The 72,089-nt window shown below is 43.2% G+C and overlaps 1 protein-coding gene across 1 annotated transcript; it reads right to left on the minus strand.

Moving 5' to 3' along the window:
* Positions 1 to 6,510: 6,510 nt before the first annotated feature.
* On the minus strand, positions 6,511 to 49,018 carry KATNBL1 (katanin regulatory subunit B1 like 1). The gene is made up of 10 exons (XM_060261062.1): positions 48,728 to 49,018; positions 28,640 to 28,767; positions 21,319 to 21,359; positions 20,145 to 20,427; positions 17,052 to 17,170; positions 16,646 to 16,696; positions 16,469 to 16,558; positions 11,224 to 11,313; positions 9,428 to 9,521; positions 6,511 to 7,967 (listed from the first exon to the last, which is right to left on the minus strand). Exons 2-10 carry the CDS (start codon positions 28,751 to 28,753, stop codon positions 7,935 to 7,937), a joined length of 915 nt encoding a protein of 304 aa, XP_060117045.1. The 5' UTR covers positions 28,754 to 28,767; positions 48,728 to 49,018; the 3' UTR covers positions 6,511 to 7,934.
* Positions 49,019 to 72,089: the final 23,071 nt, after the last annotated feature.

The raw sequence follows: 72,089 nt of genomic DNA on the forward strand, positions 1-72,089 counted from the left end.
AAGAAGCACTCCTTTAAGCGGTGGAAAACCAGTCCAAGTGAGATTAGTAAAAGGGAACACACGCTAAGGCAAATCAAATGCAAGACTGTGATTAGGCAGGCAAAAAGGGACTATGAGGAGCATATTGCAAAGAACATAAAGACCAACAATAAAAATTTCTTCAAATATATTAGAAGTAGGAAACCAGCCAGGGAGGCAGTGGGCCCCATGGGGTAAAAGGATTACTGAAGGAGGATAGGGAAATGGCTGAGAAGCTGAATGAATTTTTTGCCTCCGTCTTCACTGTGGAAGAAGAGACCTTTTTTCTCGCCCCAGAACCACTAATTTTGGAAGGGGTGTTGAAAGACCTGAGTCAGATTGAGGTGACAAAAGAGGAGGTCCTACAACTGATAGACAAATTAAAAACTAATAAGTCACCAGGTCCGGATGGCATACATCCAAGAGTTCTGAAAGAACTCAAAGTTGAACTTGTGGATCTTTTGACAAAAATCTGTAATCTTTCATTGAAATCTGTCTCTGTTCTTAAGGACTGGAAGGTAGCAAATGTCACCCCCATCTTTAAAAAGGGTTCCAGAGGAGATCCGGGAAATTACAGGCCAGTCAGTCTGACTTCAATACCGGGAAAGTTGGTAGAAACCATTATAAAGGACAGAATGAGTAGGCACATTGATGAACACGGGTTATTGAGGAAGACTCAGCATGGGTTCAGTAAGGGAAGATCTTGCCTCAATATCCTGTTACATTTCTTTGAGGGGGTGAACAATCATGTGAACAAAGGAGACCCGATAGATGTAGTTTACCTTGACTTCCAGAAAGCTTTTGATAAAGTTCCTCATCAAAGGCTGCTTTAGAAAGCTTGAGAGTCATGAAGTAAAAGGACAGGTCCTCTTGTGGATCAAAAACTGGCTGAGTAATAGGAAGCAGAGAGCGAGTATAAATGGGCAATCTTCGCAGTGGAGGACGGTAAGCAGTGGGGTGCCGCAGGGCTCGGTACTGGGTCCCATGCTCTTTAACTTGTTCATAAATGATTTAGAGTTGGGAGTGAGCAGTGAAGTGGCCAAGTTTGCGGATGACACTAAAGTGTTCAGGGTGGTGAGAACCAGAAAGGATTGTGAGGAACTCCAAAGGGATCTGTTGAGGCTGGGTGAGTGGGCGTCAACGTAGCAGATGCGGTTCAATGTGGCCAAGTGCAAAGTAATGCAACATTGGGGCCAAGAATCCCAGCTACAAATACAAGTTGATGGTGTGTGAACTGGCAGAGACTGACCAAGATAGATAGATAGATAAATTTATTGTCATTGTTCTCAACAAAAAGAGAGCAACGAAATGAGGTGCTCTTCCACAAACATACCAACACATCAAACACACATATTCATATTCATACCATTTAAATACATCTAAAACCATTTAAACCTTGGGGTCGTGGTTGATAACTCGTGGTTGGGGTCGTGGTTGATAACCTTGAGATCTTGGGGTCGTGGTTGATAACTCACTGAAAATGTCAAGACAGTGTGCGTTTGCAATAAAAAAGGCCAACGCCATGCTGGGAATTATTAGGAAGGGAATTGAAAACAAATCAGCCAGTATCATAATGCCCCTGTATAAATCGATGGTGCGGTCTCATTTGGAGTACTGTGTGCAGTTCTGGTCGCCGCACCTCAAAAAGGATAGAAGTACTTTTCTCCCTTTCTCACAATACAAGGACTCGTGGACATTCGATGAAATTGCTGAGCAGACAGGTTAAAACGGATAAACGGAGGTACTTCTTCACCCAAAGGGTGATTAACATGTGGAATTCACTGCCACAGGAGGTGGTGGCGGCCACAAGCATAGCCACCTTCAAGAGGGGTTTAGATAAAAATATGGAGCAGAGGTCCATCAGTGGCTATTAGCCACAGTGTGTGTGCGTGTGTGTGTGTATACATTATATATATATATTTTGCCACTGTGTGACACAAGAGTGTTGGACTGGATGGGCCATTGGCCTGATCTAACATGGCTTCTCTTATGTTCTTAAAGGTAAAACGCTTGGGGCTCTTTAGCTTGGAGAAACGTCGACTGCGAGGTGACATGATAGAGGTTTACAAGATAATGCATGGGATGGAGAAAGTAGAGAAAGAAGTACTTTTCTTCCTTTCTCACAATACAAGAACTCATGGTCATTCAATGACATTGCTGAGCAATCAGGTTAAAACAGATAAAAGGAAGTACTTCTTCACCCAAAGGGTGATTAACATGTGGAATTCATGCCGCAGGAGGTGGTGACAGCTACAAGCATAGCCAGCTTCAAGAGGAGATTGGATAAAAATATGGAGCAGAGGTCCATCAGTGGCTATTAGCCACAGTGTGTGTTTGTGTGTGTGTGTGTATTATATATTTTGGCCACTGTGTGATACAGAGTGTTGGACTGGATGGGCCATTGGCCTGATCCAACATGGCTTCTCTTATGTCCTTAACTGAAAAATTACACAACTTTAAGGTTGACAAAGAAACAACTGAAATTGTTAAAAGATTTTCTATTCTGTCTCAATCATCATCCAACAGGGAGACTCCAAACAAGGGACTAGGAAAGGCAGCCATGAAGGATTATAAAAGATCCTTAAATTTAAGACTTTATAATTTAGATTTGTATACCACTCTTCTCTGAATTCACAGAAGTATCACTGGTGACCAAGATTAAGGTAATTCATACTATGGTATTCCCTATTAATATGTATGGGTGTGAAAGCTGGACAAAGAAAGCTGACAGGGAGAAAGCTGATTGTTTTGGAAAGTGGTGTTGGAAAAGAGTTTTGCAGATATCCTGGACCACCAACAAGACAAATAAGGGATTCTAGATCGAATCATGCCTGAACTTTCCCTAGCAGCTGAAGTAGTTAAACTGAGGCTATTGTACTTTAGTGCTGTTAATGGTAGGACCTTTTGGAGGTCATTAATTCATAGTGTCACCCTAAGTTAAAAGTGACTTGATGGCACATCACATATACCCCTTGGTATTTTAAAATTACTTCAGTGACGCATACCACTGTAAAATACATGGAAAATTTAAGAAAATGGTGAAGCATTACTTACACACATAGATTTATAATCTTTACAAACCTGTAAGTTAGTTATCACCACCCCCATAATTGCAGGGAAGAAACAGAATGGATTGCTTAAGGCCACTGAATGAGCTTATAGAAAAGGTAAGATTTGCCTTTGCCTCTAGTTCACAGCTCAGTACTTCAGTCATACTACTAAAGCAGCTTTTAAAGCAAAGCAAATAAAAAATATCCTGTGGAAAAAACTGAAATTTGTGTCACTTAATCATGCCCCAAGTACTCATCCATACTTTCCTCAACTATTAATTTTGCTGAGTACTGGCAGCATATGGGGAAGGAGACAAAATGTAAAACTAGCAATTAACGCTGCTTTGCAAGGCCTAGCAGCAGAATTTACAGTACAGTCCTACTAGGTTTTTCTGACTTCAGGAAAAAGGCTCTCTGGGAAGAGTCCACACATTTTGAAACCTTTTCCCACCCAGCAAATAGCTCCCAACCACTGTCAGTTCATGGTGACAAGGTTCAACCCACCAGGGATTTAATTCTGGCCCAGAAACAGAACAGTTCAATTATTCCTACTGACAGGTCACTTTGCATACTCGCTGTAATGTTACTCAAGTCTTGCTAGGGACAACAGCTACAGTGGTATACTATATGCCCAACTGAAAGTAAGCTCCACTGAACACAGAACTTATTTCCACATAGTTTTGGGGTGTAAATAAACACTGTGCAAGGAAGACACTGTGGCACAAGTACTTAGGATCAGCATGTCAGTTTTCTCTGGCATGCAGTAAATCAGATCATATTTTACTTCTCCACCTTTTCACAAGCAATCTTTAGTGAAATGTCCAGCAATACTGGAATATACACTTCAAACTGGGTCTTTTTGCATTATGTCAAATATGGTGTCATCGATGACTGGCTGTGGTTGGACTACTGGGAGAGAGACTATGCCATCCGCTTCACCAGGTCCCCATAAGACTTGAGATCTTCCGAGGGAGATATGGGAAGGTCCTCAGCAATATGTGAATCTGGAGAAGTTTCCGCAGCTCTGTCCATATCATCAGTACCGACCTTGGAGTCTGATGTCGAAGACTCTCTTCTCGCAGTGTTCGGATAACATCGGGGTCAAAGCATGTTTGCGCAAACGGAGCAATACCGATGGATGAGCTTGCCGGTCCCCAGACCGCTCTCTGCGTCTCTCAGGAGGAATCGACACCAATGTCGAAGGTGCACGATGAGTGGCAGTGATGCGAAAACCTCAAGAGGCTTCCGACCGCTGATCCCATTCCGGCAACTCACGAAGAGGGTACCATGGGTATGGCGATGTATACGAGTAAGGTCCATATGAGCAAGGCCACTGACGTTGGTCCCACAATGGAAGTGGCGGGAAATGTCGCATCACAGCACTCGACTCGAGCTCTCTCCGTCCTGTAATAGGCAGCAGTGGGGCTAGAGTTCGGCACTGTAATAGTTTGGCACTGAGGCCTCGACTTCCGATACCGAACCACTGTCGCTCCGATGATGCGACCCCAACCTGGACAAATGAGTCCGTTGTGTTAGGTCTATTTCCTGCTCCAATCCCGAAAGGTGGAGCAGCTGCAAGCCGTGGCTTCTGGGTACTGATGCACTTCAGGGACTGGGAGATGCCAGAATCCTCCGAGGTGGAGCAACTTGCAACGACGCCAAATCCCGAGGAGGCATCCCGAGAAGGAGAAGGAGTGCGGGAAAGTCTGTCCTTCCTCTGCTTCTCCTTCGATTTAAGCTTCTTTGGGAGGGACGATCGGGTCTCCGAATCGTCCCAAAGTTTCTTTGTTGACGTGGGCACCACTAACCCTTCAGAGGGTCGTTTTGTGGGTTGACCCCGCTCTGGTGACGATGGATCGACAGATGTCGAAGCCAGAGCCTGGGTAGCATCCCCCATTGATACCGACAGATCCGCTGCCATTTTTGGGGAAGAGCCGACTCAACTAAGGCCGATTTTTTCGGGTTTGCTTTGAAAACCTTGAACAATGCGGGCACGAGTCTACACGGTGTCCCTCGCCCAGGCACAACAAGCAGAGGGAGTAACCGTCAGGGGGTGCGATCTTGCTACCACACTTCAAGCAACTTTTGAAGAACCCCCAACGCCTTTCCATAGGACTGGAACCCACAAGGGAAGGGGGAAATAAAGCCCTGAGGGGCAAAGTCCAACACAAAGTTCTTTTTTTTTTAAACATCTATCTAACAAGAGAAAAAAACAACAAACGGGCAAGAAGAGGAAAATCTAAAGGATTACCAGGTACCAACTGGAGCAGTCAAAAGCAGATCCTTTCAATGCAGCGGTCAAGAAGGAACTGGCGGGATCCTCGCGCTGGCTCCGGTGAGCATGCGTACTGGGATACCTGCACATGCCCACTGGTGCTGAGCGCGAAAAAATCCTGGGCTTTTTAGGTACCGATTAGGGGATTGGCGCGAGCACTCTATCCCATGAGTGTGAAGCACAGAGACCACGAAGATCTTTACATTTATCCTTGATAAAATCCATGTTGTTTTAGCCCAGTTTTCCAGCCTATCAAGATCATCCTGTGTTCTGTCTCTATGTTCTACTGTATTTGTGACCCCTCCCCATTTAGTATCATGTGCAAATTTAATAAGCATTCCCTCTATTCTTTCATTCAAATCATTTATAAAGATGTTGAAAACAGGCCCCAGGACAGATCCTTGAGGCACTCCACTTGTCAGTCCTTTCCAAGAGGCTGAAGAACCATTCACAAGCACTCTTCGGGTGTTATCTGTCAACCAGTTACAGATCCACCTAATGGTAATAGGATCTAAACCACATATTACCAATTTATCAACAAGAATGTTTTCATGGATGATTCTTTTGGTTGGTTGCTTTTGCCCAACAGGCTTCTCCTGTATAACATGCAAGGGTGTCAAACATGCGGCCCAGGGGCCAAATCAGGCTGTCATCTGCTTCCTTCTCCCTCTTTCTTGCTTTGCAAGGCTTGCTCAATCACACAAGAGCTATAGAACAAAACCTCTATTTTCTGCATTGGCTGAGGCTCCTCCCTTGGGGTAAAAGGGGGGGAGAGGCAGGGTTTGCTTTGCCAGGCTCTCTCAGTTGCACAACAGAGCTGAGCCAAGCCTCTCTTCCTTCTATTGGCTGAGGCTCCTCTCCCTCCTAGTCCCCTGGGGAAGAAAGGAAAAAGCCAGAGCTTCTTTTGCCCAGCTCCCTGGATCCCATTGGAGAAATACAAAGAAAGCGCCTTTAAGACTGAAGGCTAAAGTTTTAAGCATGTTTTAAGTTTGTTTTTTTTTAAAAAAGAATCTTTAATTGTGTTTGTCTGTGTCCTTCATAGTTTATACTCTGCTACCAAATCTTAAAAAGGTACACACATGGCCTGGCCCAACAAGGTCTCATTTATGTTAGATTCGTCCCTCATAATGAAATGTGCTACAGGTTCATACACAGAGGCAGCTGAAGTAAAAGTCTCAAGTCATATTTAATAAAAATTAATCCAACAATGAATCTGGTTGTACTGTAAAAATACATCTGTTTTAGTGCACATCTGGCACTGCATAGATTTTTTTATTTGGATAAGCACATTTACTAGTTACATAAAACAGGTGCCAAACTCTTTTTTAATCTAGCTGGTATACCACAGCAGAGTGAACTAAAGAATCACAAGTTAGTATGACAAAATATAGATATAAACATTTGTATGTTAAGTACTGCATTGCTCTTCCAGTTAAGAGTAATTGTTAAGGAAAACAGCCATAGGGCAAGTATGCCTGCAAGATCCCCAGCAACATAGGTCCAGGAGGTAGCGTATGCTTTGTTGAATCTTAAAAGCACAGACTTATCTTGGCTGTAAACATTTCTGGAGCAGGAGATAAAAGTATCTGGAGTACAGCAGATGAGGCTCCTAGTAGGGTGAGTGACCCGTGTAAAATTATTTGAACATAATTTTAGAAATGAACACAGTAAAAACATTGAAAATGCATGTAATTTGAAGGGTTACAGAATAGGGCACTAGAAAATTTAAGTACAAAAAATGCTCAGTACACAGATTCACCTTTGTTGATATTTACAAGCGTTTTTCCCTCTGTGCCTAAATTTTTAGTATGCCTATCAAATAGTGGAAATACTCAAATATTTAATAACACAAACTGTTTCAAAATGATTTGTACACAGTGTATAAACACTACCCTGATGACTTTTAATGAAGAACTCTCATCTTTCTATATTCTATCTTAAAATACTGGCAATTTGCAATGCTAGTAGTTAAGGCCTCTTGCTATATATAGTTATCTCAGGAGTGCAACAAAAATAGTCTTTAATGCCTTGATTAATATAGCAGAGAATTCAAAGTTTTAATACAGAAGATGAATGTTTTTAACATATTTTTCAATATATATATACACACACACATATACAAAAACATTTTACAGGTTGTATGCAAAATAATGGTTTAAAAATATTTATGGTGACTGGTCTCTTGTGGTTCCTATTAACTGGTTCTGTAATCCCATTTTCATGATTAAGCTTTGATGTTTTATACAGTGATGTAGAAGAAACACAGTAGCATTTAATGACTTCACCAATTAACTGAACAGATCCCCAAATGCATCTAAGGCATTATATAGTTTTCATAGTGCATTTTCACCTCACTGAAGTAAAAGTTGCTCCTATTAGAAATTTTTCCACTTCAATGTGAAGCAGATGGATTTTTAGTGGTTATAGCAAACAGTACCGAAGGTCTAGTCCTCGTCGGTCAAGACAGTTCTTAAAAAGTGGTGTCATTTTCAACGTAGTACACTGTCGAGAGCTATCGGAAGGGCTTTTTTAGCCAACACAGTTACATGTGCATGCATACTCACACACACACACTATATTCTCCAAGAATGTCAGTGCAACTGTAATAAATAAGCATCCACATCCTAAAAAAGTAGAAGGGGAAAGTCAGTTACATTAATTCAAAGGAATTCATGGCACACAGCATGGATTCCAAGGGTAAGCTACTTCTGCTCCTTTGCACTTCCAAAGGCTGTTGCCTAGTGGTGTTTGCCCCCAGACATGAAGCACATTTTTAGGCTTATTCATCCACATTGATATTTCTAGAATGATTTTGTGAAGTGTACTCTACAGGGATGTCTAATTTTGCTCAAATAACATTTTCTTCTAAAAATCCACATGGATGGCAGATTGTGCCCCTGCCATAACATACATACCTAGGGGAAAACAATTATACCTAAGCATTCCCATGGAGTTAAGTGTTGCTGATCAGCTGCTGTACTCCCTCTCTTTGATTCCCCACTCCTCCACTTGCAGCTGCTGGAATGGCCTTGGGTCAGCCATAGCTCTTGTAGGAGTTGTCCTTGAAAGGGCAGCTGCTGCAAGAGCTCTCTCAGCCCCACCCACCTCACAGAATGTCTGTTGTGTGTGCGTGGGGGAAAGTAAAGGAGATTGTGACCACTCTGAGATTCAGAGTACAGGGCGGGATATAATCCAATATCATCATCTTCTCTTCAAACTTACAAGCCTCTTTAAAGTGGGCTGTTGAGTTGCTATAGAACATTAAACCACAATTTTCCTGCATGAACCCTACTGATTCTTCTAGCAACAGATGCTTTTGCAGGATGCTCCAGGAAATCTCCCTGTTTCTCCATAAGCCCTCCAATATTGCTCATGCTAGAATAGCACCAAGGCCTTGGGTCAGGGCTATCCGAGAAACATGCTTCTTTTGTTCTTTCATGTTCATTCCCACCAACTGCAAAAGCATCAGAAAGCAGATGAGACAGAAGACACACTTAGCTATGTGTGTGGACCAGGGCAGATTTCCTTTTCTTTGCCTCTCCATGTGTCAGTGCAGCATACTTGCTAAGACAGGACATGACTCAGGAAGCCCTCAGTTTGAATGCTGCTTTTGCTATTAGCTCACTAAGAGATCTTAGAAAAGCCCCTCTGGAGCATTCCCCATTCTTATGGAGATAATATAATTGACCTCTTCTCCAGGATTGTTTTAAAGTTAAAAGGAAGCAATGAGAATCACTCTCATTATTCTCTGCTCTTCTCTAGTAATCCAGAAAACAAATTCATTCTAATTTTTTCCTTTTGTCCTGAACATGTTGTTTCCAAAACGAAGCCTAAGCACACAAGGCAACAAGATTGGGGGGGGGGGGTGTAGCACTAAATCCTGGGTCAACATCATGGAAAAGATGCAGGAATGAATGTACAAAACAGACTGATGATCAGGTAAAGAACCAAGGGACAAAAAACTGAGTTAACGGAGAAGTGAACTGATGCACAAAGGCACAAGCTAGATATATTTCAGCTTGCTATCAAATTTGTATAACTTGTTAATTACTTTGGTTAATAAATATCACTGAAAATAGGTTACCTTTGCTATGTTACCCGTATATCCTGGAACCAAAGTAAGATGATTTTCTTGTTTCCACAATCCACTTAATTGTTGTTTTAAAATCTGAATATTTCTAGTAGGAAAGAAACAGATATGGAATGATTCAGACATGTACTATGATAGCTCTCTCAATGCAGATTTTCAGTACTAAATACATCTAATGGTATGTAATGAAGGCTTTAATGGTATGTCATGTACATTGAGTAAATAAGATTTTGAAAGTTCTTGCCAAAAAATGCAGTATTTTGCTCAGGAAGTTGAATGCTTTACAATACAATACAATTCTTTTTGAGTTTATGTATGTTGTGTCATCTCAGTTTAAACCAAAGACAGAGATTCCAAACTTCTAAATAAGAACTTAGTTAAAAAGGCAATTCGTCTTGTATCTGTAAGCACTCTGTGTGACTCTGAACTGGGTGGGGTGGCATATTTAGATTTCTAGGAACTAGCAAGTTTGTATTTCAGCAAAAGTTAGCAAGTCTAAGGCAAGTGGTTGGATCCAAAGGTGCCCTTCCTTCACTGCTGGCACTGCTAGTACTTCCACGTGCATAAAAGGTTTCTTAAAAACACGACTCTTGCAAACACAGAAGTGCTGGCAACAGAAGAAAGCTTCTGCAGAGGCTAGAGAAAAGCACAAGGGGAACAACGTTATAGAATTAACATTTTTGTATTGAACAGAAAAATATTTTGTGAACATGGTAACTGGGGTGTGCATTTGGATATATCACAAACAAAAAGATATCCAAAATCAGTCAAACAGCAGCAAAAAACCTGTTCGAATGGCAAGATACAACTTTGCAGCGCTCCTGGAATTTCATGGGTACTATGAAGCTCTTCTGGCTCCCCCAGGGAATGTCCCTCTTCCACCATCTTACTGAGACGCTAAAGCCTCACAAAGGGTAAGGCTGGGGTTACTTCACCCTGTCAGCTTCTTCCTGGTCATCATTACCCTTTGTCTCTGTGCCAGCACTCTGACCCCTTTTTCTTCCCCAGCCTCAGCAAACTGTCCCCCTTTTATCTTCTGTTTTTAAACAGAAGAAAAGGCAATCATGACTTACTGGGCCAGCACTCACTGGTCCACTGGTGCATCTCTAGGGATGCACTGCAGCCACTTGCTGGCTCTTCACCTCATCAGTAGGAATCAGTGGAGCCCACATGGGCCCCAAAAACTGAAGAATGGCTGTGGGGGTGCTGGTTCAGTGAACAGACTCCTGGCTCCAAACTGTAGCTGGCCGGGGCTTCGGAAGCCTTTATGAAGCTTCGCAAGAATTCTTTGGCTGCTGGGTACCAGAAAGGCTCCACTGTATCCTGCCAATGGAATAAAGATGAAGCAGTGGGCTGTGATGTGGCCTTGGGAAGGCCAAACTGGTAACATGTCCTTCCCTTTTATCTGTTTAAAAAAGACTATATCTACTTAAGGAATTATTGCAGGGGAAGGAATTTTCTTTGTAATTTCAGGATGGCTGTTTCATAGCATCCTTTTTGGGTGTGGGAATTCTGGGATCTAAAAAAATGGAATTCCCCCCCCCCCCTTATGGTAGACTGAAAAACACACCCTGTAGAATAACTGAACCAAAAGTTAAATAAAAATTTGCAGCACGCACCCCTATTTTTGACTATACTCATTCTTCAAAGCAATAACAAACTTTTAGAAACTATATATTCACACTCTCCAACTGTAATTCCAACTCCCTTAGGAGTCAATGTAACTTAAAATACAAGTATTATGTTAAATGCCATACATTGTAGTAATAAACTTAAGATGTGCAACTTACCCATCCTCTATCTTTTCTGTATGGGCAGAAAGATCTGACCACCATCTTTTAATCACAGCCTGCAGCCAATTTAAACCAACTACTACATATCTGGAACAGAAGATTTTAGTGTTATAACAAAATACCCACTTCTTTTAAGCAACTGGGCGTTTTCTGCTTACTTCATTTACTCCCTAAGTTCCTTCCAAATGGGGACTCAAAGCCGCTTACCCCATTCTCCTGTCCTCCATTTTATCCTCCCAACTCTGTGAGGCAGGCTAGGCTTGGTTACTGGCCCCAGCAGGCTTTCCATAGCAGAATGGGGATTTTAACTTGGGTGTCCCAAATCCTAGTCTGACAATCTTACACAAGCCTCAACAATTCCAAGTGCCAAGTTGCTACTGTGACCTGAAAGTTGCTCAAAGTTCTGGTGGTCCTCAGTCAGTGAACTCTGTTACAGTGTCTTTAAAAACGAGAGAGGAAAGGGGGAGTCAGCCTTTAGAGGAATGCCCTATGTAACTTCTAGCACAGAGCTAATTTGTTGGTTGGATATGAACTCCACTGCAAACACAGCCCAATCACTGCTGATTCTCCTTTGCCTTTGTTAGGAACTTTTGCTCTCTTCTGTTACAGGAGGGGAAAGTTGAAGGCAGGCAAGTTGCTTTGTTTGGTGTAGTGGACAGAGGTAAAAGACTACTGGAATCATTCAAAGCAGAGAGTACTGGAATCACTCACAGTACAAAGAACAACTATGAGCAGTTTTGTGAATACTTTTTATATTTGGGCTTGGTGTATACATAGGATTATGATCAAGATTTACTGGATCACTGAAGCGCAGGCTCCTGTTTAATATCTATCCCACCCCCAAAATACCATGCTTGAGTGGAAAGGGGAATAATACCAGGGTATCTTTCTTCTCCCCATTCCATTGCAGACTAGCAGTAGCAGCTGGCCTGCCTCACATCATCAGCACAAGGGGGAAAAAAGGCTTGAATGTGCAGAATCTTATGCTGCAAGGCATGTCTTTTGGATACCATGGTGTTTGTTTTTGTTGACACAAAACATGGCTATTCCACAGGAATCCATTAGTTTAGGCCCAGTTTTAGACAGCTGAATCAAATGGTAGGTTTTCTGTTACACAACAGTCAATGTGTATGATATTTTATAGGATTTTGTCTCATGGAGCTAACTCTCTAAAATGTGAGACAAGGAAGATGAATAGTGGGTACTGGTTATTGCAATGAGATGCAATTTCCAAGGGCACCTGTCTCATAGAGTCCCAGTGAGGAGAGGGGTGAAACAAGGATTTATCCTTGCCCCCTTATTGTTTAATTTTTGAATTAAACGCAATGGTCCAGGTTTTAGCTAACTCTGATATTCACCCTCCAAATCTGGCACACAGACCAATCCCTACATTCTCATAGGCTGATTACAAGGTCATTCTGTTGTATACTGAAGTAGGGCTCAGAAGAACCCTTCAGGCATGCTCGAAATACTGCAAGGAGGAACAATTTATTCAAAATCAAAATACTTGTTTTTGCCAAAAGGCATACCAGATATGATGGTCACAAGATCAACACAGTAGAAGTATTTAGGCATTATTTTTCAATCATCCAGTTCATGGGCTGCTCAACAATCGAAAGTACCACAATCTGCCCAAAGAATGGCCTGTACAATGCTAAGATTTTTCTTTACTAAAGGGGGATCCCACATCCCATACAGCAGGGGTGTCAAACTCATTTGCTATGAGGGCTGGAACTGACATAAATGAGATCTTGTCACAGACAAACACAATTAAAGGGTTTTAAAAAAACTTTAAATAAAACATGCTTAAAAGATTAGCACTCTTGCAATATTTTATTTAACAGTCTCTGATAGTTGAAGGAAGAAAGAGAGAGGAAGAAGGAAGCAGACTTGCTTGTGGGTCTGATAGTAGTCCTCCGGGGGGTTTCAAAGTAAGATGGTGTCTCAGCTTATGTACGGATCACATGTCTATTTATATAACAACTATCTCAAACTGAAAACCCCAGTCTAAAGTTTTGAGATCTCTTTTTGGAGTTCATCAGTGTGTACCCAATGCTTTGTTAAGATTAGAAGTAGGCCTGGTAACACTAGAATCACGAATATACAACAAGATATATGTTTCTGGTTAAACCTAGATCTCTCTTCCCCCAGATTAATTTCCTTAATATTTTAAATAGTTTTTGTTCAGGGTGGGTAAGAGCAATTGAGGACAAACTGCAACTTTTCAGGCTTTCCTGTGCAGCTGTGTTGCACCTTGGCTATTAATAAGCTAAAGCTATAATTAAATAAAGGTTATAGGACATCACCCTACAAATGGACAGATCATGAGCCTACTCTATACCAGCTGTGGTACAGCAGGCACTACAACCAAAACTTAGAAACAAAATTTTTCTTCCATTGAACTATCTCTTTATGCTGGAAGTCTCCACATATTGTGGAGCTTTCACTCTGGCTCAACTTAATGTTCTTCCATCTATCCTTTTAGATGGGAGATACGCATGAACCCCATATCCAAAATGCATCTGCCCATGCCAGTTGGTATAGCAGAAAACTAAGCACATCCTTTTTTACTGTTGGCTTTACTAGAACAGTTGGATATGTATATTAATCCAACTATGTCAAATCATCCTGGTAGATCACCCATTTTATATTTCTCTTCTGCTCATCAGTGGATGCAATGAAATTACTTTTAACATAGCCAGATTTTGTGCCTTGACATGTTCAAACAGAATAAAATGTTATCGTTTTAAAAAAAATTATTGAACCAATACATTTTAGAAAAAGAAGGAATTGGATTTATACCCTGCCCCTCACTCAGCTTACAATCTCCTTTCCCTTCCCCATAACAGACACCCTAATTTTACATGGTATATTCAAGATATGTATCCAAAGGGTATGTTTCCTGAAGAGCTGATTTCTGAACTTGGATTATAATAAATTGACTGACAAGGAAAATGATAAAGAGAGGGGAGAGATGAACGTATGGAAAAACTGGGGAAGAATGTGCATTCATTCCAGTGCCATGTACATGGGCTTAGTTCTTATAGGGGAGGGAAACTAAGGGGATATGTGAAAGTTTTGAAGTTTTTCCTGGGCTTTGTCTCTTCAGAAAAAACATCCTTACATATGCAAAACATTTTGCACCCCATCAAAAAAACTAGGAATAAACTACTCTGCACTAGTGGCATGCATTTGGCTGTATCCAAGCTGAAAAAAATACCAAACAAACAATTAAATAAATAACTGGTATTTGGAGGAATCTTAAAAGCTGCATACAGATTAGAGAATCTGACTGGCTACCAGTCCAGCTGATCTTGAATAAAGTGTTCTTTGTTTTGCCTATGGCGGACAAGCTTAAAGGGCCAACAAAGTTAAATTTTTTTTTGGGGGGGGGGTTAGAGCTCTTTCCTGCTTTTTGCTCTGGTTTCCAGGGCAACAGGAGAGAGGGGGAAGAGGTATTTCTGCGGCCCGATAGCAAAAACACCTTAGGAAGGCCAAGTAGAAATATTTGCCTACGTCCTTCGTGTTGTGCAACGCCAGGTCCATAAACATAAGACCTCAGTCCTGCAGGACTTCCTACTTAGGCAGAATATGGACCTGGCTTGTGTGACGGAGACCTGGGTGTGAGATGGGGAGACAGTAGCTCTCTCCCAAGTAGCTCTTCCTGGGTTCTCTGTCCTTCACCAAGCACAGACTAGTTGCCTGAGAGACTCTGCTGTGGGCTGTGGATTAGATCCTGCCTGACTGGAGAAGAATGAAGACAGAGACTGGTTTAACTTGAACATTTTTTAAAAAGTTTTATTTTACTGTTAGTTGTTCTTTGAGGTTGGTAGGTAGCAGTTTGTGTGTGTGGTGGTGGGGGTGAGTCCAAGGGCCTCAGGCCTTTTTTTTTTGTTTCCTTTGGTTGTATTCTTAGGTTTTAGTTCCTTCTGGTTTTGTGGCTTGCAGTTTGGAGGGTTTTGTTATTTGCTGTTTGGGACTGATGGTATTGTTGGGGGTGGGCAAGGGTTTCTTCCTTCTGCTCTGGTTCTTTGGAGTTAGTTTAAAACTTAATTAACTTATTCATTTTTAAAAAATCATTCAAAGCACATTTGGAGTACTGGAAAAAATAAATCATGTGCTTTTTGGCTATCAAAGTACAGCCTTGTGATACAAATACTGCAAGAGGAAGGAAACCTGTACAACATAATTGCAAACTGAATGTTTCTATACAAGAAAAGGAGGACGTTGACATAGAGGAGGCTGTTACAAACTACAACTACACTTGATATCATGCCATGGAATTCTCCACACAAACACAAGTTTGTGTCACTTCATAGTTGCTGCTCCTAATACATCACATTGGCAACAGGACTTCCACGATACATGTTTATCTGCAGTTTTCCTGCCCCTAGACTCCAGGAGTGGTTATCCACTCTACCTGGCCACTAGAGCTTTTTATTTTTTTTTTAAAAGCCTTCTATTGAATATCACATTGTTACATCCATCTACATATCAAGTTCTTTGATTCCCAGCTTTCGTTTTAAAAATGCAAGCAATTTTCTAACTGCTTTAATTGCAGAGATATGCCTTTTCCCTTACATATCTGCAACTAAATGGGCTAAAGACATTTTTTTAAAAAATTAAAGTTAGGAATCTAGAGAACCTAATATATAGGTTGCTATAACATTATGATGCTATAACAATGTTCGGTTTCCTGTTAAAAACACCCCCTCAAAAAAAAAAAAAAAGCGCTCCCTGCTGGCTGGTGAAAAATTGCTGCCACTGGAACAGGGCACAGAAAATCCAAATGTTCCCACCCACAGAGTAGCCATCCAGGCTTTTGTTTTTCTAAGTGAATTTTTAAAAAATGGAACCTGCATTAAGCACCATTTGGCCTAGCCAGAGCTTTTTTAGTAGAAAAAGCCCAGCATGAACTCATTTGCATATTAGGCCATACCCCTTGACACCAAGCCAGTCAGAACTGTGTTCCTGTTTGTTCCTGCTCAAAAAAAGCCCTGAGCCTAGCTAAATTATATCTTGTGTACAGACAATCATAGAGCATATTATAAGCAGTAAGTGGGTAGCTGAAAAGATGCGTCTGTATTACAAGTTCTTTAAATACAAGAAAGTCAGACTAGATTTTCCCTGGGCCAATCTAGACATGCAATTCTATGAACATCTGGAGGATTAATAAATTGCAGAAGAGAGCTAATGTTACCATCCAAATGTTCATAAGAAAGGTTAATGCTTTTCAACTTACTCTTCAAATTTACTTTTCAGCAGTAATTTTACTAGTGGCAGAAGATCTACACAGCAGCCAACAGAAATATATGGTTTTTCTTCCTGTAAACTAAAACAAGACAAGCATTAGTATGAAAAAAGTTGCAATTTCTAAACCGTGAACACCCTTCCAACTCCCCCTTAGATTTTTACATACCTGCTTGTAAGGGCAGGAAGACAATCTACCACTACACCGAGATCTTGTATCCTGGAAATGTCAGTTTTTAAAAAGATAGTTAGATGCTGCTCAGTACCATCTATACTTTAAGCGGTGGAACAAATATTTCTCAAGTTAAGCAAAGTATAGCAATATGTTAAAAATATACACACAACCTACTGTTAAGGTATGATCTAGGCCAATGTAGGCATATCACCCACTGAGAAGGCCATTACAGGAAACAGCTATTCTGTGCAATGCTATCAGATTTCTACCTAGACTTCACTCTGCCACTCAAAAAGGATTTAAAAATAAAAACAACTCTAAGGAGTTCATCAAGTGCTTCTCATCTAGATGGTACCACTACAATTAACTGGATCATACCCTCAATCTTTTCCATATTTACCTTACTAAATAGGCTACAAGCTCACTTATACTTCTTCTTCTCCAAAAGGTAAGAGCTACGTTCAATCGGAGATTTCTACTGAAGAGGACTTGTGCCATAGTGTCATGATCTTCAGAAACCTAAGTACATGGAAAAGGTTTAATAGTTATGAACTATTTCATGATTAATTCTCCTGCATTCCCCCCCCCCCAATCCTGTTCAGTCTCATTACTACCAATAAATAAAACCAAGTACACCTTCTTCTGGGTCATAAGCTAAAAAAAAAAATAGTAATTTTCCAATTATGTAATAATTGTTAATAGTAATAATTAGTAAGTAATTCTATAGTATGTGTCCTAATGCTAAAAGTGGCACTCAGTCCCAAGGTAACCCTACAATCAACACATCAAGAAGTGATGGCCCAACCCTGCTCATCTCACTTGATCCTTTCTACAAAGGCAGCAAACATACCACTGCATTTGAACATGAGAGCAATGGTTAGCCTAAACAGAGAATAGCGACAGCCTGCTAATGTTCCTGTCCTGTTACAGAAACCTGAGAGAAAGCTGCCCATTTTGTGTCTAAACTCTCTAGTAATTTTTATTCACTTCAGGAATTTAACTGAATTTGTTTTACAATTTTATTTTACAAAATGTATACTCTGCCCTTCTGCCCTCACAAAGAGCACCAAGGCAGCTAAACAAAATAAAACACTTTTTAAAGCCATTAAAATCAACTCCCATTAAAACAATTAAAAACAACAAAAATACATACAAAGGCATAACAATAATTGAAACTTTGGTCAGGAAGAAGGAATCGCTGAGGAAATGCCAAACATTTTTTTTTAAAACTTTACTTGCTCATGGAAGATGGCAACAGAAGGGAATAGATGAATCTCCCTTGGGAGAGAGTTCCAGAGTTTCGGTGCCACAACTGAAAAGGCCCTCTCCTGGGTTGCCACCCACCTAATTTCATAAAGTGGGGACACCTGAAGCCAGGCCTCAGGAGATTACCATAGTGGTTGGGCAGGTTCATAAAGGAGTAAGTGGCAGTCCTTCAGTTATGTTGGCCCCAAACCATATAAAGCAGGGGGGTCAAACTCATTTGTTATGAGGGCCGGGTCTGACATAAATGAGACCTTGTCGGGCTGGGCCATGGGTGTCCTACAATGTAATCCCAGGTAGCGGAGATATAAAGTTTATAAAAGACAAATGCAAATACATATATTATAGAATCACAGAATGATAGAGTTGGAAGGAACCTCCAGGGTTGTCTACTCCAACGCCCTGAACAATGTAGGAAATTCACCCCCACACCCATGACTTTTGCTTTTTTATTTTTAACACAAACTTGTATAAAACAATTAACACTCTTGCAGTATTTTGTCGCTGATGACCTCAGGCTGACAAGATTGGGGAATCTACATAACTAAACTGGAGCGTTTGTCTACAAAACTAGAGTCTTCCTCAGAAAAATAACTACAACTCCTATGAGGCAGTGCATTAATAGAGAGACAGCAATGTATAGCAGTCAGCCTATTATTTGGGAGGCTTAGGTTCAAAACACCCAGTGTATAAAAGGAAATGTGCTGGGTGAACTTGGTCTGGACAGACACTCTCAACCTAATCCATCTCTATGGCTTGCTTCACACACACAGAGAGAAGCTCAGTAGTGAGGCTAGGGGAAGGGGGAGGCAGACCCAGTTGCACTCAGAACTGCAGCATACCAAGCCCAAGAAAGACACAGAGAGAAACAAGACACAGGAAAGCCCATACCTTGAAAGAAACATTTTTAGGTGCCAGTGGACTCAAAACTTAGGTGCCAGTGGAGTGGATTCAAAACACACACAGAGATGCCTGGGAAGGGAAGAGGCGGGGGGGGGGGGGAGTAGGAAGGACAGCTCATATTTGCAAGTAAATGTCTGGCTCATATTTGCAAGTAAATGTCTTCTGCAGTGCAGGTGGACTGAAAACTTAGCTTCTCTCACACACACACATACAGACGCTGGGGAGGGAAAGAGGTGGGGGGGGAGAGGGAAGGAGGGCCGGCCCATATCTGCAACTAAACATCTTCTTTAGTGCCTGCCGGTGGACTCAAACCTTAGTTTCTCTCTCTCTCTCTCTCTCTCTCTCTCTCACACACACACACACACACTGGGGAGGGAAATAGGAAGGCGGGGGGGGGAAGAGGGGAGGAGGAAAAAGAGCTGGTTCATATCTGCAAGTAAACATCTGCTTTGGACTCGAAACTTAGCTTCTCTCTCTCAAACACACACAGACACGCTGGGGAGGGAAAGGGGGGAGAGAGGGGAGGAGGAAGGAGAGTCAATTCATATCTGCAAGTAAATGGCTACTTTAGTGCCAATGGACTCAAGACTTAGCTTCACACAAACAGAGACGTGTGGGGTACAGGGAAGAGGCAGGCGGGGACAGGAAACAAAGCGAAAAGTTGTTCTCACCGCTGCCAGAGAGCAATGCAAAACTGTGGCTTTTGTTTTCTGGGCCCCTCCCGTTCTCACTGCCCAGCAGAGCAGTATTGCAGTTTGTGCCCTGTCCCCTCCCTGGAGGGGAGGGGGGAGTGTGGGGGGGCATGTTCTCTTTGCGGGCTGGATTGAGGGCCTTGGCGGGCCAGTTTTGGCCCACGGGCTGGAGTTTGATACCCCTGATATAAAGTATTGGCCATTTATGAAAAGGTTTCATCCACTAAATCAAGAATGGCCAACATCTGTATGCTAGGGAATACATCAATCTTCACTGTGCCTTTATAGGGAGGGCTGGAACAATTCATCCTCTCATTGACTAGCAGACTCAGTAACAGCTGGTGTCACTACACTGGATGCTTTATAGAAACAAACATGCACAAGATAACAATACAAAAGAACTTATATGAAATATAGAGTCTTATTGGTTTTCCTGTGCATAATGCACACCTTGATTAAATATAAAATGAAATGGCCTTTATCCAGAGGAGAAAGGAATTAGCTTGCACTAGACTATTCTACCTCTTATATCATTAATTGATGGCATGCTAGCCTGAAATATACTATTCTATTTCGTAGCAACAGGATTTTGTTATTTTTAAAAAACAAGCATTGCATAATAAAGTTTAACATACCTCTGAAAAAAATCCGCTATATTTTGATGAAGGACTTTCTGCTTGAGAGCAGCCAGAATCACTGGAGTTCAGTAAGAATGTACGACCATCAGCAGGCAGTTTTCCTGGCAAATTACCTGCACATGCCAGTTCATTTTCCTTATTGGCCATGTCACGGCCCCTGACTTTAGGGAGCTGTTTCTTTCTGAAACAAGGCTTTGGAGAATAATAGAGAACTTTTCTTTTGCAGTATACTACTCTGAAGAGAGGATGGGGGCTGGTCACAGTTTGTCCAACTGTTGTTCTGCAACAACAAGACAGTTAAGTTACTAGCAGGAAAAATATCTTATATATATATACATATGCAACATTTTATGGTTTCTGCATTTCCCCCTAAGGTTCCTTGAAATAAAATTTTTAAAATTAAAAATCAATATTATTTTTATTTTGTTTAATGTTTTTAAGTTTTATTGCTGTCTACTAGTTTTGAAGAGTCTTTGAGGAAGGTAGACTATAAATGCTGCAAATAATGAAGTAAATGTTTACTTTCCAAAACAGTATATTCTCATGCTTCTAGGATGTTTTTATAAGTTAATTTACAATCAATTATATTTAAAACATCTATAAATTATATTGGTAGGACAGACAGAATTTTGGCTTTTGATGTCTGAGCTACTCATGCATCTCCAATTGCTTCCAGAACACGTATATAAGAAGGCGAAGGCAGAAACTGATTACTAATGACAGTGGTGACTTCAGTAGCCCAATCACTAACTTCATATAAACAGTCCTGCATACCTTGTGTTCTACTAAACTGAACACACTGGCAATTCACAGGATGTAGAACCTCTTTTTCTGGCCCTGGGTAGGCACCAGAAACAGTGTGGGAACTGACAATAAACCACCATATAGGGCTAATGGGTTGTGCTGAGTCATAAAATGTGCAAGTCTGCTTTGAAGCACTGAGCAACTGCTATCTTTGCTCAATGTGATTCTGCATCAAAGACTGAGAATGTGTAACTGGCCCAATGTCAGATCAAGATCCCATTAAACTTAGTTGTAAGAAATTGATCTAAATCCCCCTCCCCAAACTATCAGCCAGGAAGAGCACTTGCCTCCACCCCTTTCTATATTTGAACCTTGGAGGTATACAGTAAAATTCTTTTTTTCCAGAATTAACAAAAGCAGTTCTTACCTGCTTGTGCAAGAAGCCAAATGTTTTGCAGGTTTCTTACCCTAGAAATAAAAGCATGTGTCAAAGAGACTGAAAAAGCTGCTACAGGTTTCTAAGTTTACAGTACATAGTGCCTTTAGTGTAACCTTGTCACAAGTGCTGTACAATTGGTACTGAAGAATAGTGCTTTTTTGTAGTTTTGAAGGACCAAAACCTCCAATAGCTGCCCTGACATTTTGTTGAAGGCCAGGATATTGTGACATCCCTGGCAAGAGCTGGGATTGTGACATCAGCAGTATGAGAAAAACTTTGTCATTGTACCACATCTTGTAGTCCATTTTCTTGACTATAAAAAGGACACATTACAGTGTTCTCACAGAACAAACATTGCTGTTTCTCAGATGACTCTATGCTGGTTGCTCAGAAAAAGGTAACATATTTTCTTTCTCTTGATATTTGTCATATTTAAGACACTGCAGTAGGTTTCATTATGTTTTTTGCTTTTTTACATAGTAATGTTATTCTAGCAAAAAATCTGAGAATTTAAACATTACTTTCATATCCCAGCTCATCATCTGGGTTCCTGCATGGCAAGTAAATGCATCCATGAACTGACTCTACTACTTTATTATTTATCATAAAATAATGAAAGATGGCTATGCAGGGATGGATTCTTAAGTCAGGGAGGAGAAAGGAAATATTGTTCTTCCATAAAAATTTCAACTATATCTTACCATAAAGTTTAATTATTAGATGACTGATGTCAATGCAACATTAGTTAAAATAAGAAGGCAGATCTGCAAAGGACTTATGGGAGTGGGATGACATCTCATTTCTCCTCCCCCACAATTTCTTCTTTCCCTTCCCTGAAAGCTCCTATAGCTTTGCCATCTTTCATTATTTTATGATGAATAATAAAATAGGAGATTCTGCTCTCCCTCCCTCCCTCAGCAGCCTCTGCCTCAGAAATTTATGGCCCATCTGTGCAATGCCAGCAGCTCAGTTGCATGGTGAGGAACCAACAATGATTTCTCTCCCTCATTTTCTCAGAACAACTTATCATTCCCCCATCCTCTGTTATATTTACTTAATTTATACTCCACTTTCCTCCAAAACAGTTTACATCATTCTCTTCTCCTGTTTATCCTCACAACCAGGCTCATAGCCAGAAAATTCTAGTTAGGGGGGCCCACCAAAAACATTTTTGGGTGGAGGGGCCCCCCTTGTGGCCCCCACTCTCTTTGCCACCACTTTTCTGGCGGCCCTGATCTCCCCGCTGTTCTGGCGGCCCCCCACCCCCTTCCTCACAGCACCTTCCCCTCCCTCCCACCAACCCAGCGAAACAGTAAAGCGCAGGCTCATGGGGTTTTTCAAGGCACCCCCACCCCTACTGATCACCTGAAAAGCCACGCCAAGGCTGGTGCTTTCCGGTGCACTCGGCACGTTCAGCGCTGGCGTGGTCAGTGCTGAGCTTGCTGAGCGCACCGGAAAGCCAGCTTAGGAAGTGCTGGCCTCGGCGCAGCTTTTCCTGGTGATCGGCAGGGGCAAGGCACCTTGAAAGAGCCCCAGGAGCCTGCTCTTTACTGTTTCACTGAGTTGGTGAGTGAGTGGGTGTGGGAGGCGCCATGCGGATGGGTGCAGGGCACTAGAGCAGTGGGGAGATCGGGGCTGCCAGAAAAGTGACAGCGGAGAGAGTGGAGGCTGGGGAAAGGAGGTGCCAAAAAGGTCCGGGGGGTTGGGTGGGTGGGGGGCTGTGCCCCCCCTCCCGTGACTACAGGCCTGCTCACATCCCTGTGAGGCAAGTTAGACTGAGAATGTGTAACTGGCCCAATGTCAGCCAGTCAGCTTTCATGACAGAGAGGTGATTCAGATCTGGGTCTCCCAGATCTTAGACTGAAACTCTAACCAATATACTTCACTGGCTTTTGTGGGGTGGCTACTGCAAGTAACTGGGCCTGGGTGAGTAATGCAAGTCCATCGGCAGCTAGTTGTCCAGTGGTTGCTGCCGGGCCAGGCCCCAATGAATCCTCTAGGTCTGGTACTTTTTAACTTATAAAGGGGATGGAACAGTTCCCTATGAAGAAAGTTTAAAGAAGTTAGGGTTTAGCTTGGAGAAATGGCAATTGAAGGGGTGATAGAAGTTTGATAATGATAGACATGATAGAAGTTTACAAAATTATGCTTGTGATAGAGAAGGTGGAGAAAGAACTTTTCTCCCTTTCTCGCAATACAAAACTCATGGGAATTCAATGAAATTAATGAGTGGTAGGCTTAGAACAGATAAAAGGAAGTACTTCTTCAACCAAAGAGTCACTAACATGTGGAATTCACTGCAACAGGAAGTGGCAGAGGCTACAAGCATAGACTGCTTCAACAAGGGATTGGATAATCCCTTGGAACAGAGGTCCACCAATGGCTATGGTACACTATGTCCGGGACAGTCACATTCTGTATTCTTGGCACCTGGGTGGCAGCAGTAGGAGTTCTGACCCTGCTGGTGGACTTCCTGCGGCATATGGTTTTTGATCACTGTGTGACGACCACCCCCCCCCTCTCCCCCGGCTCTTCTGTAGAAAGATGTCTCAGCTGTACATGGCTCCAGTCTCTGGATTTAAGTATCTAGAGTTGGCCATGTTGAATTAGATATACTCTTATTTCTCTCATGTGTTGGAATAGGCAAATAGTATTATGATGAAACCGTTGATGGTACCATAGAATCACACCAATGCGCACAGTAAATGGTTTTAAAAAATGGTTTCAGATTTCTATTCTTTTCAATGTTAGGATAGAACAAAAAAATTTCAATGTTTAGATCTAGGGATAGCCACAAATTGTGAAAACTTGGTTCAGTACAGGTCCCAAACGAAAATCCAGCTGCTCTGCTGAACCAAACTACCTTGAAAGTTTGGGATGTGAGGGATGGACCCCCAGGGTCCTAGAGACTCCAAAACTGCAGGGCATCTCCAGCTGACCTTTCTCTATCTGCCTATCAAGATTGGTAAAGATTGGACTTAGGGGATGCAAGTTATGAACCTCAAAACAAGGTGCCCCCCAGGAAAGTGCTTTGTAGCGACAGGTTCTGGAATGTACAGAACAGACCCCTGTGAGAGCCAGTGGCAAGACCTCCCTGGAATGCCCTGTAAACCTGACAAAGAAGGCACCCCCAGGAAAGTGCTTTCTGGGAAAATGTTGCCAAGTGTAAGTTATGGCCCATAGAATGGACAAGATGGACCCTATGTGACCTAGCAGAGGAGAGGCATCAAACTTGCAATGGACCTCTCTGGGATGGACACATCGCTCCCCCTGGGAAGCATAGAGGATAAAAATGTTGCTGGCACTGTTGCAGATGAATGGGTTCCTGGTTAGGCCCATCCTCTCTCCAGCAACCAGATGAACACAAGTCCAACCCCCTCTGCCCTGGGAGCCACCCACACAGTAGGACAGGGCCAACCTTCCTGCCCTGGCTGGGCCCCTGAGTCATCTACAGGGCACGTAGCTGATTCCCTGGGCCTACTCTTCTCCCACAGTTGAGGCAACTACAGTGAACTGCCCAGGCCTAGGATTCACCTGCAAAGTTGGAGGCTTACTCCCTGGGCCCACCAGCCCTCCATGGATAGGCAAGATTACTGCAGGACAAGGATAGCCCTCCCACCCTGCCTGCGAGCCACCCACACAGTTGCCCACACTCCCTCTGTGGACAAGGCTTGCACAGATGTTTAGTTCCCACTTCCTGCTTTGTCTTTTTTTTTTTTACAGACATTTGTAGTTCGCCATCTTTCAGATAACATATCAGAACTGTAAGGGGGTCTCCAGCTGTAACCCACTGCCAACAGGAAGACTGGTCATGCATGCACCACTATCCTCCCACAGCAACCTTGGATTTTGGAGCCCATGCCCCACAAACACCTTGCCAGCGAGATGACCTTAGCCAAGCGTCCCAGATTGGAGGGTGCCATGGCTCATGCCACTATAATGGGTTGCCTACATGCACTGCATGTTCTTGACAATGGCCCAGTAGTCTGAGACTGATAAGTGCCTGCACATGAAAGGTGCAGGTTGCTAGTGGCCAGGAGTCATTGCACAAAGAGAGATGGTTGAGAGTTGGGGCCCAAAGGAAGTAAAGAGAAAAGGAAATGAAAAAACCACCCAAACTTCAGGACAAGTCCTTGGTGAAGATCTTGGTCATGTGGTTATGGCAATTACCTTGATGGGGGGGCAGTAACTACAGTCAGACCCTGTGCCTTAGTGTACTCCTATAATAACAAATGACCAAAGCCCAGGGACAGAGAGAGAGGGGAGGGATGGATAGTGGGCCCTATAACCAGCTGCCCTCTGAGCAGTGTGGGTGAAAGGCAATGAATGTGAGAGGACTGTGTGGCCTGGACAGGAAAAGCAGCCATGAGAATGAAGACAAGTTGTCCTGGGAACTAGGACTTGGACAGTTTGCCAACCCTCCTTGCTGAGAGTGCAATTGGAAGGGGATGGCCAGTGTTGGAGAACAGCCCCACTCCCTTCCCAAGAACAAGTCTTCGCCGATCACACCTCATCTCTTGGTGAAATCTGAAACTTACTTGAATCAGGAACCCTTCTGCACCCACCACACCAGTGTGACTGCCATTGTCACGTCCCACAATCACATTTACAGTGGTATCAGTTGGGAAGGATGGATGTATGGGCCATGTGGCCTGGAGGGGTTGTCTGTAGCTTCTGTTCAGTTACTTTGACACCATGGAGATGGAGCCATGTAATGTGATGAGGCCCTGTCAGGCTCCTGTTTAGAGGAGGAGGCATCAAATGAAGGCGCTACTGAAGCCCCTCTGCGATGTGCCAAGGTCTAAACCAAGTCCATCATAGATAATCGCCCCATGACATCTCTCAGTGACTGATGGCTCAAGTCAGATCAGTTGCTGATAAGGGTGGGCTTGGGCAGCTGTGAATTGCAACTGCCTAGAGGGTTGAGTTACAAGATGGCTCAAAGCACAGCACTCCCAGTACAACAATGAACACCCAAACCAACTGCCACTGGACCGCAGCCACCTTTTAGATTGCAAGAATGGAGGGAGATACTCCAGATCAAACCTGCTGTCAATAATCAGAGTGGCACTGGAATGGAGCCCATGACCAGACTGAATATGTGTTCCTTGGATTGACTTACAGTGAACTCCCTGGGGCAGGACCCGCATGAACCATCCCTTGCAAACACCATGCCAACAGGATGAGTAAGATGGGATGGCTCTTGAACTAAGGACCCCCCGTCCCCTGCACACTGCCTTCCAGCATTCACCCTGCTTCAAAGGACTTGTAGAGTTACTAGGGTGACTTCCCTTTTCTCCCGCCTCATCACGTGAAACCCCACCCCCATCTTACTGCAACCCAAAGTGGAGGGGTGGGTTGAAAATAATGGGGGGGGGGGGAAAGGAAGCAGACAGCAGGAAAATCCTGCTAAACAAATATACTATGTGAAAGAGGAATTTAATCCCAATTTTCCCACCCTTTACAGCAAACAAGCAAAAATCAAATCACAACATAGAGGAACCCAGGGCAAAGCAAAGCTCTTTTGTGAGTACACCCTCTCCATCCAAAACCACAGTGCCAACAAAGGGAACACATGCTCATCCTACATTTATGTAGATTTGAGTCCCATTGCAATGAATGGGAACTCGGGAATTGACAGACAGAGATACCTGCCCAGAATTATTTATGTTTCGAAGGCTAGAAAATACCACCTCCACTGTTGTCCACATTTTCACACCTGAGTTTCTGGGTGGGTTTCATTTTCAAAACAGCCTCAGGTCATACCCAAAAGCTTGGAGGTATCTTCAGAGACCACATGCTTGCCAAACATCACCTCCTAAGCCCTGACTTGGCCAGATGTGGCACAAATTTTGGCTCGTCACACAATTTGCGTTCATCCCTATTTACAACTTTGGGACTAGCAACAATCCCAAATATCCTGTCAACTAGCTATAATATCCTGAATTGTTATTTTCTGCACATTTGCCAGCACTTACAGCCAGCCCACATGTATTCTTCAAAAATGTCATCACTGTATCGAATACTAAAGTGGTTGGGCCATGTGCCAATGACCAAAGTAGCAGATCTAGAATACCCACATACAAAAGCAGGGGACTTCTCATTGATCAGATGCAATAAACTCTGGAAATGAAGCTGAAATGTGATCAGTATAATTGCCTGCATAACTAAGTTAGAGGCAGGACACACTGGGGAATTAGAAGAAGAAGAAGAATTGCAGATTTATACCCCGCCCTTCTCTCTGAATCAGAGACTCAGAGCGGCTTACAATCTCCTTTATCTTCTCCCCCCACAACAATCACCCTGTGAGGTGGGTGGGGCTGAGAGGGCTCTCACAGCAGCTGCCCTTTCAAGGACAACCTCTCCCAGAGCTATGGCTGACCCAAGGCCATTCCAGCAGCTGCAAGTGGAGGAGTGGGGAATCAAACCTGGTTCTCCCAGATAAGAGTCCACTCACTTAACCACTACACCAAACTGGCTGTCCACTCACTTAACCACTACACCAAATGTGTGTACAATACATTTGTCCTATATACTGAGGTCCAAAGGTCTCAAAATTATGGGCAGTAGTTCCCCAGAAACTCTCCTGGTACCTTCTTCTATTCATAAAAGTCTGAAGTTTAAAATATATCCAGTTTCCAGCTTAATGCCTTTGTATGAAGCTATAATTAAGAGCCAAATTTTTAGGAGGATTGCTGTGTTTGGCAAAAGCTATAAATACAGTAAATACTGGTCACATAAAACTCACATTGACTTTAATAATGCATTAAAATAAATGCTGAGCCAGAGCTTAAAACATTATGCATGATGGGACCTAGAATGAAATCTTTCATTCATAACGCTCACTTGGGCAACCTTGGGCCTACCATATACTCTCTCAACCTAACCTACCTCAAACGCTTGTTATGAGGAGAGAACCACTTATGATGAACCCTCACAGGAGGGGAGAGATAAAAGGGAGATAAACTACTAGAATTAAGTTTTTGCAGAACTGATATTCATGTCAATGTACAAGCTAGAAGTAGAAAACTATTATCTCCTAAATGAGAGTCTACACTGAATAATGCAGTGTGGTATAGTGGGTACAGTGCTGGACTAAGATCTAGGATACCCTGGTCTGAATCCCTGCTCTGCCATGTTTAAACTTGCTATGACCCAGTTACACACTATCAAGCCTAACATATCACATAGGTATGTTATTATGATAAAATGGAGAGAGGAGAACAATGTAAGCTGCACTGGGTTCCCATTGGGAAGAAAGATGAGGTATAAATGCAATAAATAAATAAAAGCAACTAAATAAACTTACCTCCTTCATGTTCTCATTAATGAAACAAGAGCTCCTTTTTCTACGGAGATCAACTGGATGACCCTCAAGGTACAATAGGTTCTGTTTTCTAACATTTTGGGCCTCAGATGCCATACTCTCTAAAATCCCTGTTTCCAAGACAAATGAACAAAAGTTAATGTACATTTACATATTGAAAATCTTTAAAGCTGGCCAATACTGAAAGCCACAATATGTTATTAGCATCCTGGTGGAAATCCACAGAACACAGTAACCACTTAAGTGTACAAAAACGCACACATTAGCTATCTACAGTTCGATGCCTCAGGGATCACAACACTCAACATGAAAATGAGTTTCCCTACCAGTGATGTAGCTCCATGTGAAAATCTGAAGTTTCTACGCTTCCTTGATTTTCAATATTAAGAGTAATATTAATTTCAAAACTTCTATCATAATTTACTACCCTAAAAGTGCAGACGAGGCACCTTACAAAGCAAATATAAAACTAAAAAACCCAAAACACCGATATTAGCATGCTTTATACATTATAATATAAAATCCATAGATAAGTATTACCAGCAATTACTATTTTGAGAGCTCTGTGCTGCTCAAATTATTTGTGTCACTGGGTGAAAAGGGATCTGGTCACATTTAAACAAGTCATGACAACTTAATTTCTTTCAATGAGATTAAAATCTGCCATGAAAACGTTGTGAAAAAACGTCACCCCAGAGTCAAAAATGACTGGTGCTTTACCTTTTTAAAAAACTTTAAGTGGAAGTCACTAATTCTATGAAATTATGTGATTATAGACATTTTTTCTCACAAAAATGTAGTAAGAAACTTTATTGTTATATTATTATGGAAAGTTATTCTGCCCTCTGTTATGGGTTTCCACAAAAGAAGAGCATGAACTCCTTCCCCTGACAGGAATCCAGGTCAATACTATACAGTTCTCCAAACATCAATGCACATACAATACTATCAAAAATACAGGATTTTAAATAGAGGCTAGATGGCTATTTGACAGCAATGCCGATTCTCTGAACTTAGCCATTATCAGAGAGAGGGCAGGAAGGGCCACATCAGTGCTTAGTTCTTGTGGGCCTTTCTTACACACCCAGGGAAATGCTGATCACCGCTTTGGGGCCAGGAAGCAATCTTCTCCAGGCCAGTTTGGCAAAGGATCCTGGAAGGTTGTGGGTTTTTTGCCATCTTCTGGGCACAGAGCAGGGGTCAATGGGGGCGTGGGGTAAGGTAGTTGTGAATTTCTTGCATTGTGCAGGAGGTTGGACTAGATGACCCTGAAGGTCCCTTCCAACTCATGATTCTAAGATTCATCTATTATGCAGACTCTGCAGACTCATCATACATAAAGGGTCAACAATTCAGTGATCAATGTACTCTGATGACCTCCAGGTTAGGTTAGATTATGTAATGTCCTTTATATGAGGCTGTTTTTAAAAATGGTTTGGAAACCAATTTGTCCAAAGGACAGGAAACAGGGATCATAGCACCCCAGAATTGAAAAATATGCACTGGCTACCCATTTGTTTCTGGACACAATTCAAAGTACTTGCCCTTGACTTTAAAACCCTAAATGGCTTGCAGCCAGGGTATCCTTGAGGTACTCAGGACTCAGATTCAGCGAGAACTCACAGGAGCACAGCTCCTCAGCCTTTCTGAGAGTTTCACCTCCACCTTCCCACCCTGTCCATTGAATAGTAGGTGCAGCTGCATAACAATCCCTGGATGAGCTCCACCACCTATTCTTCTACAAAATGACCCCTGGAGGTAGTTGAAGGACCACCTCCTCCAATATTGTCTGGTGGTTAAGATCAGCTCCAGAAGCCCCTGTTCTTGGTGCCTCCACCTTTAGAGGTGAAGCAAGTGGCCAATGCAGACAGTGCTTTTTACAACAGTGACACCTCATTTGTGGAATGTCCATCCCCTTGAGGGTCACTTGTTGCCTCTGTTGCTTTCTTCTGAGACCACACCAATGAGTTTCTGTTCACCCAGACTTCTATTTAAGGAGTTGATCATTTAACAGTATTTTAGTCTAGAAGCTTATTTTAACCTGGTTTGTTTTTATAGTCTATTATGATTAATTTTAATTAATCTTTTTATATTTGTTTTTATTTTGTATTTGTTTTGTAAGCCACCATGGGCAGGATCCTGGTGAGGAGGAATAAAAATTTTCTATCTATCAAAATGCAGTATAGCCTATTATTCTTGTACGGCATATTAGAATGTGGCTAACTTCTCTATATGTTCAGTTAACAGAACCTATTGAATAGTTTATTAAATTTACATTTTTCAACAGTATCACATTCCTGAATCTATTTAAAAGCTCATAAATTTTAGTGAGGACAACTGCACCTCAAATCTTAAGCTCTTCCAGAATCTTCCATCAAATTTTCTGTCTCCCGTATGCTCAATTCATATTAAAGTTGTACTTGATATTCATCAATAATTAGCATACCAAAGGTGTGCAATGAATACAATATTATTCTTCCAATGAATTGACTGTGCTAATTACATTTAAAATTTAACATAAGTAAAATTATAAACATTAGGTTCTCTGTTTATAAAACTAGCATTGTAATTAACTTCCTATCAAGGAAACTGTATCATATAAGGGCTTTTTTTGGAGCAGGAACTCCTTTGCATATTAGGCCACACACCCCTGATGCAGCCAATTCTCCAAGAGCTTATAGGGTTTTTAGTACAGGGCCTACTGTAAGCTCCAGGGGGATTGGCTACATCAGGGGCTTGTGGCCTAATATGCAAAGGAGTTCCTGCTATTAAAAAAACAACAAAACCCCCCCACCTGATCATAACTATTCTATAGGTTGGATCCATCTATGGTTTTTGCTGTGCAAAAAGCAAATAGGTCTCTCTCAACCCCAACGGGCTATGCTGAGAATAATGGGACCTCCATGGACAAAAGCCATGTGAAACAGGGACTAAAATAAAGCGAAGAACAAGGGCTGGATTCAGCTAGCTTCCCCCTCAATCTCACCTACATTTGAAACCGCACACTGATTTCTACCCCACCACTGTGGCAATATAACATGCTTTATCTTTGCTTCTTAATAAAATTGCACATTTTATTGTTAACAATGATTGTCAGAATAAAGCCAGCTTTCATGTGTTACTGGTATAAATGGTATAAAGTTGCTTGAAGAAACTACAGTATTCATGAGAATCTGATAATATATTTGTAGAAAAGAATGTAAAGTGATTACACACATGGAATGGTTGGCATTTTCACCCAACCATCCTGCCTGAAGACTTTACAAAGATATTAAGAATCTAGAGAGAAAGCTGCACAATCTGCCACTTCCAGAACCAAAGCACTAGAGTCATCCTGTTCAGCAAATTAAAAGTTGCTTAGTCAAGCTACTTAGCTCAGCTGAAATCATCAGCTATTATATGAGTAATCTACTGAAGAGCCCTATGACCATCTTAAATTAGCTCTCTGGGATAGAACCCTGAAACGTTTACAGTTGCCCAAGTAGCAAATGAAATGAAGAGAAAAGGCAATTTTAAGTCTGGCTGGGCTAGGGACAATGGCACAAGGGGGCTCCTGCCCTCTCCCTTGTGCTGTTTTCCCCAGGGGCTAGGCAGGGAGAGTAATTTGCTCTTTGGGGAAAGTAAGCCAAGACAGGGTTGCTTGGACCCAACTTGCAAAAAAAAAATATGTAGCTTAGCTCTAATATACACGTATCACAAATAATAAAGAACATCAATTATTTCCTGCACCAAGAGTTCCTGGCTTTCAATAAACCATGTCATTAAAGTGTTGGAGACAGATTTCACAACAAACTGTAATTTGATACAAACCAGGAAGCCTTGACATTTGGCACACAAAGGGAGGAAGAACAGGATATGAAGATTCACTGTGTCATTCTCATAATGAGAGAACCAAAATTCATAATGTATTAATATAGCCACAGTGAAAAACCACATTCACACTAATAACTTCTAATGTGGTATAGTGACTGAATGTTGGTCTGAGAGACCCAGGTTTGAATCCTCATTCTGCCATAGAAGAATGCTTGGTAACCTTGGACTAATGATACATTAGCCTAACCTACCTCACAAGAGTTGTTGTGGGGATAAAATGGAGAAAAGAAGCAATTTGGGGTAAATACTGGGGTATTAATGACCTATAAATGAAAGCAATATGCATTACATCCACAATGGCTTGGTACAGACATAACACTTTTCAATTGACTTATTGCCTCGGAACCATTTCAATCTGGCTGCAGGCTTGGCTTTGGGATAGAGATGGCTTTAAATGCTCTGGTGGATGATCAGTTTACAAATGGATAAAGAGAATATATCACTCCTGATCTTGCTTGATGCACCTGAGGCATGTGATACCAATGAACATGTGATCTCATAGAGATGTTCAGAGCTGAAGATGGGGGTATGCAGAATGGTGTCAAACAGCACAGAGAATGACTGTGAATAATACCGAATCATATGAGTGGAATCTCACAAGGATTATCCTTGATGCTCTTCAATATTTTTGTCTAGCTGCTTAATAAGATCAAGAGATTTACAGTTGTGCATTCCTATGCTAATCATCACACAGCTCTATATTTCTTTAGAAAATCACCAGAAGCTTCTGTCTCCCTCCTGGGCTACAGTCTTGAGACACTGATTGATGGCTGAGAAGGAAAAAGTTAAAACTGAAAACTAGAAAAATTGGAGCTAGATAAGGTGGAAGTTCCCGCTTTCGCGTTGGACTCTAGAGACTATTGAACAAATTTGCCATTTACTGTCATGCTGAAGATCTAGAAATTAATTATGGTAAATGTAAAGTACTCCTCTTTCAGAAGAAAAGGAATCCTCCCTTATACCAATGGCCTTTTGATAATATTAGAATCCAACAAGTGAAGGAATTTATGTATCTGGAAATAGTTTTCACATATAAGTTGAGTTGGTCCTCTCATCAAAAACCCCTGTTGAAGAAAGCAGGACTTTGTACTGAAGGCATCCTCCTAAACCTTTAGGTACTGTGGAAGACAATATATACCCAGGGCAATACAAGTTTTCAACATGAACATTGTCCCTAGAACCTTAGACCTCCCCCTTCCTTCCTAAACTGACCAACACACATCATTCAGGGCCTGGAATCTGCAGCTGTTAAGTCCTATATCAAGAAGAATGTCCAAGAAAAGGATTATTTGAGCACATGCTCTTGTGCTCACAGGGCACTGTAACAAGCTCTTCTGTATTTTTTTGTATTTGTCCACCAACATTGCTCCCTTCCTACGCGTTTTATCTAACTAGCCCAAATTACTCTAGACTAGAGCTTTCTTATTAGCATGATTGAATGTGTGGCCCACTTCTGTAATGAAGGGAAGATTAAGTAAAATTCCTTACTCAGACTGCCACTGTGATTGTCCTCTGAGGAAAATTGGTACTTTATTACTTATTTTGTTGGAGTATCCTCTTTATGCCTTAGATAATATGGAGGTTCTGTTGGCTAGCAAAGGCTATGTTCCAGGTTTGTACTGCCTGCTTTAGGCGGACTTGGGCTGGTTTGTGTTTGGATACTCACTATGGAGCTTTGTGGACTCCTCAGTTCAGCTTTGCTGAATGAGAAGCAAATCAGTGTAGTGGTAAAAAATATATATTTTCTCACCTCTATCAGGCACACAGTTTTGGACTCAGTTGACCAGATCATGCTGATCCATTGTAACCTCAGGGTTAGACTACTGTAACAAACTCTGAGTGGGCTGAAGATAAGTAATGCAAAATGCAGGGGCTATTTTGGAACTTCCAATTTGTTTTTAGACCTGATTCAAGGTACTGGTGTTTACCTTTAAAACCCTTCATGATCTGAGATCAAGATACTTACAAAACCTCATCTCTCTATATCAACCCAGGCAGCAACTGCACTTCTCAGTAGTTCTTACTAAACGTGCCTTCATAAAGGTCTGCACAAACAGCTGTCAAACTCATTTGTTATGAAGGACAGATCTGACATAAATGAGACTTTGTGGGGCCAGGCCATGCATGTCATAAAATGTAATGCCAGGTAGCATTAACTTTATAAAGCACACAAACACAATTAAAGATTATTTTTACTTAAAAGACAAACATACATAAAATTCTTGCGATATTTTGTTTAAAACTGAATGATGGGAATAATGGGATTTGTCAATGCAACTCTTAAAATAAAACATCAAGAAAAGCACAAGAATCACAGCAGAAACTAAACATATAAAATGATCTCAGTCTAGGAAAATGTGAAATGGCTTGGCATAGCAAGCTTCACCACCACCCTGGACTACATAGATTGGCAATGGCTCTCCGGTGTAATATCCCCCTTTGATTGTGGGTTCCCAGGTTAGAGTACTCACGAGACACCAGTTCTCAGGTCCATTCAGCAGAGATAAGTTGGCTCAAGCATCAATTCTTTATTTGTAAGGAGACTCCAGCAAGCAAACTGGCCATGCAAATGCTGGAATACTGAAATACATTGCAGCACAAAATTGCAAGGAACATTTGGAATGGATTTTCCATTAAGGTCTTTGGGCCCAGTCAGACTACTCCCAGAGACCTTAATGGAAAATCCATTCTGCATTTGCTTTGTTTCCTGCTTTAGCAGGCAAAGAAAAGGCAAAAGGAGCTGGGAGTTTCAGCAGCCCCAGAGCTTCAAAAGGTGAAGACAGAAAGCGGAGGAGGGGGGAAAGAGAGCTGCAGACCTGAATAAAGCCCAGGGTGACTGACACCCTGAACTACAGGTTGGGAATGATTAGCTGTTTCAAGAGGGGCCATGAACTGGATGGCATCATGGAGGAGGCTAGATGAACTTCCTCCTTACTAGACCTGGAAGCTGATACAAGACAGAGCTTTTAAAATCAACACATGGTAGGACTCTTGCTGTATTCCTTGATAGAAAGGATTGCTTTATTTTTCTTTTTTAAAAACCATTAATCTCCTTGAGTCCTGGAATGGGGAAAAGTATGATAATATTTAAAAATAAACAGGGATGGCAACTGGGTTTACTATTAAAGAACCACAAATGATGGGTACGCATCTCTTGTGATTTGGGGAAAAACTGAATATTTTGGGCCTTGGCAAATGTTCTTCATTTTTATGAGTCACCCCAAAAAAACACCAGACTTTTCAGCCTTTAAATTAGCATACTTTCTAATAACTGGTACCACAAAACTTAATATTTAATTCTTCATAGTTTCTTATCATTTCATTTAAAGCTATATGGAAAGTGCTGTAGCTTATAAATCAGGATGAGGTAGCCCTGATTGTCACCACAGTGAAAACCTAACCTGTATCCTCCACCTAAATAAGTTTTGTACTTCTGAGAATCACTACCAGGCCCTTACAATAAGTGAGTGCTGATCTAAGTGCCACAATGAAATCTCTAGACACCACTGCACCCTGGCACCTGGGATCAGCCAAGCTGTGTTCGGGGCAGGATGCTGGGCTAGATGGACCACTGGTCTAATCCAACACGGCTATGTTCTTAACTATGTTTCAGTAATATTGGCTGAAGTGCTAGCAGCAGAGGAAGTGAGAGTCACAGCAGATTAAAGTCTCTGCAGCAGTCAAAGAAAAGCGCAGGGAGAAGTGTGCCATAGCATCCAAGCTTATTTATAAGCCTGTCTTTCTTCGTTGCAAACACAAGGCCAACATGTCACAGTTAAGTTTTTCATTGAGAATACACTGTTAAAGATTTTACATATACGCAGACTTTTCAAAGAAATGGATCAAACCAAATTAATCCTCAGACTGCTTCTAGGACAATAAAAGGAACCATCATGAGAGAAAAGACTGCAGAAAATATCTGAAAACTACAAAGCAGTTTAAGTTGTTCCTTTAGCTACTTTTAATGTTCTGGTAGCTTCCTCTTTTCCTATCATCAGGGATCTGAAGCCCTGCTTACCATTGTCTTTCTTATCTGGTAAATCAGAGAGGTCTTTTTGTCACATAATCATTGAAATAAATGAGCCATTAAAGGATAAAAGTAATCCTCTTGCCCTAAAGGTGCTGTTTAACGTTTCAACTGAACTCATAATGACAGATATTTAGATGGGCTTTTAAAAACTATAGCATACCAAATTTGGAGTTCCAAGAGGGGATCCCACCAGCCAATAAAACATTGAGACAAATCTGATGAGATTGTAGCACCAGAAACTCTTGAAACTGCTGTTCAGTAAAGGAGCCAACAAGAGTCTGGGATCGTATTAATGTCTTCAGTGGTAAAGAACTGCTACAGTTAGATTAGACTATTGAAATCAGATCAGTGAGGACAGTATTCAACTGATCAAAAATAATTCCCACTGTTCTGTCAAAAAAGAGAGAAAGAGTTATGTGACTACATCACCCCCTCCTTCCTCAGCCTATCAACACCTGAGACTATTCCATCTAAGACTGACCAGCTCCCTAAGCCATGTAATGATATCAGAAGCACTATTAGCCAAAGGGTCTCAGCTTGAAATATTACATCCAGAACAGACAACCTACTTGAGATAAGAACATTATCTCAGCATACCAAACTCAGGAGGCTTAGGCAGAACTAGAAAATCTACCAAACTCAGGATGTTTAGGCTGAACTAGAAAATCTTCAATTCTACTTTTAGAGGTCTGGATGGTCACTGACTCAGTCTACTCTCTAAGACCCTTATGTGCCTCATCCCTTGCCCTCCCAGAGTGAACTGGGCTTCACAGAGTGAACTGGGACAATATAGTAAGACAATTAGTTCTACTATTTAATTGAATAATCTGTGCATACTTCATACATCTGTGCATACTCAACCCAAGAATACCGCAAAAAATATTGAGTGATCTTCCTACTTTGACTTAAAAAATTTTCTCAGACCACACTGCTGTTGTGAGAATAAACTGATGAAACCACACCCCACCATGCAAGTTGCCCAGAGTTCCCTGGGGGATGTGAGGAATTACCTGCACAAAACTAGAATTAATACACAACAGTAGCAGAACACCTTTATTAAGACTAGTAAGAGTTCAAAGATGCCTGCCATTCAAACCCACTGAAAAGTCCTGGCAAACAAGGAGGCCTTACAGAATGTCCTGAAGATCTCCAAAGAAGGAGCCTGCTTTACCTCTTCTGGGATCCTATTCCACAGAGCAGGAGCCACAGTGGAAAAGGCCCAGGCTCTGGTCAGTGCCAGACTAGCCACCCTAATTGGTGGGACAGCCATTGGATGGCTGCCTGACAACTGTAGTTGGAACATGGATATATAGAAGGAGACGGTTTTTTGAATATGCAGGTTTCAGATCATGAATGGCTTTAAAGGTCATTATAAGCAGCTTGAATTGAAATGAGAAACAGACTGGCACCAATATAGTTGTTTCAAAATGGGTAACATGTTCCCAGCAGCTATCCCCTGAAAGTTGTGAGGCTATTACATTCTGGATCAGTTGGAGCTTCTAAGTTGTCTTCAAGGGCAGCCCCACATAGTGTGTTGATGCAATCCAGCCATGAAATTACACAAACATGGATCAGCATGGTCAGATTACCTGAGTCTTGGTATGAGAGAGTTGGAGAATGAGATGCAGATGATAGAAGGTGTTCCTGGCCACCATAACCACTTGCTTTTCAAACATCCAGGGCCCATGAGCACCTCCAAGCTCTTAAGCTGCCCTGAAAAAGCCAACATCACTCCCTCTAGGACAAATGGATTCTAGAGCACCAGTCTTTCTGACCAGCATTACCTCTTTCTTTTCTGGATTCAGCTTCAGCTTGTTCTTCCTTAACAACATGACCATAGCCTCAAAGCACTGGTTCAGAACCAAGACTGATGATCTGGAGGCTTGGATAAATAAACTGGTTGCATTTGCTTGGATTAAAGTGCTTGAACTCAATGTGCATCTTAACCTGTTTATAATATTTAACTGGAGTGCGCCTGCGAGAGGGAGATAAATGGCTAATTACATGAGGGAGCAATTCTGACCCATCTTGAAGGAGACTGTTTGGCAGCTCCTTTAAAAACCTTCCTTAGAGCCAGATGGCTTTAATATCCATCTATTGTTTGCACTAGATATTTTAAAGCGGTGATGGCTGCTCTGCTCAACTTCAGGCCATATAGGATGACCCTAATCATCTATTATCTATCTGAATCTGGCTTGCAACTGGATTGGCCCTGAAACAGACTTGGTAACCCCAAAGGATGCCTTGTACTGTCAGAATGACTGGGGGAATACCTGATCTCTCTTATTGTCCTTCTGTAATAGCAACCACAATATTCTTCTGGATTATCAGTCTGGATCAAGGATTCTGGATTCTCTTGCAATCATGTTCTACAAAGCCGTTCTTTCAAAGATTTTTAATGTCTATGAAAAAGCACTAGATCAAGTGCCATCAATATAGTGATGTCAAGTTACCCTTTTCCTTTCTGTCCAAGTCAGGAGAATCAAGCTATGAGTAAATAAGCACCTGAAGTTAGTAAAAGACTGGAGGAGAACAAATAAACAAAAATTCAGTTTCGATATGGCTGTTTTGCTGACCTATGGTTTAATTCACCAGTTTACAATAGTATAGCAGTTACAATCTTTCCTGGCCAAAGTCATTAATGTACTTGTCATAACTTCTCTTTTAATTTGTGTGTAATACTGCCACCAGGAATTTAATTCCAAGCACTTTATTTAATGTTCCCCATTGAATTGTGCCCAAGCTTTAAGGCTTCTTTGTTGGTCTATATGACCCTGAGGATAAGACTTATAATTTAATATCATAGGACTCCTGGTTAATATGAAACAAAATACAACCTTACTTATACAATAAGCATATTGTTTTCAAGATGTTTATAGCTCAATTTATAGCTCAAAGGGGGTGGGTGGGGGGTGGGCTCCCTCTGGGAATCCTACCCCCCCAGGGAAAGTGCATGCGCAATACATAGCCTCTCCTCTCCCGGTGTAGTGAACGCCGCGTGGTCACTGTCTGGCTATGCCTGGCAGATGGTCACTGCAATGGCCTCTCCTGCATTACTGCATCCGTAGCAACACCTTCTCGCTGGTCCCCCCCGTTTTCACAGAGTTTGCTACGTCATGGTGCGACCGAATTGTCCGGCGGTATAACCGGATGGGCAGGCTGGGCCCACCAACCCCGTCAGCCTAAGAGAAGGAAAACTCTAACATCAAACCCGGGCAGATAGAGCTCGTTAATGTAACACCTACCACCTGGAGGACTCACTGCCGGTGTCCCGGCTTACTGGGCCATGGCAGATGACCCCCAGGTGAAAGGGTGGAGCCAGTACCGCGCACACTGCGCTTCACCTAAAAAATTCCTCTGCGCAGGCCTGAAGGGCATATCCACACACACAACCCACAACGTATCAAGTCCTGCAGCGATAGGCAAGGGGCGAAACGGCAGGTGGAAGGTGCCACTGGAAGCCGCAGTCCCGATCCTGCATGTAGGCGGTTCAGGATATTGGTCGCCTGATGCTAACCCGGAGATGAAAGCATCTTTCGGCAGCACCCTGAACGACCAAGCAGCCTTATCTAGGGACAGCACTGCTTGCTCCACACGGAGAGGGGCCTAGAAAAGGTGGCCTAAACAAAGCTCGTCTCCCCCACCCCAGTTGGCTAGCCGCGGTCAACGGGCATCCTTACTTGCGGTCGAAAAATAACAACAAAGAAAAGGCATGCACCTGCCTCACAAAGTGTGCAAAGACTAAAGCTTGCGTGTTGGAACATCAGAACCATGCTTGACACAGTAGGCAGTGGACGCCCTGAACGACGCTCTGCTCTAGTTGCCCATGAACTTCTCATGTTGAATATCGACATAGCAGCTCTCAGTGAGGTCCGTTTCCCTGAGGAAGGTAGTCTTCAAGAACACGGTGCTGGCTATACCCTCTACTGGTCGGGTAAGTCAAAGGCTGAGAGCCGCCTTTCTGGCGTTGGCTTCATGGTCAGGAACTCCATTGCCTCCAAACTCGAAAACCTTCCAACAAGTCACTCAGATCGCATCATGTCCATGCGCCTCCCACTTCAAAACAAGCAGCATGCAACACTCTTCAGTGTGTATGCCCCAACCCTTCAAGCAGATCCTGCAGAAAAGAACAAGTTCTATGCTGATCTACGCAACCTCGTACGGAAGACCCCTACAGAGGACAAGGTGATCATCCTTGGCGACTTCAATGCCAGAGTAGGTAAAGACTCAGAAGCCTGGAAAGGAGTACTTGGCAAACACGGCATTGGCAACTGCAATGACAACGGGCGCCTCCTGCTAGAATTCTGCATGGAGCACCAGCTCACCATCACCAACACTATCTTCCAGCAGAAGAACAGTCTGAAGACAACCTGGATGCACCCACGGTCCAAGCATTGGCACCTTATCGACTACATTCTGGTGCGCCAGAGAGACCTTCGAGATGTCTTACACACCCGAGTAATGCCCAGCGCAGAATGTCATACGGATCATCGTCTTGTACGCTGCAATCTCCGTCTTCACTTTAAACCCACACCCAGGAGAGGAGGTATCCCTCGGAGGAAGTTTCAGGTTGGCAGCCTCCAGTCAGCCGAAGTTAAAGCTGCCTTCCAGGCAAAACTCCAGTCAAGAATTGAGGACCTCAGTTGCCCCACAGACCCTTCTCCAGAAGCACTCTGGGAACACCTAAAAACTACCGTCCTGCAGATCTCTGAAGAAGTCCTCGGGTTCTCCACAAGGAAGAACAAGGACTGGTTTGATGAGATCAAGAGATCCAAGAATTACTGGCGAAAAAGAGATCTGCCTACCAAGCACATCTTGCTCAGCCCTCCTGTCCTGGGAAAAAAGCAACCTTTCGCGCTGCATGTAGCAACCTCCAGTGCAAGCTTCGAGACATTCAGAACGAGTGGTGGACCAAGCTTGCAGAGAGAACCCAGCTGTGTGCAGACACTGGTGATTTAAGAGGGTTCTACGAAGCCCTGAAGGCAGTATATGGTCCATCATATCAGGCTCAGAGTCCCTTGCATAGTGCAGACGGCCAAGTGCTCCTCACAGACAAGGCATCCATACTGAACCGGTGGTCGGAGTATTTTCAGGTTCTCTTCAGTGCCAACCGCGTAGTTCAAGATTCAGCAATCCACCTCACCCCACTTCAACCGGTGAAAACAGAGTTGGATGAGATCCCCACCCTAGAAGAGACTGTTAAAGCCATCAAGCAACTGAAAAGTGGCAAGGCAGCAGGAGTTGATGGAATTCCACCAGAGATCTGGAAGCATGGGGGCACAGTACTACATAGCTCACTTCACAAAGTACTTGTCACCTGCTGGGAACAAGGCAAATTACCACAGGACTTTCGCGATGCAATCATCATCACCCTATACAAGAACAAAGGGGAAAAGTCAGACTGCTCCAACTACCGGGGGATAACCCTGCTCTCCATCGCAGGCAAAATCCTTGCCAGAATACTCCTGAACAGACTGGTGCCCACCATTGCAGAAGAACTCCTCCCAGAGAGCCAGTGCGGCTTCAGAGCTAACAGGAGCACCACCGACATGGTATTTGTTCTCAGGCAGCTCCAAGAGAAATGCAGGGAACAGAACAAGGCTCTGTATGTGACTTTTGTTGACCTTACCAAAGCTTTCGATACCGTTAGCAGGAAAGGCCTGTGGCAAATCTTGGAACGTTTAGGATGTCCCCCAAGGTTCCTCAGCATGATCATCCAGCTACACGAAGACCAGCGAGGCCAAGTCAGACACTGCAACGACCTCTCGGAGCCCTTCCCAATAGGCACAGGTGTAAAGCAAGGCTGCGTTCTCGCGCCAACTCTCTTTACGATCTTCTTTAGCATGATGCTTCAAAGAGCCGCAGTAGATCTAGATGAGGACGATGGTGTCTACATCCGCTATCGCACCGATGGCAGCCTGTTCAACCTGAGGCGACTAAAGGCACACTCCAAGACAATGGAAAAACTCATCCGAGAGCTACTGTTTGCTGATGTTGCTGCACTTGTCTCCCACTCGGTATCAGCTCTGCAGCATATGACGTCCTGCTTTGCAGAGGCTGCCAAGCTATTCGGCCTAGAAGTTAGTCTGAAGAAGACAGAAGTTCTCCACCAGCCTGCACCCCAGGAAGATTATCACCCTCCCTGCATCACTGTGGGTGAATCAGTTCTGAAGACAGTCCAGCAGTTCAGCTACCTGGGGTGCATCATCTCCTCCGATGCCAAGATCGACAAGGAGATTGACAACAGGCTGGCAAAGGCAAACCGTGCATTTGGCCGACTGCACAAAAGAGTGTGGAGCAACAAGCATCTGAAAAAAGGCACAAAGATCAATGTTTACAAAGCGGTTGTGATGACAACCCTCATCTACGGCTCCGAATCGTGGGTTTTATACCGTCATCACCTGCGACTCCTTGAGCGCTTTCATCAGCGCTGCCTTCGCACCATCCTCAACATCCACTGGAGTGACTTTGTGACCAACACTGAAGTCCTCAAGCGGGCAGAGGTTACCAGCATCGAGGCACTGCTGTTGAAGACGCAGCTGCGCTGGGCAGGGCATATTTCTAGGATGGAAAACCACCGCCTTCCCAAGATTGCCCTGTATGGCGAACTCTCCACCGGCCATCGAAATAGAGGGGCACCAAAGAAGAGGTACAAGGACTCCTTGAAGAAATCCCTTAGCACCTGTCACATCAACCATCACCAGTGGTCTGACCTAGCCTCAGATCGCAAAGCATGGAGGCACACCATCCACCAGGCTGTCTCTTCCTTTGAGAACGCACGCATAGCTGGTCTTGAGGACAAAAGGAGATTGAGGAAGAATCGCACTGCTACAGGACCAACCCTAAATCAGACTTTTCCCTGCAGCCGCTGTGGCCGGACCTGCCTGTCCCACATTGGTCTTGTCAGCCACCAGCGAGCCTGCAGCAAACGTGGACTATTGCACCCTTCTTAAATCTTCGTTCGCGAAGCCAAGCCGAGATGAGATAGCTCAATTCTTCAATGAAAAATAACTTCTGACTGAGATGTCAATCTTTCACTTCACACACTTTTCACTCTCAAATCCTCCTACCTCAACTTTTTGACAGCTTTCGTCCCTCAGACTCCTATAATACCGACAACATTAGGTTTTGGCCCTCTATCCAGTGCCTAATATGTCTTCTAAAGTAGTCTCCTTTTCTTTCCTAGAATCTTAATGGCTTTCACAGCACAAGCATGGGATGCTAATAACACGACTGCTTCTCAGACTCTGTAGACTGCTGAGTGACCACAACTGACTGTTAGCTGCTGTCACTCTAAGAGTTAATTGCTGACCTCTCTCCCCCACCCATATACTTCTTAGCTCCATCCACACTCTCTCAGTCACCAATCACCTCATTCATCTCCCCTCTTTCACCATTGCAACTTACCAATAATTAAAGAAACACACATATATAAATTCGAATCATTACAATACTACTACAGAGCTGCCCTTGAATTGAGTCAAATTTTGGAAGGGGTGTTGAAAGACGCAAGTCAAATTGAGATGACAAGAGGAAGTCCTACAACTGATTGACGAATCAAAAACTAAAAGTCACCAGGTCCAGATGGCATACATCCAAGAGTTCTGAAAGAACTCAAAGGTGAACTTGTGGATCTGCTGACAAAAATATGTAATTTTTCATTGAAATCTGCCTCCGTTCCTGAGGACTGGAAGGTAGCAAATGTCACCCCCATCTTTAAAAGGGGTTCCAGAGGAGATCCGGGAAATTACAGGCCAGTAAGTCTGATTTCAATACCGGGAAAGTTGGTAGAAACCATTATCAAGCACAGAATGAGTAGGCACATAGATGAACACAAGTTATTGAGGAAGACTCAGCATGGGTTCTGTAAGGGAAGATCTTGCCTCACTAACCTGTTACAGTTCTTTTAGGGGGTGAACAAACATGGTGACAAAGGGGACCAAATAGATGTTGTTTACCTTGACTTCCAGAAAGTTCCTCATCAAAGGCTCCTTAGTAAGCTCGAGAGTCATGGGGTAAATGGACAGGTCCTCTTGTGGATAAAAAACTGGCTAATTAATAGGAAGCAGAGAGTGAGTATAAATGGGCAGTCTTCGCAATGGAAGACAGTAAGCGGTGGGGTGCCCCAAGGCCCAGTACTGGGTCCCATGCTCTTTAACTTGTTCATTAATTGACTCCCAACAGTCCGGCTTTCGCCCGGGCCATGGGACAGAGACAGTGCTGGTTGCTCTGGTGGATGACCTTCAGTGGCATCTGGACCGAGGCGGCTCAGCGGTACTGATGTTGTTAGATCTATCAGCAGCGTTCAATACGGTCGACCATCGGTTGCTGACTTGCCGTCTCGCCGATGCGGGGATTCAGGGGCTGGCCTTACAATGGCTTTCCTCTTTCCTTGATGGTCAGGGACAAAGGGTGGCGATTGGGGATGAACTGTCCCGGAGACACACGCTTGATTGTGGGGTGCCTCAGGGAGCGGTGCTTTCCCCGATGTTGTTCAATATCTACATGCGCCCCCTTGCCAGATTGCCCCAAGGTATGGGTTAGGTTGTCACCAGTATGCTGATGACACCCAGCTCTACCTACTAATGGACGGCCGGCCTGACTGTGTCCCAGAAAATCTGGACCTGGTCTTACAAGCCATGGCTAGATGGCTTAGGCTGAGTAGATTGAAACTAAATCCAGCGAAGACAAAGGTCCTTTGCTTGGGTCGACGTGGTCCGGGAAGGGAAATTCCCCTACCAGCCTTTGACGGTGTGCCACTGACAATGGCACACAGGGTCAGGAGCTTGGGGGTACTATTGGAGCCTGCCCTGACAATGGAGGCCCAAATAGCAGCCACTGCTAAGTCCGCGTTCTTTCATCTTAGGCAGGCGAGGTAGTTGGCTCCTTTCCTGGAGCATGGCGATCTGGCAACAGTGATCCATGCAACGGTCACCTCGAGGTTGGACTACTGTAATGTCCTCTACATGGGGCTGCCCCTGTGCTGAATCTGGAAGTTGCAGCTAGTGCAGAATGCTGCCGCCCAGCTGTTATTAGGGCTCCCCAGATGGGAGTACATCCAGCCAGGGCTCCGGGGACTGCACTGGCTGCCAATAATATACCGGGTTTGGTACAAGGTGCTGGTTATTACCTTAAAAGCCCTATATGGCCTAGGACCTACCTACCTTAGGGACCGTCTCTCCCCACATGTTCCCCAAAGAGTGCTTAGATCTGGCTCTCAAAACCTGCTAGTAATCCCCGGGCCAAAGGAGGCCCGTCTGAAGTCAACCAGGGATATGACCTTTTCAATTTCAGCCCCCTGCTGGTGGAACCAGCTACCGGAAGAGGTGAGGGCCTTGCGGAACCTTGGGCAGTTCCACAAGACCTGTAAAACAGTCCTCTTCCGGTTGGCATATAACTGACTGGTACCTAAAAACTGTGAAGGAAGGTTGTAGAATAGCACCACATTGTTAGATCATTTTATGTTTTATTGTTTTAACTGTTGTAAATTATTCAATGTATTTAATATTTATTAACCTTATTGTTTGAATTTTATGTTGTAAGCCACCCTGAGCCCGCCTCATGGGGTGGGCGGGATATAAATTGAATTAATAAAATAAAAATAAATTAATTAATGATCTGGAGTTGGGAGTAAGCAGTGAAGTGGCCAGGTTTGCAGACGACACTAAATTGTTCAGGGTGGTGAGAACTAGAGAGGATTGTGAGGCACTCCAAAGGGATCTGTTGAGGCTGAGTGAGTGGGTGACAATGTGGCAGATGAGGTTCAATGGGGACAAGTGCAAAGTAATGCACATTGGGGCCAAGAATCCCAGCTACAAATACAAGTTGATGGGTTGCGAAATGGCAGAGACTGACCAAGAGAGAGATCTTGGAGTCGTGGTAGATAACTCACTGAAAATGTCAAGATAGTGTGCGATTGCAATAAAAAAGGCCAGCGCCATGCTGGGAATTATTAGGAAGGGAATTGAAAACAAATCAGCCAGTATCATAATACCCCTGTATAAATCGATGGTGCGGTCTCATTTGGAATACTGTGTACCATTCTGGTCACCGCACCTCAAAAAGGATATTATAGCATTCGAAAAAGTCCAGAAAAGGGCAACTAGAATGATTAAAGGTTTGGAACACTTTCCCTATGAAGAAAGGTTAAAACGCTTAGGGCTCTTTAGCTTGGAGAAACGCTGACTGTAGGGTGACATGATAGAGGTTTACAAGATTATGCATGGGATGGAGAAAGTAGAGAAAGAAGTACCTTTCTCACAATACAAGAACTCGTGGGCATTCAATGAAATTGCTGAGTAGTCAGGTTAAAACGGATAAAAGGAAGTACTTCTTCACCCAAAGGGTGATTAACATGTGGAATTCACTGCCACAGGAGGTGGTGGCAGCTACAAGCATAGCCAGCTTTAAGAGGGGATTGGATAAAAATATGGAGCAGAGGTCCATCAGTGGCTATTAGCCACAGTATATATGTGTGTGTGTGTATATACACACACACACACATATATTGGCCACTGTGTGACACAGAGTGTTGGACTGGATGGGCCATTGGCCTGATCCACCATTGCTTCTCTTATGTTCTTAACTGTTCAGAAACCTCAACAGGTCCAGAATATACTAACAATATTATAAAACTGAAGAGGTTCCTGTACTGAAAAATCTGCAATGCCCACTAGAGCATCCCAGGAACAAATCAAGAAGCTATATTAAATAAATAAATAGTTCTGACACAGCCAGAGGTTATCATCTGGAGTGAGACTATCTTTTCCCCTAATGATGAAGATCAAGTACCTCTTTAAAAGGATGAGTTGGGGCTCACCTGACTGCCAGAGCACAACAGTCATTCTCCACAGATCAGCTGAGGTTATTTACAAAGCTGCACTCAAATACTGATACAGCACAATGGCATCCCACTGAACTTAGTATCCTGCCCAACATTCTAAAAACCAGGGTGAGATGAGTTCCAATATGGTGAATAGGCTGATAAGGCCTCAGTGAGCAAGATAACTCTCATAAGATTTTGCGCTGGACCTACTTAGCAGAGCTTGCAGAATTCTCTTACAGAGAATTGTTGTGAACTGCCCTGAAACCCACGTAAGTGGGGGAAGGACAATCAAAAAGTCTAATAAATAATGAACAAAATATCAAAGCTACGTAGCTGATTCAGATGTATACCTGCAATAAGGAAATGAAAATAAAACTTCAAGGGAATGATAGAAAGTCACTTTTCAACATATGAATGCTTCATGCTATGCTACACTTAAAATATTAACAGTAATTTCCTGAGTTTTAAATAGCTTTCTGTTACAAATAATTTTGATTTAACACCCAGTGAGCTAACAACTTGGAATCTACTGAATGTGTCCAGTGTAGCTGTTAACTGATTTTTACAAACACAACTCCTCTTAAAAATTATCCAGTCATTTCTTCAAAAAGCCCCACATTAACCAAGCATTTTGTTTTTCCTATCAATAACAGCATCCAAAGAATTTTAGAATTAGTAAACAACCTGTTGCAGGTTTAACTTCCCCTACAGAGAATGGACATTCAGATACCTTCAATACAGCTGATGTGTTATTTTCTTTTTATAGAAAAACAAAACAACTACCACCAGGCCTTTTTTGTATAACTACACGATACTGAGCAACAGCTTTAGCAGACTTTGTCAATAAAATATGTTACTAAAACATTTCATATTCATCTGTTTTTTGTAGATGCACAGAACTTTAGATACCACCGCACATACTTTTGCATATCAAGGGTAGGTTTACTACTTGGTGTGTCATATTTGATTTAAGGTTGTACTGTTTTCGAAGAAAAACTTCGCAGAGAGTACTTGCTGGGGATACTATCCTGTTCCGACACAGGTGTAGCCTTCCCAACAAGTACTAGACAGGTAGAGACTAGCCAACTGCATCCCCGCCCATGACAACTCCTCCCAACAGGAACAGCAAGCAATGGGCCTCCGCGCCCACGGCCGCCTCAGGAAAGAGAAGGAACGAGAAAAAAGCATTCCCTCACTTTCCCCCTCCCCAACTAGGTACTCAAGCTTAATCTGACCCTGGTCTGTACTGAAGCAGAGAGAGAAAAACAGCATCATGTGAACGGAGTGGCCCGACCACCCCATAACAAGTGAATTAAGTCCCGCAGCCCCGGCGGTTACTCACCTGCTGCCACTCATGGTCCAGCGCCGCCACTGGAGCTGCTACTGGCCCGGCCTCAAATGGAAGCCGCCAGATTGGGCAGCGGTGGAGTCCTAGCGCCGGGGCCCACTCAGCGTAGTCAGCGCCATTCAAACTCCGCCGCGCTGCATGCTGGGACCGGAGAGTCGGACAAGCAAGTGGGTGAGGCGCGTACGCGAGTCTTCTCTCTCCGCCTCCTCCTCTTCCTTCGCTCCAGTCAAATCTGCGCACGCCCAATTGTCGAGGTCTTGGCCCTTGGGGCGGGAGCCGCGCTACAAAGAAAGCGCAGCCTCTGTGATCGGTTATGTGGACTGCGGCGGGAACGCCTGCCTCTTCTTTAGGTCCACCGTCTCCCAGAACAACGGAGGGGGGGGGGGAGTAGCCTCTTCAAGTGAGCAGGTGTTTCGCTCTGTTAAACTGCGCGAGGAAACGAGTTAACAGGAGGCTGTGGATGTTCGGCTATCTTGAAGCCGGACTAGTCCTTAATTAGACTTATCTCTCGATCAGTCCGTGTTGTTATTATCACAGCTTGTTTCTCCTCACCTCAGCGTTACCTCCATACTCATAATATCTCAGGTCTTACTGTAATACAGTTTCCTCGTAAACACTGTTTTAAGCACTCAGATATTCATAGGAACGGAGTTCTTCAATTCACGAATCACAGGAGCATTGAACTGAATATCGCCGAAACGACAGCTTACAGTTTACTTTTACACCCCTTTCTTGTGACCTCACGGCTGCACAGTCACCTAAAGTGCACGACTCCCCTCGCTTCCCTTTCCTATATAGTGGCTCTCTCCTCGTGTTCGCTTATTCGGCAATGGAATTAATGAAATCTGGCTGCCAATGCCATATCATCTTATATCCCCCCTCGTACTGAATTGTGCTTCCTGATGGTACTGCACTGATTCGGAATATGAACTTTAGGAAATGTATGAACATGGAATATGAACTTTAGGAGTGCAGCATTAATGATTTTAAGATTTTACAAACATTTCTGAAAGCAGTATATTCATTCATGAAATGTAATTACTTACAGAAGTCAGGCACTGTGTTGTAAAACGTGACAATTTTGTGACGTTGCCGCAGCACATTGGATTGTAAGGTGAATACTTATTTCTAAGTAGTGTCGGTTAATTAAGAAACTGTGCCAAGTAATTTGGAGAATGTAAACATCCTGAATGTTAGGTAACATTCAAGATATTTTTCTATAAAGAACTCACTGTAGATGTACAGATAATAAAAAGCAGCACAGAGCCTCAGACTGGTTTGCTGATGATGTTTTCCTTAATATATCAAACACAATACTTATTTATTATTTTATTTTATACCCTGCCTTTTCCCCCATGGGCCATTCACCTCTCCTTCATTTTATTGTAACAATAACCCTGTGAGGTAAGTTAGGTCACCCAATAAGCTTCTAAGAAGCAGTGGGGGATTTGAACTTGGGTCTCCCAGGTCTGACATGCTTGTTCTCAGCCATAAGTACACATTTAAGGGCAATATAATTATTTAAATATAGAAGTAAAACATAAAGTTAACTCTCATTCAAGAAACTGCAGAATTGCAGATTTATACCCGGCCCTTCTCTCAGAATCAGAGACTCAAAGCAGCTTACAATCTCCTATATCTTCTCCCCTCACAACAGACACCCTGTGAGGTGGGTGGGGCTGAGAGGGCTCTCACAGCAGCTGCCCTTTCAAGGACAACTCCTGCAAGAGCTATGACTGACCCAAGGCCATTCCAGCAGGTGCAAGTGGAGGAGTGGGGAATCAAACCCGGTTCTCCCAGATAAGAGTCCACACACTTAACCACTTCACCAACCTGAGTCTCCAGAATTAAGCAGCTCATAGCCTCTTTGGTCAAAATAGTAGCTATTATCTGTTGTTTTTTCATCCTGTAGAGGTCTTGACTTTATGTCTTGTTGCAGTGCAGTCAGATTATAGTCCTACCATCCTACCCCACTTAATTGTGTATTTCTGAATAAGCATACTTGAAAGCATGCTGTTTACATCATCATAATGGCAGGACTGGATCTGCATGTTTTTTGAGGGGGGGGGGGTCAAAATTAAAAAATGGTGCCCCCTTATGGGCCATTCTATCTTATGGCCCCATAGAATACAATGGATTCCATATCCAATTTGGCGCCCCCCTCTGTTGGCACCCGAGGCAAGCACCCCTCTCTGCTCCCCCTAGATCCAGTCCTGCATAATGGAGACGATGGGTAGTTCATTACAAATAGGTCATAAAGGGAAATGTATTTTTAAAATGTCACTTACAGAATGTAAACTATCCTAAACAGTTTTTACACAAAGTAAATCCCATTTTATTCCTTAGAGTTTAGTTCCAGGGAAATGTTAGGATTGTGGTGCTTGGAAATTGACTTCCGTTGCTGTAGTAACAAAGTAACACAGAAACCAAGTAGCACTTTTAAGATTAACAAAGTTTATTTCAGAGTATGCTTTTGTGAGTCAGACTTTATTTTTTAGATGCGTATGGAATGAAAAGCAACATCATAGGGGAGGGGGAAAAGTATGAGAAGTTTTGTTGGAGACAGACATAAATCCTTCAGGTGTGAGTATCTGTAAGAAATTGGTATAGATGTGGTAGGGCTGCTGAAAATTAAATAGAATTGTTTCACAGTTCTGATTAAGCTCAATTAAGCACAGTTCTGATTGTAATGTTAGTTATCCATGTTTTAAAGAATAATCCAATTAAAATAAAACCCTTATACACCCAGCATCTGGGCATCTATCAGCAAAATGAAATTCATTGACGGTTCAGTCTTATACTATTTATTTTACAAAATGTATGTCCTGTGTTTCTGCTCTCACAAAGGCCACCAAAAACAAATATTTAAAAACCGGCCCCAAAAAGCCACAAAAACATATCATTAAAACAATTCCAAATGGAGCTAAAATGTGTACAAAGACATCATAACAACAATTAAAATACTGTTCGGGAAAGAAGGATTGCAGAAGGACATATGAACATATGAACATATGAAGCTGCCTTATACTGAATCAGACCCTTGGTCCATCAAAGTCAGTATTGTCTTCTCAGACCGGCAGCGGCTCTCCAGGGTCTCAAGCTGAGGTTTTTCACACCTGTTTGCCTGGACCCTTTTTTGGAGATGCCAGGGATTGAACCTGGGACCTTCTGCTTCCCAAGCAGATGCTCTACCACTGAGCCACCGTCCCTCCCCAATGCCAAACAAAAACAAAAAGTCTTCACCTTCTGGCAAAAGATGGCAACAGAAGGGGGACAGATGAGTCTCCCTGGGGAGAGACTGTAGGGTTGCCAATCCTCAATTGGGGGCATGGGATCCCCTGGTTTAGAGGCCTCTCTCCTTCAGGGTTATCAGAAAGTATGGGGGGGGGGAGGAAAATGTCTCTGGGCACTCCATTATATGGAGACTGGTTTAGAGGCCCTCCTCCCACTTCAGGGTCATCAGAAAGTGACGGGGGGAGGAAAATGTCTGCTGGACTCCATCCTATGGAGACTGGTTCCTGGAAGGTATAATGGAGAATCAGTCTGTGGGTAGCTGGGGCTCTGGGGGGGGGGCTGTCTTTTTGAGGTAGAGGCACCAAGTTTTCAGCATAGCATCTGGTGCCTCTCCTTCCCCCCCCCCCCCCAAGTTTCAAAAAGTTTGGACCCAGGAGTCCAATTCTATGAGCCTCAAAAGGAGATGCCCCTATCCATTATTTCCAATGAAGGGAAGGCATTTAAAAGGAGTGTGGCCCCTAAATGTGATGGCCAGAATTCCCTTCAGAGTTCAATTGTGCTTATTACAATCTTGCTCCTGGTTCCACTCCCAAAGTCCCCAGATGTTTCCTGAGTCAGACCTGGCAACCTTATGAGAGAGTTCTGGAATTGGTGTCATGTAGGGTTGCCAAATCCAATTCCAGAAATACCTGGGGACTTTGGGGGTGGAGCCAGGAGACTTTGGGGGTGGAGCCAGGAGCAAGAGTGTGACAAGCACAATTGAACTCCAAAGGGAGTTCTGTCCATCAAAATTAAAGGGACCTCACAACTTTTTAAATGCCTTCCTTCCCTCCAACAATACGCTGTGGTGCTTAAAAGTGGTGTGGCATTTGCGGGGGTGGGGGGAGAATGCAAACCTTTCCGGGGGAGATCACCCCTCCTACCTTAGAGTTGGGGGAAGCCGTGTTTGAGGCCGGTGGGTGGCAAGGCCAGCTGCGGCGGCCCGTGGAAGGCCAGGGGCTGGTACAAGGTGAAGAGGAGGAGGAGGCCTTGTGGTGCCCCCTGCCACTTCCCGCGCTTTTGGACGGCGGGGGCGTGTAGTCTGCGCAGGGAACGACGAGGGCCAGCGGTGAGCTTTTCCTGCCGAAATAGGCGCCGCCGTCGCTGGGCTGTGGAGGGGGGGCCACACCCAGGCTTTCTTCTTTGATCTTGAGGCCCGGCTTGAAGTCGCCGGCGGCGAACAAGTAGTGCGGCTGGGGCTGCTGCTGCTGCTGCTGGCCCTCCTTGGGCGAGTAGGCGTAGGGGGCGAAGGGTGGCAGGCTGCAGGTGGGCGGCGAGGCCAGGCGCTGCTGCTGCTGCTGGGGGCCGCCGAGCTCGTATTCCTCCACGTCCAGCAGCTGCCAAGTCCTGGCGGCCAAGTAGGCCGAGTTGAGGGGCAGGAGGGGCACGCTGACGAAGTCCGCATTGTTGGACAAGGAGGAGGAAGCACGGGAGGCGGCCCCCGGGACGCGCCTGGACGGCGCAGCGGGCCCCAGCCTGTTGCCGCTGCCGGAGGCAGGCTCCCGCGGCGCAAAGGTGGGCTCACTCTTGGCTGCGTCGGCGGGCGCCGCTTCCTTCCCTCGGGGGCTCCTGAAGACGGCTCCATCGGCATCCCTCGCTGCCTTCCAGGGTGAAGAGGCGGCTGTCGGGGAAGGCAGCGGTGGCAGCAGCAGGGGAGTCGCGTGGCCAGAGGTGCCTCCCGCTTTGCCATCGGGGCTGCGGCGGTTCATCAGCGCGCCGGGGAACTCGGCGAGCTCCAAGCTGAAGAAAGGCCAGGTGGGCAGGGAGGGCGAGGGGGTCAGGAAGGTGTCTAGGACCGCCAGCTCTCCAAAGTGCACCTTTCCCCGCAGAGTCCCCCAAAACAGCCCAAGAAACAGATCCCGAAAGTGGCGAGACAAGGCGGCCATGCTCCTTGGCACCGTTTCCCCCCTCCCCCACTTCCCTTTTTTGGGGGAGCGGGGGAAGAGACTGGAAAACCTGGGGTCCCCCGCCAGGGCGGGAGGGTTGGGACCCCTAGTGTCATGACTGAAAAGGCCTTCTCCCAGTTTGCTTCCTGACTAATCCCAGAAGGTAAGGGCTCCTAAGTCAGGGCCTCTGAAGATAAACAAAGTGGTCAGGTAGGTTCATAATGAAGTGGAAGTCCTTTGGATACATTTTCCCCAAACCGTACAGACCTTAAAGGTCAACAGCAGCACTTTGAATTGTACACAGAAACAAACGGGGAGCCAATATAGATGGATCAGCACTGGAGTGACTCCAGCCAAGACCCTAATGGCAGCATTCTGCACCAATTCTCTAGGCCAGTCCTGTGTAGAGTGCATTGTAATAATCTAATCTTGCTATAACCATAGCACTCATCACAGTGGACAGATCTTTTCTGCCCAGTAAAGGCCACAGCTGACTAACCAGTAGCAATTGGTAAGAGGTATTCCTGGCTACAGTTGCTGTCTGCTTATCTAGCCCTAAGACTAGGTCCAAGAGTACACCCTGTCTATGCACCCTTCAAGGGGGAGTGGAATCCCATTCAAAACAGGAAAGAAGGGCAAAACATACAAGGATCACACAATGGGTTTTCTTTTTCCCCAAGGAAAGGGAAAAGGAAACCCTATGCAAGCACTAGGGTTGCCAAGTCCAATTCAAGAAATATCTGGGGACTTTGGGGGTGGAGCCAGGAGACATTAGGGGTGGAGCCAAGATCAAGGCTGTGACAAGCATAATTAAACACCTGGGGATTGGCAACCCAATCAGCAGTAGCACCTCCACGCTCAGGTGTACCGGCTTGGGGCGGGCCGTTGGGGACCCTGAACTCTTCCTACGTGCTTTTTTCACGCGTCGCCCTCAAGGGCACGGGAGAAGCGCAGCAACATGCACAATCCCCGTTCACCCTCTGGCATTCCCACGCCTCCCTCTCTCTCTCCCCTTTTGCAACTGGGGGGCGAGATCCAGCCCCACTGCCCCTTCCCTACTGGACGGGGGGGGTCTCTCTTACCTGCCGTCTCCTCCCAGCTCGCTCGCCTTCGCCCCCCGCCCCGCATCAGCCGCCCCGCCGCCTGCAGCCATTTTCCGCTTCTCCCTCAGCTGTTCCCCATGTGGGAACGAAGACAACTCACAGAAGCCCGGGTCCTGCTGCGGGGCATGGCGGGAAGCATAGCTCCCCGTCCGGAGCTCAGCCCCACAAGCCAATGGGAGGCGAGCGGCCCAGAGAACTACAAGCCTGGAAAGCTGCCGTGCTAGGCATGCTGGGAGTTGTAGTTCTTTCTAAAGGTGGGGAGAAGAATCGCAGAGCGGGGAAGGGAAGGGAAGGTAAGGAAGTGCAAAGGCTCAAGGCTGTTCCAAAAGGGGCGCCAGGCGGGGGTGGGTTGTTCTTCGCAAGGCCTCCCTGGCACTTTTTTTTTTTTTGCCATTGCTTTTTGCAAAAGGCCGCCCTGCCTCCAAATGCCCCAAGAGCGAGTGGCACCAAAATGGCGCCATTTCCCCCCCCCGGTTCCGAATTTTGGGAGGGCGGGGGAGGAGGCTTCTATATCTGGGGGCCCCCGCCAGGGCGGGGGAGTTGGGACCCCTAGCAAGCACCAGTTGTTTCCGACTCTGGGGTGACGTTGCTTTTACAAGGTTTTCACGGCAGACCTTTTACAGGGTGGTTTGCCATTGCCTTCCCCAGTCATCTACACTTTCCCCCCAGCAAGCTGGGTACTCATTTTACTGACCTCGGAAGGATGGAAGGTCGAGTCAATCTCGAGCCGGCTACCTGAAAACCCAGCTTCCGCCGGGGATCGAACTCAGGTCATGAGCAGAGCTTAGGACTGCAGTACTCTGCGCCACAGGGCTCATGATTTTTTCCCCAAAACTCTGTCAATTGATGAGACTAGGGCTTTTTTTTTTAGCAGGAAAATAATTCCGGCTGGCTTGGTGTCAGGGGATGTGGCCTAATATGCAGATAAGTTCCTGCTGGGCTTTGCAAAACAATGGGGACAGCAGGGGGTGTGGACTAATATGCAGATGAGTTCCTGCTGGACTTTTTCTACCCAAAAAAAAGCTTTGCATGAGATGAACACTGACAAACAAAAACTCAAAGCCTTCTTGGTCACAGAACTATGGGCACAGTTATTTGGATCTCAGCCACAGGGTTTAAACTGCAAGGTCATAGTTTTGAATTAAATTCTAGACAGAGCAGGTCAGCAATGGAATAAGTTAAATAAAGAGGGTTTAGAATCTTCCTTGGAGATTTCTAAAAGACTTGAACTATAAGACCCACAAAGTCTCTTTTACCCTTATTTTTATCACTCTGGCTCTATTCTGATAAAACACACACAAACTTTGCTTTTCTGGAGGATTTCTCATACCACTATTATATGTTCCCTTTTATCACTAGTTGCTATCAGCTACAAAAGTAAACTAAGACCTAACTAATGCTGGGTTTATGTGCTGAGTAATTATATATTATAGACAATGGTTCTTCAAGTGTAGGAATAACATACATGCACATCATAATCTTGCAAGCATTTGTTTTAGCAGAGATGATCACATGACCTTGCATTAATTCTCAGGATAGTAGAACTGGTTTGTTTAGTCAAGCCTGCCACTATAATTAATACATTTTTTGCTAATTTTTAAATTAGGAGCTTTAAGTACTTCATGAAAGTTCTCTGAAACTCTTTTAGTTTTCTATCACTAACAGTGTTGTAATTTCTGCTTGAAACCTATTTAAATATCTATGAGAAAAAAACGTTGCTGGGACTATATGCCCCAAACTGACCAACTGACATATGACCAAATAATGTTAATGGGAGACTTTAATGGAACTATTAAAAGTTCTTTGGATAGGTCCGGGGGGGGGGGGGAATACAGATGGCAAGCTGCCAAAGTCATTTTTTGAATTAATAAAACAAGAAACTCTGGAAGATGTATGGAGAAAGTTCAATCCCAATGTATGTGACTATACTTTTTTTTCAGCAAGGCATAACTCCTTCTCAAGAATTGATATGTTATGGACTACTAAAGATCTGGTACTTATTACAAATAAGATAGAGATTCTTCTGATATTAGGTGCAGACCATAATCCATTATTGTGGTTGGCTAAAGACAGGAAAAAAGTGAGGAGATGGAGATTAAATGAGGATTTACTGCAGAATACAGAAATAGTGGCCTCTCTTGAAAAAGAAACTAAAGCATTCTTCCAAATAAATGAAAATCAGGACATTCAATATCAAACTGTGTGGGATGTGTATAAAGCAGTAATTAGAGGAATTTTAATTACATTGAACAACAAAGATAGAAGGGATAAAGGAAAACAAATGGAGGACTTACAAAAAGAAATTGGCGAAAAAGAAAAAGAACTGAGAAAAAGACCAGGAAAGAAAAAAATCTTGTGGGAGATTACAATATTACAGAGTCAAGTGAGACATCTATTGAATAAGCAGGTGGAATGGAACCTAAAAAGAATTCAGCAGAAATCTTTTGAGGGTGCGAACAAGCCTGGGAAATATCTGGTGTGGCAAATGAAGAAAAAAAGGGAGAACAAATTTTTTAATAAAATTATAGTTGGAGGTAAAGATATTGTGGATCAAGCAGGAATTAAAAGGGAATTTTATAAATACTATGCTAAACTATTTAAAGGCCAACAAGTAGATAAAGAGAAAATTGAAGCATACCTGCAGAAAATAAAAGTAAAGCCATTAACAGAAACCATGGAAAAAACTTTGAATGAACCAATTGAAAAAGTTGAAGTAGAAGCAGCAATTACCTCATTAAAATTAGGTAAAGCACCGGGTCCTGACGGTTTTTCAGCAAAATTTTATAAAGTACTGGCAGACGTATTAGTACCGAAACGCCAAAAACTGATGAACAATATCAGACGGGAAAGTGCCAAATACATGGAAGGAAGCAGTTGTTTCATTGATGCCAAAGGAAAACAGAGATGCCACGAATGTTAAAAACTATAGACCGATTTCATTGCTTAACAATGACTATAAACTCTTTACTAGGATATTTGCAGAACGACTCAAACAGCATTTAAACATCTTTATTCAAGAGGAACAAGCAGGTTTTCTCCCCAGAAGGCAAATAAGAGACAACATCAGAACAGTAACAGACATTGTAGAGTATTATGGAAAGCATCCAGAAAAAGAGGTAGTATTGTTTTTTGCTGATGCAGAGAAAGCTTTTGACAATCTTAATTGGGACTTTATGTTTGCGGTGATGGAGAAACTGAAATTGGGAGGTGATTTTATAAAAATGGTCAAGGCAATCTATACAGAACAACAAGCAAAACTTTGTGTAAATGCAGACTTGACAGAGCAAAAGATAATTAGCAAAGGAACAAGACAAGGTTGCCCTCTATCTCCGTTGCTATTCATAATGACGTTAGAGATCTTGCTGATGCAAGTTAAAAAGGACAAAGAAATAGAGGGGCTGAAGCTGAAAGGTTTCTCTTATAAATATAGGGCATTTGCAGATGATGTGATGTTCATTAGTGAAAACCCATTACAAGTTAAATAAAATTAATGAATATGGAGAGCTGGCGGGCTTCCATATAAATAAGGAAAAATCAAAAATTCTAAGCAAGAATCTGTCGTTGAGCAAACAGAAAGAACTACAGAGTATAACTGGATGTGAAGTTACCTCAAAGGTAAAATATTTAGGAGTAGAGATTACGATGAAAAATATTGATTTGTACAAAAACAACTATGAAAAGCTTTGGTGTAAAATTGAAGAAGATATGTTAAAGTGGAATAACTTGAATCTGTCTATGCTGGGTAGGATTTCTGCAATCAAAATGAATGTTCTACCAAGAATTATGTTTCTTTTTCAAACAATTCCAATAGTGAAAGACAACAAACAATTTAATCATGGCAAAAAAAGATTTCAGAATTTGTATGGGTGGGGAAAAAACCAAGAATTAAAATGAAAATTCTGACAGATGCGAAAGAAAGGGGTGGTTTCCAGCTGCCTGATTTTAAGTTATGATATATAAGTTATGATGCAATTTGTTTGGTATGGATTAAGGACTGGATAACCTTGCATAACAGGAAGTTATTGGCATTAGAAAGCCATGGGAATGTTTTTGGTTGGCATGCCTATATGGAAAGGAGAAGATGGATGGATTTTTCTCACACCATCATAAGAAGAAATCTGTTGAATACTTGGAAAAAAATACACTAAATATGGTGATGAGAGAAAGCCATTATGGATTATGCCAACTGAAGTCATAAAGTTGTCCTTAGATTCACAGGAAGACAAATGGTTGTCATATAAACAACTGCTAAAAATACAGGGAGGCTAAAAATACAAGGTGGAACTAAAGCCGGCAGAAGAATTGCAGAACAAGCTTAATTGGTACCAATTACAACAAATTAAAAGTTTGGTGGAGCAAGATATTTGAAATACAGAAATAAGACAAGAGCAAACAGAACTGGAAAAAGTGCTGTTGGGTGAGAATGAAAAATTGATTTCAAAGGTTTATAAGTTATTATTGAAATGGTCTACAGAAGATGAAGTAGTTAAAACTCAAATGATAAAATGGGCAATAAATATGAACAAAGAAATACAAATGGAGACATGGGAACACCTATGGAAAAACTCTATGAAACTATCGACGTGCTACAACATAAAAGAGAACTGTTTTAAAATGTTGTATAGATGGTATATGACACCTAAGAAACAAGCAAAAATGAATAATCAAATTTCAGACAGGTGTTGGAAATGTAAAAAATATGAAGGTTCCTTCTACCATATGTGGTGGACTTGCGATAAAGCAAAAAATTTTTGGCAAATGATTCAACAAGAGACCTCTAAAATCTTGGGTTATGACATCAAGAGAGCACCAGATATCTTTCTGGTGGGATTAAAAATGGAAAGCTTTCCACTGTTGTGGTACTTGCTTTCAGCTGCAAGGACATTATATGCGCAAATGTGGAAGCAAGATAAAATGCCAGAGAAATGGGTCTTACACTGGAGTGAAATGGATAAACTTACTAGAATCTTACTAGACTCCCGGCGCAAAAGCCGCTCAAACGTAAATCGCCAAAAAGCAGTTTGGCGTTTGCGCGGCTTTTGCGACGGGAGTTTCCGGCGCAAAAGGCTGCTCCGCGGCATTTAGTGCAAAATCCGCGCAGATCCTGCACGGTGAAGAGGGGGTCGCGCCGGCTGGAGGTGAGTGCGAAAACGACCTTTGTCTTTCCATGTGAATGAATAGCTGGCCAGATGCACTGTTTAACAGGGCCATTCTAAGCAGAACTACACCATTCTAAGACCACTGACATAAAAGGGTATAACTCTGCTTAGGCTGGCATTGTACTCTTTAGAGCTGATGATTTTTTGTGGGGGAGAGGGGTACTGTGTTATGTATTGCATCTCACTAGGAGGTTCTTGTTGCCTGAGCTTGAGACAGGCACTCCTTGCAAACCAGGATCCTGAAGCCTAGAAGATCTAGCCAATCATGATGCTAGACATGTAACAACTTGTAACAAAGAGATGCAAATGAAGGATTCTGGAGTGAGCCAATAAGAGTAACTGTTGCCTGCTAGGGGTGTGTGGTATATCATGGACAGATTGTATATAGTTGCAGTTTTGCCTGTGTTCCTCTGTGACTGTTTCTTTTTGTAATAAAATGTTCTTGATTGATTCAGAGCTGGCTGAACTCACTTTATTTCACTGGCAATTAAGATGGGATATGCTTGAGTATGCAGCCCCAAGAGCCAGCTGAATTATTGAGCAGAATCACTGAGCTGAATTGCTTGGAGGCAAGAAATTGTCACCTTGGCCAGCCGGCATACAGTCACTCGATCGCTCCAGTGCGGTTGTCAACATGGCCACCAAGGGCCACTTTGAGCCATTCGACACTTCATCTGAAGACTCACCATCATTCATCGGGACACCCTGTGCCATTTCTGGGGGCTGCCATCTCCAAAAGACCTGCCATTTCTGAGATGCCCAGTGTCAAGACTGCAGTAAAATGGCACTGCATGTCCCTGTCAGGGCACAAAGTCAAAAGACTGCACACAACTAGCCTCTCCTCACCTATGACTGGCCCACAAAGGACACGTTAAATTGGAAGAGTGCTATACCATCTTGCAGTGCTTCTGCTTGTCTGACTGTGCCTGGGGAACCACCATCCATTTTCATATGGTGCTTGGTAACTTTCAAATAAGGCAGACCTTATGCCACATTTTGGCAATGCCTTTTTCATTTTTGCAATACCTTTTACTATCAAACTTTGGGAGTTGCAGTGGGTTTGTGATCCATGAAAAATCTTGTTTCTGTCCTCAGTGCTTAAAAAGACTTTGTAGAAGAAGCTAGCCATCAAAAGGCATCAAAATGAGCTGAAGTATTTGCTCCAACTGTCTTTCAGAGCTTTGCCTTGCCTTTCCTGCCAGGTATCCCTCTCATCTTCCTGTGCCACAAGGAACTCTCCGGGATTTGTAGTTTTTGTTATGATAGGTGTTATGTATTGCATCTCACTGGGTATATATCATTGTATATTGTATTGACTTTGTGCCCTGACAGGGACATGCAGTGCCATTGTATATATCAATATGAAATAATGAATCGAATGTAAGCATTATTAAAAAAATCTTATAGCCTCTTCATAATAAACTTTGTTTCTTCCAGGTGGCTTTTTAAAAAAAGCATAGCTTGTTACATTTTCCACTTCCCCTGGTATTTTAACCTTTGCCAATTCACATTCATTATTTATCTGAATAAGGCAATATTAGGCTAACTGGTTTCCTTTGTTTTCTAGTATGACTTCCTTTTTTTTTTTGAGATAGGTGTCTGATCCAGTAAATAACATGTCGATATTTATGCAATGGAACTCTTGTTAAGATCAAACTGTACTCTCAAATGTGACATGTTAGTTGTCTGTGAGGATTGTAACAGCCGCCATGCTTATCTGATAATCTTTAGCTTGCCAAATGGAGACAAGATGGCTCAAGAGACTACTAATAGGATAGAGTATTTTACCTCTAAATTACAAATTGAACTCTAGCCCAGATTAACGGAGACAGAATGTTAACCATCTGTTATGTGCATAATGACCTATGCAGAATAAATTGTAGTTTCTCTCCATTTCCAGTGGGCAGGTGTCTAGTGCAGTTTGACACTGTACAGATGGAACAGATACTGAGCATAAGCAGATAAGGTCTTCATATAATTTTGGTTGCCTTTTGGTTGTCTGAGTAGACAAGACTGACTTTGATGGACCAAGGGTCTGATTCAATAGAAGGCAGCTTCATATGTTCATACCTGACTATTCCTTATGGCTTCACTCAGGTGCCTCTGGTTTCACTCTGCTTTCAAGCAGGCATGTTGTCTCTTTCAGCCTGATGGCGCTGCTACATAGGCATATTTGTTGGGGAGGGACGGTGGCTCAGTGGTAGAGCATCTGCTTGGGAAGCAGAAGGTCCCAGGTTCAATCCCTGGCATCTCCAAAAAAGGGTCCAGGCAAATAGGTGTGGAAAACCTCAGCTTGAGACCCTGGAGAGCTGCTGCCTGTCTGAGTAGACAATACGGACTTTGATGGACTGAGGGTCTGATTCAGTATAAGGCAGCTTCATATGTCCATATATGTCCATATAAAATATATCCAGGCATATTTTGAAATTTATTTCACAAAATGGCTACTGCTTAATAAATAAGCTATAGTTAAGACACTAATATACCTTTCTGATATCCTGTGCATATTTCACCAGGCTTGCAAATTTTTGCAAATAAAATTGAAACCATTTAAAAATCCATATTGTTAAGATAGGAGGAAAGGTAACTTTGGAAGCAAGTAGAGTCAAAATAAAGGATTTTCCAGGTTGCTTGTTATTATTAATAAAGATATGCTCAAAGAAACAATTATTTTAATTTGGTGAATGTTTGTTTATATTTTGTAATTAGGGTTGCCAGGTCCGACTCAGGAAATAACTGGGGACTTTGGGGGTGGAACCAGGAACAAGGTTATGACACGCACAATTGAACTCTGAAAGAAGTTCTGGCCATCACATTCCTTTTAAATGCCTTCCCTCTATTGGAAATAATAGAGGATGGGGGCACCTTCTTTTGGGGCTCATAGAATTGGATCCCCTGATCCAATCTTTTTTAAACTTGGGGAGGGGGGTTGAGATGAGACACGAGATGCTATGCTGAAAATTTGGTGCCTCTACCTAAAAACAAAACAGCAATCAGCCCCTCCCAGAGCCCCAGATATCCATGGATTGATTCTCCATTATATTCTAAGGGGAAACAGTCTCCATTCAGTATAATGGAGCGCTAAGTGGACATTCCCCATTCCTGTTTTCTGATAACCCTGAAGCAGAGAGAAAGCCTCCAGACAAGGGGATCCCCTGCCCCCAACTGGGGATTGGCAACCCTATTAATGCTCAAGGACTCCCACATGAACTATCCTTCAAAGTATGTAATCTATTGTCCTTAAAAGAGTATAACTATCTATAATGAAATGCCATCTGTGGATGGTGTTGGGAAGATAAAAGTTTCAAATAATAATAATAATAAAAAATCACCAATAAGGGATATGCTGGAAATTGTTTTCAGGATACCCACACTGTTACTGCACACAATTTTAAATTTAGTACAAGATAAAAATGAGTTGAATAATTATAATTTTCCCAGATAACATATTTTGTATAGCATAGAGTCATTTGTGGCTACATCTGTCACTGAAGATGTATTAAAAGATATGATGGCAGCAGGCATGATCTAAAGACCCTACTAAGAAAAGGAAAGAGCATACTCCTGTTGGTAGGAATATTCAGAGGCAAGGAGATGAGTTTATAGCTTGATTATATGAAGATAACTACATGCAAAGCCAACATTTTCTGACTGAGCCCTGACCCTTCCCTGTGTATAGTGTCTTCAAACATGGAGGCCCCATTCAGCCATCACAGCTGCTGGCCATAGATGAATTCATTCCAATCCCTTTTAAAGCCTTCTATGTTAAAATCCATCACCACGTGGTGCTAAATTTCTTAAGTGCTTTAAAAAAATTAAGTATCTTACCTAAGACATAGCATGTTATTTAAGTAACAGTGAGAGTTGCTTAAGGATCTGTAACACAGAATTCTAAGACACTGCAGTGTCCTCCAGCCATGCCAATCAAACTAGTTTCAAATAGGTAGTGTACCAATCACGTCTATTGTCCTGTTTCCTTAAATGCCTTTGCTATAGCTAACCACAAGATGGTGCTAATGTATGCTGATATGATAGATCTGTGTTGCTTTCAGCCCTTTGCTTTTACAGTCCTCCTCAGCTCAATGAAAGTTGGACCCAGTGCATAGTATTGCAGCTTGACTGTATCACCAGTTTCATACATAGTTGGTTGTTTCTATCTTTGTTCTCCATATTTCACAAGGAAGGTCAATGAGGAAATATTAGGGAAAATGAGACGTGATGGCAGCCTGACCACTGTGGATCCTGTTGGATACAAACTGCATGCATATATTTTTTAAAACAAACACAACATTGGTTATTGGGGTGAGGAGATGAGTCCTCCCCTCAAAATACCTTCTCCTCCACACATTTCCTCCTTAGCCATTTTTTCTTGCAACAGAGGTTACTTCTGGTCATGGAGCTCCACCAGCAGGTAAAGGGTGAAAAAAGTGCCTTCATGGGTTAAAAACCTCAGTTATTAGCCACAGTGACTAAATAGACCATCCATGTTCACAGCTGGTAACCTCTTCTGGGCGACAATATCAAGGGGAGGCTTTCTTAGGAAAAACAAAACCTTTAAAAGTTTTCTCTTGCAGTCTGTCATGGGTCAGCCAGAGTTCAGTGATAGTGAGGTCTCTTCAGAGGAGGAGGGGTCCTGTGTAGCCAACCCAGAGTTGACAGAAGCTGATCAGCAGGATAATGGGCTGCCAAGACTTGCAGCCAATAATTGGTACAGAACCACCTCCATCCTCCAGCCCCAATCCAGCAGATGAAAGTCAGTTGACCGCTCCCAGTCCTCCGAGATCACCTGCACATTTGGAATGCTGCAGAGAAAGGCTGAGAACTCAGCTACAGTTCAGATGACAAAGGGCATGCCTCTTGGCTTGTTGCCAGCTGCCTGCTGATAGTGAAGATGAGTCTTTGCAGGACTACTCCTGAGTTTTTGGGTATATGGGTATAAAGCCTCTAGAGGGAGGCTTTTCAGGCATGGATACAATGTGCATGTTAGGCGCTGAACCACCAACACAGCCTGATTGAGTCCTGGAAACCTGAGTGGAGGACGGCTCTCTGAGTGGAGGACTGCTCTCTGAATCCCTGATATTGGACCTGCCTTGGTCTTGGACTGCCTTAAGCTGGACTTTGGAAAATTCCTCTGGCTTTGTTATCTTGTGAAGCTGAGAAGGACACTGTAACCTAAAACCCAGAGCCTGCAAGTCAGTATACAGTCCTCTCCTAAGACAGTAAAGTGGTAACTGTCATGAGAAGAAAGTGTGGCCTTGCTGGTTTTGTCCATTTTTGCTAATGTGTATTCCAGGTTGGCATTTCTGCCCTCATCAAGGCCACTGAGACAGCTAATATATTAAAAACATACACAATTAAAATGTGATAAAAGCCATTACAACCTAACACAAACATATCAATCAAACAATTAAAATTATTAGAATACACATATGATGCAATAAAATACACATACCTGAAAAACAATTCAAAACAGGACAGGAAGGTGGGGATGCAAGATAAAGCAAAGAAGCCCACACTTGCTGGCGGATAATAGCAACCAAAGGGGACAGGTGAGTCTTTCTGGGGAGAGAGTTTCAGCATTTCAGTGCCATGTCTAATTAAGCCCTCTCCGGGGCTGCCTAATCTCAAAAGGTGGAGGTACCCAAAGTAGACCCTTGGAAAATAACTATAGCAATCAAGTAGGTGTAGGTGGTCCTTCAAGTACGGTAGTCCAAAGCCATGGTATAAGCTCAGCCTCCAAGGTACTCCTAAGGACAGTATCTTTTTACCCATCAAAACAGGGGAAATACTTTTAAAGGGCATGTAATGGTGTAACAATGAGGGAATTGTTCTCATTAAAATGTCTTGCCATGCATTTTGCAATTGGTACTGTATACTAATGCACAGTACTGACAGCCAGGACAGCTATGCTGGCTGGAGGTGGGGGAAAATACATTTTCCTTACAACTCTTTATGAAAATATATCTGCAACAGATGCTGAAGAACTGATATAGGAATTTTCCCTGGTTTTATTTTAAACAAGCAGCCTGGAAGACCCTTAGATGCCTCTCATCACTAGATGGCTTTTAGGAGCTTGCTTGCTTCTTGGAAGTTGAAAGGGGAAGGGGCCAGTTTATTTTATCATTGTACAAAGAGTAAATATAGGAAACTGACTAATCTTCCCATGTAGGTTTTGCAAGGAAGCTTAGGATACTTTACAACATATGGAATTAATATATATTGTAGCCTGGTATAAATCAGTACAAGCAGGAATGATACTACTGTTGCTAATAATTTCTTTCTGTAATGTGTTTTTAGTATTAAGGAGTGGGAATCAGCAAGGACTTGTGGGGGCATCTCATTTCCCCTCCCCCAGTATTTCCCCTTTCTTTTTCCTGAAAGCCCCCATAGCCTCTCCTCTTTCTTGCTTCCTTTTCTCCTTCCCACCCATCAGCCAACCTATCTTTATCTACCCCTTTGTCTTCTGCTTTCTCTCCCCACCCCGCCCGCAGATTATCTAGGAAAACTATGACTTTTTTTCCCTGGAAAAAGAAGTGCTGGAATTCTCCTCTGCTCCTTTTAATCCTTGCAACAACCTCATGAGGTGGGTTAAGCTAAAAGTATATGACTGCCCCAATATGACCTAATGAGCTTCCATGGCTGATCAGTGATTTGAACCTGGGTCTTCCAGAACCTGCTTTGAAGCTCTCACTTCTACACTGGCTTTCATAGGGTAGTTTCTGTTGAACTACAGGAAACAGCTAGGCTGAGGTGAGTCATGCAAGTTAAGTGGTATGAAGTCACCAAGTGCTTGCTATCAGGCCTGGTCCCAATGAATCCTTTCTCAAAGGCCCAAACAGCACTGGAAAGGGCACTGCAACCTCCCCCTGCTTTTTATTGACAAAGAGGAAGCCTGGAATGCTGTTGTTTAGCAGTAGCCACTAAGATCTTCCATTTCATAAAGCTACAGGCATTTAATTGTTTTTACTATAAGCCTGGGGCATTCTTCAGGTTTGCAGAAAGATCTGTGTTGTCCATTTGCAGATCCACTGATTGGGTTTAAGTATCTTCAGATATGGCCAGGTTGAGAGTTAGAATATACAAGTGGGGACCCAAAAGAAATTTATGGGGAGGGGATCTTTGCTTCATTCCTCCCACCCTTCCTTGTCGATGTCAATGCTGGATTAAACCCTGTGGAGGCTCCTAGGCAGTCAAAATCAGGCTCCCCCTCACATATTAACTCAGAGTCCAAGCACCTGCCCCACCGCCCATGGCCCCTGCTGCAGCCTGCAGGCACCTTCTCAAAAGCCCCTTTGACAAAGCTGCGTGGGAGAGGAGAGAGAGGCATACTTGGCAATGACACCAGCAGCAGCTGCAACAGAGCGGCTCAATTGCTGGTTGCATGTGCAGGCTGGGAGGGCTGCAAACAGGGGGAAAACTGGGGTGAAAAGCTGTCCCGGGGCCCTAGGCTTGCCAATCCCCAGGTCCCAGTGGGGGTTCTTCCGCTTTCCCAGCTCCTTCCCGCCCCCAGAGGACCATGTACCTTTGGAGGCTTCAGTCTCCAATTGAAAGGCTTCCTCTCGGGATGGTGTGTCTGTGTTACTTTGAAGACGTTGGCAGCAACTCGAGAGTAGAGACGCCAATACGTTGCTTCAGAGTTGCCAGAAACGGGGTGGGTGGGGGGAGGGAAACATCTGCTGAGCACTTCATTATTCCCTATGTGGAGATCGATTCTCATAGGGTATAATGAGGAATTGATCTGGAGGTTTCAGGAACTCTGGGGGAGCTGTTTTTTGAGGTGGAGGAACCAAATTTTCAGTATAGTATCTAGTGCCTCTCCCCAAAGTATCCCCCAAGTTTCAAAACGATTGGACCAGGGGGTCCAGTTCTATGAGCCCCAAAAGAAGGTGCCCCTATCCTTCATTATTTGCTATGGAAGGAAGACATTTTAAAAGGTGTGCTGTCCCTTTAAATGTGATGGCCAGAACTCCCTTGGAGTTCAATTATGCTTGTCACACCCTTGTTCCTGGCTCTGTCCCAATATCTCCTGGCTCCACCCCCAAAGTCTCCTGGCTAAACCCCCAAAGTCCCCAAATATTTCTTGAATTGGACTTGGTAATCCTACGGGGCCCCTAAAGGCGTTGGGGCCCATAGGCCAGTGCCTACTTGGCCTAATTGTTAATCTGGCCCTGGTCAATGTCCCCCTCTCTCTTTATGCTCTCACCCTTTATCTGTCTCCCTTCACCTCCATTCCTTTACCTCATTTATGTTAGTGTTTCCCCCTTTCTATCCCCACCCCCTTCCCTGGCAATCCTCTCTCAGCCCCTTTCTCCCTTTACCACTTGTAGTGAATCTTCCCCTTCTCTTACCCCAATACTTCTTTCTTTCCCCCACCACTTCTCAATCTCCCCTTTCTTTCCCCACACCTTCTCAGACAATCCTCCCCTTTCTTCCTACCAGGTGAGCTGTGGCAGCTACAGCTGAGCCCTGTGGCCAGTGCAGTGGCCGCCAGGAGTCATGGCAGCTACAGCAGAGTTCCTGGGTGCCACCACAGTGGCTGCGGAGTCAGAAGATGCCATGCCAGCCCCGTGGGCCCTGTGGCCAGTGTGGCAGACCCCAGAAGCCACAGCAACTGCCAGGGTCCCCAGGAGCCACCAGTCTGTGCATCAGGAGCCTCTGTACCAGCCTCAGAACCACCAGGAGCCACCATGGCTGTGGCAGGACCCCTGAAAGCCATTACTTTTCTTCTTTCTTTGTTTCTCTCTCCAAGAGCCACTGGATCAACTGCAGCCCCCCTATGAGTTACTGTATTGGCTGCAGAACCCCCAGGAGCTGCTGCACCAGCTGTAGGGCCACCAGGTGTCAGGTAACAATCTGTACATGCACAGATACCACTTTAGGTTGTTGAGGGGAATTTAAACTTCCCCTGATGTATTTTAACCTTTTCAGATTTTTCTGCAAATCTCTTCACCCTGCCCCCCCCAATTTTCAGAACTATCTGACTTGGGTAACTGTGGCCCCTTGTCTGTCGATTTAGGTATCTGCAGATAGTGCCAGACTTTTGCTATTAGGTATATAGATGATGCAATTACTCTTGTCTCGACATTTTGGAGACCCTATCTGCCTTACAGTTGAGTCTAGGCACTGAATATTTATTTATCACTTGGCAAACATGTTCCTGATGAACAAATGCAGACAACCTCTGTGAAAATAGCTGGGACAATTTTTAAAAAATACACTCACCTCTTTGTGAACTACCTTAGAATGGCTCAGTTAGGCAAATCTTTGGTTAGTATTGGGAATGTGAAAATATCCAGTGGTTTATGGCATATAAATAGACTGTGAGAAGATGTGAGGTTACCCTCCCCCATTTCCCTAGGCATGGGAATTGATTCTTTCTTGGTCAAATCAAACATATTGATACACATGCTTTTTAGAACTTTTCACATCACAGTGCTTTTCTATGGAAGTCTCAGTACTGCTGTAGCTATCGATACAGTGGGAATTGCACATGGTGACTTCTGCTGTATTTTCCCTGTGGTGACCATCTCCCAATTCCAGAGAAGGTGCTTTTTTGAGATTTTCTTTTAGACTAGTAATTAACATTTATATTGCAGTCAATTACTATGTCAATTAATGATTTTTAAAAAAAACATCTCCCCAAAGTCCCCTGGTGGAGTTTGCGCGTGTGCATGTGCAGGGAATTGCCACCATGGGGATTGGGGAAGGGAAAATGGCACTGAGGTGTGGGAGAATGAGGAAAATCCAGACTTTGTGCCCATACAGCAGCCATTCTGGCTTTGCTGCGATTTTTTTTCTAAAGCATTGAAATAAAGTGTTTTTGGAAAAGATCACAGAAAATATGAGAACAATCTAGGTGATGCATAAAAGCAAGGTTTTCTTTTGAGCAGGAACACAGTTCCGGCTGGTTTGGGGCTAGGGAGTGTGGCCTAATATGCAAATGAGTTCCTGCTGGGCTTTTTCTACAAAAAAGCCCTGCATAAAACCAGCATGACTGTGAAAAAGTGGGGGGGGGGGGATGCTGTTTCCCATTGGTTTCAAAATTGAACCAAATACTACATGTGTAAATAACCTTAGCTTGTTTAGTATGCTATTTGGTTGTCTTCCACAAGATGGCTTCATTTATCACAATATCACCATAAAGAAGCCCTAAAAGTTTTTGCTTACACTTCTGGTTTTTTAAATTTGACTTTGCTTCATGTATTCATATATGGACTGTTAAAGCAGATGTGCCTTTCTCTGAATCCGAAGCTGTTTTATCTTGAAAATGTGATTTTAAAAACCCAGAAAGATGACATTGAATTACTACACGCTACTGACACGAAGTTCACTCAGTGAAAGAGACTTTTATATTTTATTGCTGGCTATTCTGTTGGGCCTTTTATTTGCTTTCTGGGTAGGTATCTATATACCTTCAAAATGGTATTCACTAATCAAAGCAAAGAATTTGGAAAATTATGGCATTGTTAAATGTTAATTTATACTATAAGTGGAAAGGGGGATAGTATGCTGTGCTATTTGTTTAATAGTTTATATTAGTCAAATAAAGTATGAAATAAAAGCTGTTCCACAACATGTGATTTCAAGAGCATTTGAAGAATGACAGAGTGTATGAATATAGATGATACTGGCTGAGATCCAGAATCCCATTGCAATAGGAACTGGGCTTGTTTACCAGAAACAATACCTAGAGTATGTGGTTTCCAGTCAAGGTCTCTGTAATCAGAATCATGGACTATAGCTGAGCTTGAGCCCTATGTGCAGCAGGCAATGGGTTTTCCTCTGTTACCCTTTCCTGTTACTGTACATCTTTTTCATTAGTTCAGGTCCCTTCTCAGGACTGATGATTTTTGGCATTCTTGTAATGCTTCCGAATGGTCTTTTTGTCCTTGAGTCTTCAGTATCTAGCCATTTTTCTTATTCAGTCATCTACATACAACCTGTTGCTATACATTTTATAACTCAAGCCTATATTATATGCTGCTATTTTCCAGCTAATAAGGAACGAATCTTGTGCCTCCTATGAAAAGCTCTGCTGTCTTTCTATGACCCCTTGAATAAATCTGTGGGTGAAGGGAAACTCTACAGTTCCTTGTGGTGATAGCAAGGCCAACAGAAGCAGAAACCTTATGCTCATGCATAAGCATATGCTGTAAAGAAGCTGTCCAAAAGATTAGTTTAGTATTTTTCTCTGTGTTTTACTGGATACTTTTCTTGGGCAATCTTGCTCTTTTGACCTCTAGAAGGAATGCCTGGGGGTTATTAAAGTGATGAAAGATTTCTGAAACACAAACAATATGAAGCTACTATGAAGTGATAGCCTTTTAGGTCTGCTGGATGCCCCCCCTCCTTTCTCATTAGTGTATTGGCAAAATTCCCAAGACTCCTGAAATGTTTGTGGGCAGTCTGGAATTTTTTATGGTTACTTTTGATATCACCCTCCCAACTAATAATGTTACTTTCCCAATTGATAATATAGGTATTGTTGACAATGAACATTTGTATAGTGTCACATAGTATGTCATGTGTAAGTTTCTAAGAAATAAAGACACTAAAGCTGCAGATAAACGTTCATTTATTTGTTACTGCCAAGCGCGCTTATTTCTGTAGCATGTTTTTCTTCTAGAGAAAGAGCAGGTCACCAGCTCTCTTCTGCTCCACCCTTATTTACAACCATTGGGCAAGTAATAAATCCATCTGACCCAAGGATGTTTATGCTACAGCCTGGCTGGCATTACTTTCAAGTTGCCTCTCCCACAGGTTCACACAGACAACTCTTATTTTCTCCCGGAACAGTGTAAGAATGGTTGATGTTTCTAATAGCCTAAATTCCTTAGTAATAAAATAGATAATTGTTTAGCAACCTTTGAACCCGTGACTCAAGTATGCATCTGTATGGTAACTAGGGATGTGCCAAAAAAAAAAAAAATTGGTA

This window comes from Heteronotia binoei, chromosome 21, assembly GCF_032191835.1.
Source record: "Heteronotia binoei isolate CCM8104 ecotype False Entrance Well chromosome 21, APGP_CSIRO_Hbin_v1, whole genome shotgun sequence".
Classification (NCBI taxonomy): Eukaryota; Metazoa; Chordata; class Lepidosauria; order Squamata; family Gekkonidae; genus Heteronotia; species Heteronotia binoei.

Coding starts and splice junctions, on each gene's coding strand:
- KATNBL1 (XM_060261062.1), bottom strand. CDS start 28,753: ATGGCATCTGAGGCCCAAAATGTTAGAAAACAGAACCTATTGTACCTT. Junction 9,522..11,223: donor ACAGAAAAGATAGAGGATGG/GTAAGTTGCACA, acceptor CTTTCCTACTAG/AAATATTCAGATTTTAAAAC. Junction 7,968..9,427: donor ATACGGGTAACATAGCAAAG/GTAACCTATTTT, acceptor CTACTTTTTTAG/GATGTGGATGCTTATTTATT.